This window comes from Schistocerca cancellata, chromosome 10 (genome assembly GCF_023864275.1).
Source record: "Schistocerca cancellata isolate TAMUIC-IGC-003103 chromosome 10, iqSchCanc2.1, whole genome shotgun sequence".
NCBI lineage: Eukaryota > Metazoa > Arthropoda > Insecta > Orthoptera > Acrididae > Schistocerca > Schistocerca cancellata.
This window is the reverse complement of record NC_064635.1, coordinates 24,794,756-24,866,844: the sequence shown is the minus strand read 5'-3', so window position 1 is coordinate 24,866,844 and position 72,089 is coordinate 24,794,756. Positions and strand designations below refer to the sequence as shown.

General features: G+C 44.3%; 2 pseudogenes; one reads left to right on the top strand and one right to left on the bottom strand.

The window, feature by feature from the left end:
• Positions 1–34,793: 34,793 nt before the first annotated feature.
• Positions 34,794–34,911, bottom strand: LOC126107133 (5S ribosomal RNA; annotated as a pseudogene).
• Positions 34,912–47,780: 12,869 nt separating this feature from the next.
• Positions 47,781–47,898, top strand: LOC126106925 (5S ribosomal RNA; annotated as a pseudogene).
• Positions 47,899–72,089: the final 24,191 nt, after the last annotated feature.

Here is a 72,089-nt window from a genome sequence, read left to right as displayed (position 1 = left end):
TTCAGCGAGACTAGCGATGATATAACCAAATACTTAATGATTTCAGCGTCAGCTCCACTGCACTCCCTGTAAAAGAATCTTAATGCTAACTAAATTTAGTGGAAGGGGTTCAAGGCTTTCCTATTTTTAGTTAGCTGGTAAAATAACGTCGAAAAAGCAGTTAGGTTTGCCATTGGAAATTTTATTCTACTCACAAAACATTGTTTATAAATTGCACTATTCATAAAAGGAAATGTTTTAATACAGGATGGTAAAAACCGACTGCGTTCAACAAAAATGTGAACGAATATTCCCTGAGTGGGTTTCCAAGTTCTACAATGGATCGAAGGATGACCTATGCCATATCACATCTATAATCTAGGTTTAAATTACGTTTCACAAAAGAGAAAACTATCAAAATGGTCTACAGTGACCCTCCATTATCTTTAATTACTTATCTAACTTGTCGTAAATTACAGTGGCTGATGTGGCTCCTCAATAACTATATAACAGATAAATCATCGCGTTTCAGATTTTTACTTCAAGTGGCAAATGTGAACACCATGAGCTTTAATTGACGATCGACACTAGTATTACGCAAAAAGGGGATGTAACAGATGAGACTTCTGCAGTTCTGAGTGAAGCCTTATGCGCTCAAAAATGCGGCATCGCGTGCGTTCATTACCTTGTCGGTGTTCGTCAGGGGGCGGCGGCTGGCGCAGCTCCGTCCAGCTCGCCCTCTCGGAAGCAACTCCTCTCCTAACTTCTCCTTACTACAATTTACCGAAGTTGGTTTAATAAAAAAACTATCTGGCTGTCTTTTAATCTGACCAATCAGGGTCTCAATGTTAACCTTAAGCTCCGCCTTCAAAAATTCTGTCCATCCAATGAGAAACGTTATACTTCTCGTGGTGGGGCAATGTTTTTAAAGTTTGCAACGTAACAGAGACGCGAAAAAGTCTCACGCTAAAACTTGCGGGTGGTGTAGACCTTTTTGTGTTATCGTAAGATCTATACTGTTCTTCTGAAGGGCTCTAGCTTTTAACATGGGCTGGGGGGTGGTCCTGACGTAACAGAGACGCGGAAAAGTCTCACGCTAAAACTTCCGGGTGGTGCGGTGCTAGCGGTTACCTGGCGACGTGGGTGTCCGTCCGTCCCTTATCGTAGGGCCTTCCAGCTTAACACGGTTCTGTTCTCGGCTTCTCGTTTCTCCCCTCGGAACTGCGTCTGTCTCATGGTGGGAAGGTATGACATGCATTTAGGCATTCTTGTGTTAGTCTGTGGTATTCCATTTGCTCACTCGTTACTCGTATTACTTTGGTTAATTTAATGTCACGATTTATTCGGAGCTATGTGACATACTACTGGATTTGCTTATCATGTCAGGGTTTTCATGGAAGGTGTTGGATTTGCCTGACACCTTACAAGGTGTGTTGGGCAGTGTGTCTAGTATGCCTGTCGATCGCGTCACGTCGCTCTTTCCAGTTTTGAGCGCACAGTGCGCACGTATAGATGGCTAGAAACAAGTGTCTCCTGTCAAGTATGAGGGTCTGATCAGAGATTTCGCCTGAATCTATTCAACCCACATAACATGACTGACACGCGTTTCTTTCTGCGTGACAATTCTCGCCCACAGTCTGCAGGGGCAATGAAGAATGTTTTCAATGGGAACAATAATACAGCCTGTAATTGGCTCCCACTGAGTTTCGTTTCTGCTCACATGAACCGCTGGTTATGAAGACAACATTTTGGCACAAAGAACGAGCTGTAGACCAGAGTAGAGATTTGGCGGAAAACGCAGGCGGCTGCCTTCAATGACGAGGGCGTTGGAATGTTGGTACAACGTTACGACAGATGTGTAAGTCTGAGCGGCGACTATATAGAGAAGTACAGGAAAGTCTAGCTAACTGTTTCAAATAAAGTATTTTTCCATTTCAGAGGGCATTCCCTTTCGCGACCGATCGGGCCTTACTGTTCGGAACAGCCCTCGTATAAAAACTTGCCCCAGGGTTGTACTTGAGTGCAATGGTTCGCTTATTAACTTGAAGTGTTGGAAGTCATAGGTTCGAATCTCGTCACATATCGCGAAACTTTTTTATTTCTAAATATAATCAAAAGAATATGATTATCAGCAGGAATAAAAGGCAATAAATGGTGGTTTTCAAATAACCTTGTCCACAGTTTCGACAGATTTAAACCCGTTTTCTTCAGAAGTGAACCGTGGTACTACCCATTTCTTTAGAAAGTCAAAATTACAATCCCACTACAGTTATTTAAAGGAAATAGGACGCCCAGGATCACTGGTGATGGACAAGCTTGTGATTGTTTTACAATTTTGTCTCAAAACAGACATTATTATAAACCTCAGTTAAAACATGTACCCTCTTACTGATGCAATATACAAATCGTCACTTCCATTGAATTACATAAACACGAATAAGAATCATATCATTTTGCGTCCGCAACCAAAATCATTGATAGTTGGCACAGTAAACAATCAATCACAAACAATCTTTCTTGTTTAACCATGTCTCCAGAGACTAATAACACTATACACTTTCAAACAAAGTTACACAGCCACATAATACCACAACTTCACAAATAACAAAGATCTTAAAGCTTGTTGTTGTTGATGATGTTGTTGTGGTCTTCAGTCCTGAGACTGGTTTGAAGCAGCTCTCCATGCTACTCTATCCTGAGCAAGCTTCTTCATCTCCCAGTACCTACTGCAACCTACATCCTTCTGAATGTGCTTAGTATATTCATCTCTTGGTCTCCCCCTACGCTTTTTACCCTCCACACTGCCCTCCAATACTAAATTGGTGATCCCTTGATGCCTCAGAACATGTCCTATCAACCGATCCCTTCTTCTGGTCAAGTTGTGCCACAAACTTCTCTTCTCCCCAATCCTATTCAATACTTCCTCATTAGTTATGTGATGTACCCATCTAATCTTCAGCATTCTTCTGTAGCACCACATTTCGAAAGCTTCTATTCTCTTCTTGTCCAAACTATTTACCATCCATGTTTCACTTCCATACATGGCTACATCCATACAAATACTTTCAGAAACGACTTCCTGACACTTAAATCTATACTCGATGTTAACAAATTTCTCTTGTTCAGAAACGCTTTCCTTGCCATTGCCAGTCTACATTTTATATCCTCTCTACTTCGACCATCATCAGTTATTTTGCTCCCCAAATAGCAAAACTCCTTTACTACTTTAAGTGTCTCATTTCCTAATCTAATACCCTCAGCATCACCCGACTTAATTCGACTACATTCCATTATCCTCGTTTTGCTTTTGTTGATGTTCATCTTATATCCTGCTTTCAAGACACTGTCCATTCCGTTCCACTGCTCTTCCAAGTCCTTTGCTGTCTCTGACAGAATTACAATGCCATCGGCGTACCTCAAAGTTTTTATTTCTTCTCCATGGATTTTAATACCTACTCCTAATTTTTCTTTTGTTTCCTTTATTGCTTGCTCAATATACAGATTGAATAACATCGGGGAGAGGCCAGAACCCTGTCTCACTCCCTTCCCAACCACTGCTTCCCTTTCATGTCCCTCGACTCTTATAACTGCCATCTGGTTTCTGTACAAATTGTAAATAGCCTTTCGCTCCCTGTATTTTACCCCTGCCACCTTTAGAATTTGAAAGAGAGTATTCCAGTCAACATTGTCAAAAGCTTTCTCTAAGTCTACAAATGCTAAAAACGTAAGCTTAATAAAACTGAACTGCCTGCATAAAGGTCCACAGTGAAACATGCTTATGCTAAAAATACAAAGGGGGCCAACCAAGGTCGCAAAATTTGCACACAGGAATAATAAGTTGCACGTTCATTAAAGATACACAAATGATTAACATAAGTGTTATAGAAGAAGTGCTAGTAATAACTCAACCAATAAAATGACTTACAGAAACGGCAATATTAACAAGGTGACCTCACTTAACAGACATAATGACTCAGAATGAATCGCAAATTGCACTCAACTTAAGAGAACATCATTAAGGCCCACAGCAGTGTTTGGAAGCAATAACGCTACGGCGGCAGGCAATCCGAGCGTTCACTCCCCACGGCTTGTGCACAGGGTGACATGGCAGGTAGTGTATATATATATATATATATATATATATATATATATATATATATATATACAGGGCTATTACAAATGATTGAAGCGATTTCATAAATTCACTGTAGCTCCATTCATTGACATATGGTCACGACACACTACAGATACGTAGAAAAACTCATAAAGTTTTGTTCGGCTGAAGCCGCACTTCAGGTTTCTGCCGTCAGAGCGCTCGAGAGCGCAGTGAGACAAAATGGCGACAGGAGCCGAGAAAGCGTATGTCGCGCTTGAAATGCACTCACATCAGTCAGTCATAACAGTGCAACGACACTTCAGGACGAAGTTCAACAAAGATCCACCAACTGCTAACTCCATTCGGCGATGTTACGCGCAGTTTAAAGCTTCTGGATGCCTCTGTAAGGGGAAATCAACGGGTCGGCCTGCAGTGAGCGCCGAGTGTGGGAGGAACTTGATTATCGGCTTGATGTCTGCCGAATCACTAAAGGGGCACATATCGAACATTTGTGAATGCCTAAAAAAACTTTTTGAGTTTTTGTATGTGTGTGCAAAGCATTGTGAAAATATCTCAAATAATAAAGTTATTGTAGAGCTGTGAAATCGCTTCAATCATTTGTAATAACCCTGTATATACAATCCGACCAACCCCACAATGAGCGGTTCTGATACGAATCCATAACCGCGCCGACCACAGGGAACGAGCAGTCTCAACAAATAGCCTGCAGCACAAATAAATTACAATGAAAACAAGGTCAAATCACAGCCATACTGGATAAAATAATATGCTCACCCCCAAATTCTTACGGAGCAATACTCTTAACATTACCCGTCTCCCAGTAAATTAGCGGGAAACTTTAGAGATAACTTCCAGTTGCCTCAAGGCACTTTCAACATTAAATAAACATACCAAATGCTGCCGTGACAAATGATTAAACCATCAACTCTACGGCTGCCGGGCACGTACACAACCGCAGCCAGTCCCAAAGTTGGACATATGCGCTAAAACAAGTTAAAATTCGCACGAATACCACTTAAAACACACATTCCACGGATAAACAGAAACGGAATGTGGAACATAAGTCTTCTTAAAAATAGTCACTGTGGAACCAAGTTCACAATCATCTCCGACAGCTAACCATACCACCATAAGTTTCAACAATCTTCTTAGTTAAACACAGTATAAAAGTCACACGTAACTTGGAGTTTCCAAACTACGAGCTGGGAAGCTGTTCAGCTTGAGACGACGAACCCACCACCGCCATTTTGCACGTCAAGGCTCTCAATGATCGGCACCGTCCTTCCGGCGCGCGCCAAGGCGGCGAGCACGGCGAGGCCCACGCGCCACGGTTAAGCCGTCGGCACACGGACCGTGCTGTAGAACGTTAACGTTGAGAGTGCCAAGTTCGACGTGCTGCTGAACGCTCAGGAGCGATGCGACTCGTGCATACGGTACGTGGCCCCCAACGTGGTATACGCGATCGCAACGCACTCCAGCGGCAGTTGAGGGATGTTTCTAGTTCGTAAATCACGCTGTTTACTCGACGGGCGCGCGTAAAATTCTCACGTTAGCTCTATTAAAACGCACATTTCTTCCATCGTCCCCGAAAAGGAAAGTACCGTGTCCAATCGATAAGGACACAGGCTTATAAAAGTTCCGTTACAAACAGTGCGTCACAAATTTGGAAAACTTCTCCGCATAAGATAAACATTATTTAATGATTCCCACATTCAGTAAAACCCCGAGGTCAGTCTTACTTGATCACTGTTCCTACCCGGTAACAGAATTACGAAGCGTAAAAGAAGAAGGAGTAAAATATCTTTTATACAAGTAGCGCAAGCTGTCCTTTAGATTAAGCCAATCGAACAAAGTCACCCCCCAAAAAAAGGTGAACTTGTATTTACATAACATCAAATATTATAGTCTACACTTGTATTAAACTAATAATAAAGTATCGGGACCTAATAAAAACGCGAATGTTAAGAAAAAAAAATTGGTTGTATCACGACGCGAACCATCGGCCCAACAAAATGAACTATTTTGTGGACACTGACGCTATTCATTACGCTAAACCAACGTTTCACCTTTTTGCTCTATTCATAGTATCTTACCGCTTGCTAAAAACATTAATCGTAGATATGTTGCTAACTGAAATTTAATTATAACAAATTGTACCAAGAACAATGCGTTTTGGATGGAACTTCAGTGTGTCGCTGCCTTCAAATAGCATACTCCCATTATACGCAAGTTACAATAATTATTTTTCCACGAAAATTATGTTTCTCATTATTTTATTGGAACGAATCACACAGTTAACAACGGGTTTTCCACTGGTTCTCAATTTGCTGGTGCTCGGAACGGCATATATACATATAGGCTTGAAATGAATGGCAATATGGCGCCTCACAACTCTGTACCGAAGGGAGGCGGCGTGCGTGTGACGTAGGTGGCATTGTGCCATCTCATTGGTCAACGCTCAGATGCACGCTCAGAATATCTGACGTGCCAGATATTCCTCTGCACGTTCGGAAAGACTCCCGAGCGTGCTGTTCCACGCTATGACGTCAGAAACTCGGCACGCTCAACGCTCAACGTTCGGATGCACGGTCCGTGTGCCGACGGCTTTAGGGACGCGGACTTGTTTTCGACACAAGTCGGCTCTTTGAACGCCGACCGGAGACTAGCTCGTCACACGTTCACCCTGGAAAAACCGCCGGGGGAGCAGTCAAAGATAGCAGCCGAATATCGATATCAGCGACGCAAGACGAACATCCTATCGCCAGCCGCCACGGCTCAAGAAGGACAAACAGACTTCACATTAGCACTTCTGTCTGTAAAAGCTGTCTCCACACGGCTTGTATCAGCGAAGGTGTGTATGTCATATGTAAAAATTAAGGCTCCTAGAATCAATGGCTTGCACATCAGTAAAACCAATCACTTAAATTAACAGACAACCTTAGTAGCTACATGCCGACATGCATAGCAGATCAATAGGGTTACGCAGTTCACATCTGGTGCTAGTAAACCAGGCGTACCAATGACTGCTAGCCATGTAAAGTTCGCCGTTTCTTAGAATACAAACCATTTTATGGGTTTTCCATGCCTTCCATTAAGAAAACTACCCGACTGTCATACTATCACTAAACCACTTTACTAATCTATAATAAAGGCTTTTTGAAATTTCTTGTACTGGATTGTATATCTATAGTTTCTTTGAATGTTTAGTTTCCTTTCCTTGTGTTTAAGAAATATTAAATTTTTCAAAAAACATAAAACTTTTCCGGATAAGGCGACACCATATCGTGCTTTACCTTACGCATTTCATTTTCCTACACAGTCTTGATAAATTTTTTGTCACAAGTTTGTGGGAATAAAGAAGAAGAAGTAGTACGGGCCAGCTTCCACCCAGATACCTCCCGCGTATGAAACTAGGCTCTTATTCTCTCAGTTACGGATTCCTTCTCTACTAGCGAAAATAAAAAAAATGTATAAGCTCGACTAAAATTTTCAAACTCGATTTTCTCGAAAACGGTTTACATTTGCGTCTTTCTGTTAACATATGTTGAAGCACTAGTCGTGCCCTACACACGTAGTCAGTGTCAATCAGATGGGTGAGGGGGAGTAAAGAGTTGTAAGTATCCTCCACCATTTCACTGCTCAGTGTTCGCAAGCACCCTCTGACCAGTCTGGTCAACCTCGATCTGTTTTAGTAAATATACACAACTGGCCATTAAAATTGCTATACCACGAAGATGACGTGCCACAGACGCGAAATTTAACCAACAGGAACAAGATGCTGTGATACGCAAATGATTAGCTTTTCAGAGCATTCACACAAGGTTGGCGCCGGTGGCGACACCTACAACATGCTGACATGAGGAAAGATCCAACCGATTTCTCAAACACAAACAGCAGTCGACCGCCGTTGCCTGGTGAAACGTTGTTGTTATGCCTCGTGTAAATAGCAGAAATGCGTACCATCACGTTTCCGACTTTGATAAAGGTCGGATTGTACCCTATCGCGATTGCGGTTTATCGTATCGCGACACTGCTGCTGGCGTTGGTCGAGATCCAATGACTGTTAGCAGAATATGGAATAAGTGGGTTCAGGAGGGTAATACGGAACGCCGTGCTGGATCCCAACGGCCTCGTATCGCTAGCAGTCGAGATGACAGGCATCTTATCCGTATGGCTGTAACGGATCGTGCAGCCACGTCTCGATCCTGAGTCAACAGATGGGGACGTTTGCAAGACAACAACCATCTGCACGAAGAGTTCGGCGACGTTTGCAGCAGCATGAACTATCAGCTCAGAGACCACGGCTGCGGTTACCCTTGACACTGCATCACAGACAGGAGCGCCTGCGATGGTCTACTCAATGACGAACCTGGATGCACGAATGGCAAAACGTCATTTTTTCGAATGATTCCAGGTTCTGTTTAAAGCATCATGATGGTCACATCCGTGTTTGGCCACATCGCGGTTAACGCACATTGGAAGTGTGTATTCGTCACCGCCATACTGGCGTATCACCCGGCGTGATGGTATGGGGTGCCATTGGTTACACGTATCGGTCATCTCTTGTTCGCATTGACGGCACTTTGAACAGTGGTCGTTACATTTCAGATGTGTTACGACCCGTGGCTCTACCCTTCATTCGATCACAGCGAAACCTTACATTTCAGCAGGATAATGCACGACCGCATTTTGCAGGTCCTGTACGGGTTTTTCTGGATACAGAAAATGTTCGCCTGCTGCCCTGGCCAGCACATTCTACAGATCTCTCACCAATTGGAAACGCCTGGTCAATGGTGGCGAAGCAACTGGCTCGTCACAATACGCCAGTCACTACTCTTAATGAACTGAGGTAGTGTGTTGAAGCTGCATGAGCAGCTGTACCTGGACACGCCATCCAAGGTCTGTTTGACTCAATGCCCAGGCACATCAAGGCCGTTATTACGGCCAGAGGTGGATATTCTGGGTACTGATTTCTGACGATCTATTCACCCAAATTGCGTAAAAATGTAATCACATGTCAGTTCTAGTATAGTATATTTGTCCAATGAATACCCGTTTGTCATTTGCATTTCTTGTTGTTGTAGCAATTTTAATGGCCAGTAGTGTAGTTCCGTAAGCCCAGAACGAAGACGGATCGAGCCCGTCAATAAATATTTCGTATTTAAGAGCGGGAGAGATAATACCCTGTCAAGAAACGGGACCGGCAGGTCCACCGAAAATTTCGCCTCCTGTCAACTGGTGGGATTGGCAGTTGAAACTTTGTCGTCGTAGGCTGCGGAAATTAGTGTAATTCTTGGTTATTACGTTGTGGACAAGATCCAGGATAGCGGATAGGTGGTTCTTAGCCGAGGCCTGTGGGAAAGTGGAGAGATAGCGCCGCTAAATAAAGCCAGCGGACACTTATCGCAGCGCCGAACGCTCTTGCGTCACGCCACACTGCCGGCAGACGCACCGCGCTGGACGCCTGTGACGTCACAAGGCCTCAAGGTCGCGGTTTCCCCGCTACTTGGCGGTCAGTCAACAGGACGTTAACTGTAGCAGCAACGCGCGGATGGGGGGGGGGGGGGGGGGGAGGATGCACTTGCCCCACCCATACTCCCGTAATACCTGGGTACGGGACTTTTAAGGTTTTCACGGCTAACGTCTAGCAACTATTGTCTCAGACTCTACTCAACTGCGTGTTCATTCCATTAGCGCCTGAAATATTATTTGGTAATTTTTCTTAAAGCCCCTGTAAGCGATCAAACGTGTTTGACAAAATGTCTGTTATCTAACTACGCATTTGTCAACCAAGGCCGTATACGTTCAAACAGTGTTTGGCTTTTTAACCTCACTTCGAAGCAGATGCTATTCGTTTTCCTTTGTACACTACTGGCCTTTACAATTGCTACACCAAGAAGAAATGCAGATGATAAACGTGTATTCATTGGACAAATATATTGTACTAGAACTGACATGTGATGATATTTTCACGCAGTTTGGGTGCATAGATCCTGAGAAATCAGTACACAGAACAACCACCTCTGGCCGTAATAACGGCCTTGATACGCCCGGGCATTGAGTCAAAACAGAGCTTGGATGGCGTGTACCACAGTTCATCAAGAGTAGTGACTGGCGTATTGTGACGAACCATTTGCTCGGCCACCGTTTACCAGACGTTATCAGTTGCTGAGAGATCTGGAGAATGTGCCGTCCAGGGCAGCAGTAGAATGTTTTTAACATCCAGAAAGGCCCGTACAGGACCTGCAACACGCGGTCGTGCATTATCCTGCTGAAATATAGGGTTTCGCAGGGATCGAAGCAAGGGTAGAGCTACGGGGCGTAACACATCTGAAATGTAACGTCTACTGTTCAAAGTACCGTCCATGCGATCAACCAATGGCACCCGATACCATCACGCCGGGTGAAACGCCAGTATGGCGATGATAAATACACGCTTCCAATGTGCGTTCACCGTGATGTCGTCAAACACGGATGCGACTCTCATGATGCTGTAAACAGAACCTGGATTCATCCGAAAAAATGACGTTTTGCCATTCGTGCACCCAGGTTCGTCGTTGAGTACACCATCGCAGGCGCTTAGGCCCGTATTACACTATCAAATTTCTTTGTCAAAGATTTGATCAAAGATGTGATCCTATATTCCGTCCAATATATTTGACAAAGATCTTTGACGTAGCGCTAGAGGGGGTATTACACTGTCATCAAATTTTTCGTCAAAGTTCAAGATGGCTGACAACAACTTGTTACTAACCGCAGCAGTTCTACGTACTCCAATTGTATTGTGTGCACATGTGGAAAAGAAGTGGGGGAAAAAATGGAACCATACATACGAGGTTGACAGTCTTATAAGTCCTGGGATTACAACTTGATAATAAATTCAGTTGGGAGGAGCACACCACAGAACTGCAGAAAGGCCTTAACAAATCTGTATTTGCAATTCGAGTGTTAGCAGACATAGGAAACATAAAAATGAAAAAGCTTGCATACTTTCATTCCATAATGTCATATGGGATAATATTTTGGGGTAAATCTTGAAGTCAAACAAGTTTTCAAGGTCCAAAAGCGTGTAATACGTATTATTTGTGGAGTAAATTCACGGACCTCCTGCAGAAACCTCTTAAAAGAACTGGGTATACTAACTGCTGCCTCTCAGTATATTTACTTCTTAATGAAATTTGTCGTAAATAATATATCTCTTTTTCCAACAAACAACTCAGTTCATACATACAATACCAGGAACAAAAATGATCTGCACAAGGACTTAAAAGCGTCTGTGATCTATTCTGTTACTCGTTTTTATTCTCTGTGGGTGTTTTTAGTATTTGGAAAAGGGGACCGATGACCATCGCACTCTGGTCCCTTTAATCCCACAAACCAACCAACTTACTTTAGTTCAAAAAGGGGTCCATACTCAGGAACACTCATCTTCAATAATTTACCAGGAAACATAAAAAATTTAGTTAGAAATAAAGATCAGTTTAAAAGGAGCCTGAAAGACTTACTACTGGCCAACTCCTTCTACTCCATTGGCGAAATTTTTAATAGAAACAAATGATGTATTGTATTTATTCATACTATTAGTATTGTTATTTCATCTTAAAAAAATCGACATGTTCCACATCCACGAGGCTCTCCTCAGCACGGATCTATGGAACGAAAAACTAATCTAATCTGGGTGAAGCCGTGGGTTTTACGACGACACGATAAAAGCATTCAACAAAACTTGTTACGTGAGCTTACAGTGGAAGACGTCAAGTCGTACATCAATTACTTAAGAATGGATGAGCATACATTTCTGTATGTGCTCAATGAAGTGTATCCTCATATCACATAGCACAATATTCACTTAAGAACTGCTACATCTGCAGAAGACAGGCTCACTATAACACTCCCATTCCTTGCTACAGGAGAGGGTTATGTTAGGTTAGGTTAGGTTAGATCAGGTTAGGTCTCCAATCTTCTTAATCTGTTTTTGTATTCAGGGTGCCTCACGTTGTAAAGCGCCTCATCAGCTTCAGACATCTCTATTAACTTCGTAGCTGTCGGCACACACCAATTGTATTTACCGGCAATGGTTATAAAAACACTACAGACGACAGTACGCTGCAGCGATGCTAGCGCTCCATGTGGTAACATGTCACATTGCAGTGAACAGAAGACAAGCGGTTTCTTTGATCAAATATATAGCGAGGCCCTAGATTTGATCAAATATTGGACGACATTTGACAAAGTCCCTATTACACTATCAAATATCTTGGACAAAGATATTGGACAAAGAAATTTGATAGTGTAATACCGGCCTTATGTCAGTGATGCAGCGTCAAGGGTAACTGCAGCCATTATATCCGAGCTGATAGTCCATGGTGCTGCAAACGTCGTCGAACTGTTCGTGCAGATGATTGTTGTCTAGCAAACGTCCCCATCTGTTGACTCAGGGGTCGAGACGTGGCTGCACGATCCGTCACAGCCATGCGGATAACATGCCCGTCATCTCGACTGCTAGTGATATGAGGCCGTTGGGATCCAGCACGGCGTTCCGTACTACCCTCCTGAACCCACTGATTCCATATTCTGCTAACAGTCATTGGATCTCGACCAACGCGAGCAGCAATGTCGCTATACGATAAACCGTAATCGCCATAGGCCACAATCGGGATTGACTTTGGCACTGTGTTTAAGGAAGAAGAAGAAAAAGAAGAAGAAGAAGAAGAAAAGAAGACTCTGGTCCAGGAGATGGCTTAAAACAAAAGATTTACCCATGAAAATATGTTAAAGGACATACTACTCTGAGAAGCTGATGGTTACATCAGGTTTCTTCGAATGGACAGTGACACGTTTTGAAACTTTTTAAGTCTCCCCTAAAAAAGCAGACTTGCCTGTCAAGTTCGCTCTTATCTAACCACGGATGTATCAAACAAGCTCGTGCGCGTACTAATAAAACTTGTTAATTTAACCTTACTTTGGAAGCAGAGACTTTTCCTGTATGCTGTATTTCGGCACTTGTGGCAATAGCTACAAATGCAGATAAAGCATTTCTAACATTGACTCTGGCACTCTGTTTAAAGAAGAAGAAAACAAGACGGCTGTCCAGGTAACTGTTTAAAATGAGAAATACGCAACTGCAAACCTGCTAATGGAAATGTTTCACTCAGAACCTGATGATTACATCAGCTTTCTGCGGATGGACATTGAAACGTTTAATTACTTGTTTCGAGTTAATCCACTCTCACGTTAAAAAGGAAGACACGCAAGTATGCGAAAATTTATTCTCTTCTATTTGGTCCTCTAACGACACGTCATTAAAATACTGCAACGCGAGAAGATGTAGCCCTCATCGTCCATGGAAGCGCCGGAGAACTTCCATTCCTTTTATTTCATTCCACTCCTCTTATATGTCACTATATGCGAAAATATTGATTTTGTTAGTAACCTCTTCATGAGTAATATATGGCTGGGAAAGATGTGGTACCTCTACCATTTTGGTAACTCAGTGGTATTTTGCTCGTACACTTATCGTAGTTTTCATAGTAGTGGAAACTCACGATACAGTGAAATAAATCGTAATAAAACAATTTTTCACTAAACATATACGGCGAAAAGTCGACACAAACATCACTCACCATCTTGTAGAACTTTCTGTCAATCAAAATTTATCGTAAACACGTCTAACACGTTCTATGCTTGGCAAATAAGTCGAACGGCAACGTACACAGTTAAATATTTGGCAAGCATGTTAAGTTTGACAAAATGTTTCATCGTTTATGGGGGCCTTTGCATCTATTACCTTTACCTTTACCGTTTTTCTTACACTGGAAAAGAAACATTTAATGTGAAAAAATGATTTTCACATTTCTGGTTTCAATATAACAGAAGTACACACCCAGTTATTTTAAGTCGGTATGGGCAATCCCTGGTCACCCTCGGGCCTGTTTCACGTAGTCAAAACAATAGCGTCTGTGACGTTAAGGGTCTGTTCTCCCCAGTCAGCCTATAAAATACGACATTTTTACGATTGTTTTCGAAAAACGTATGAAGCACTCAATATAAATCTTTTCGCACATCATTTATTGATTGTTTGACAACATATTCCGATTTGTCTAAGGCCGCCACCCGAGGAGTTAAATTGCAACTTGAGGTATGTCCGTAACAGAAGTCCTCAAGTCTGCAAACCTTATAAAAAAAACTATATTAGTACAAATAAGCCCTCGGTCACAAATATTAAGTCAAAATTGGCCAGGTTTCGACGCTATTATGAGCGTCGTCTTCAGAATTAAACTAACTGTTCTAAAACATATTAGGTACATAATACTATAATAAAATTAAAGTTTGTACTGACTGGAAAGAGATTCAGTACTTCCAAGTCCCATTTTAAGAAATCTAAGCTGGAAAGGTGACGTCATGAATAGTTGTAAATAAGATGGCGAGCCGCTAAGAGCTGCTTGAGTGAACAAGGGTTGCAACAAGACTGAGGTGTCCACATTAGAAAGTGTGGGCAAGTAAACATGGTGTTGCTACGAGCGTCATCCAGTAGCCGCAGAAACAACTAGGCAACTGTACAGTAGTACGAGCAGCCCTTAGAGGCTCACCATCTTATTTACAACTATTCATGACGTCGCCTTTCCGGCTTAGATTTTTTGCAATGTGACTTGGAAGTGCTGCATCTCTTTCCAGTCAGTACAAACTTTAATTTTATTAATATATTATATACCTAATATGTTTTAGAACAGTTTAATTCTGAAGACGACGCTCATAGTAGCGTCGAAACCTGGTCAATTTTGACTTAATATTCGTGACCGAGGGCTTATTTGTTCTAATATAATTCTGACACGGTCAGCTATGTTCAAAGTTTAAAAAAAAAGAAACTGTTTTCTTAATTTAACGTTTGACGATGCCACAATGGCTGCAGTACATTAGGACTTTGTTTTTATGAAACAGATCTGATGATAGTCATTAAAGACCGAAACCGGTAATCTGTTAACAAAACGTTGGTGACCATAGACGTAAATTAAAGGAAACTTATGTTTTCTTAATCTCTACAGTAATAGCACAGCTTTCTGACATTTGAAGAAATAATAAAATGATAAAATGGCGTACTTTTGAAGCAAAAATGTTGTTTCGTATTGTTTGTTTGGTTGGTCGCGTTTTTTGCGATGACTGTAGAGTGAATTACAACACAAAAAAAATTGCCTGTTATTCCTTGTGACCTTGCCCGAGGAGTAATTCCGCCAAATTTCAGGATGATATGTTTATTAAATTTTCTATTTATGAGAGTAATGGAGAGCGATCTATTTTAATTGTTAAAAACCATTCAAAAACCAAAATCGCACAAAATATTTTTTATTCCAGACAGCTGGTTCTAACAGTTTCAGCTGTCACCTTAAAGTCTTAAATATTTTTTTGGTAGTACGTGTCCAGCATATGGAAAGAGATGCGCTATTGTGTACCGTGTTTGTACCACGTAACAAGCATCTGTGAGCAATATGTACTCGTGTATGGACATGACCTTCTGGACAAGCTGCTGTGTGGTTTTAAATATTTCAGCGATAGCAAACTTTTAAAATGTGACGAGTTTGTAACCTCCCCATTACATTTTTGTCTCTGTATGAAATTTAGCCCAAATTTATCTCACACTCTATAAAAGTCTACTTTTACCAAAACTGTCTACCCACCAACTGTTATCCAACTTCAAATTCGTATGCTAACCTTTGCCTAAAGAGAACCTAATTTGAACTGGCTTGTAACTGATCTGAATGCAACTTGCCTTTATACTGAATGAGCAACAAAAGTGAAACAATTACTTCGTATATATATATATATATATATATATATATATATATATATATATATATATATATATATATATATATATATATTGCATGGGGGCTTATTTAAAATAAATATGAATGCAATGCAAATACTTTTTTATTTTCTGTCGCTGTATGTCCGATTACGCTGTTTCGTAAACGGCTGGCCCTGACTAGTATTATTACGCATGGCCCTGACTAGTATTATTACGCAATCTGACTGCATGAAACAACAACAAAGAATGAAAAGAAAATTTCAGTTAATACAATTAATTAATTAAGTCCCCAGCAACTATAAAATCTACGAAGCCAACATAGCACAAGTGTAGCTGTTCTGTGTGTGGAAGTATGACTCAACGTACACATCTGGCACGGTTCTTCTTCAACAAGACAAGAAATTTTAAATACCATTTATACTGACGTGATAAAAGAAAATTAGAAATACTATAATTGTGCAAGAAAACCAAAATTACACTCTAATACAAGAACACACGCCAGATGCTTTGTTGACTGAACCTGTAATGACACACTTTTCAGGACACTCAAATAATAAAACAACATAATACTTATTACCTTCATATATATTGACGAAAAGCACTCAGATCATTACAATATCTCCATTGGAATAACATCTGCTATCTCTCCCATCAAATAACTGCATAAAACATGGGACAACACTCTCCACTACCACATCTCACTCCGACTTCGCGACAAGCAGTGTCCACCACAACTTCTCGGCGAGAACTGCTTGCCGCTACGTCTCAATAATCACTGCCAGTGGAGGCGGCGGAACAATACTCTCTGGCGCGATCTTTGGCGCTGTGGCTCAGTGTAGCCACCTTTCAATATATACGACCATGCACCTGGTTAGAATGAAATTACCATGAAATGAACACCCTTAGCTGTCTACAGGCGTTGACATACGTCAACGGGGACAGATCAAAATGTGTGCCCCGACCGGGACTCGAACCCGAGATCTCCTACTTGCATGGCAGACGCTCCATCCATCTGAGCCACCGCGGACACAGAGAATAGCGCGACTGCAAGGATTTATCACCGGCACGCCTTCCGCGAAACTCGTATTCTCAACGTTTTGTCCCGCACTACATTCTTAGTTCCCCCGCCCATTATACTCATTACTCGCGGCGCGTTGCCGATTCCCGTAAGAGTTCGGGCACTGTTTGTGCATTCGCACAGAAGAAGAAGATGGTCAAGTGGCCGGTGAGCCTTAACTGTATGTATATATATATATATATATATATATATATATACTAAGATGGAATCTGTTCTTTCGGACATGAACAAACAGTGCCCGAACTCTTACGGGAATCGGCAACGCGCCGCGAGTAATGAGTATAATGGGCGGGGGCACTACGAATGTAGTGCGGGACAATACGTTGAGAATGTGGGTTTCGCGGGAGGCGTGCCAGAGACAATTCCCTGCAGTCGCACTATCCTCTGTGTCCTCGGTGGCTCAGATGGATAGAGCGTGTGCCACGTAAGCAGGAGATCCCGGGTTCGAATCCCGGTAGGGGCACACATTTTTATCTGTCCCCGTTGACGTATGTCAACGCCTGTAAGTAGCTAAGGGTGTTCATTCCATTGTAACTTACAATTACTTGGTCCTAATCAAAATTTCCACTTACCTCACGTCTTGACAACATTGATGCTGATTTCCCGAAACCAGAACAGCAAACAGCAAGCAGGCAGCGGCTAAGCTACATTTCTATTTCGAAACAAAATTTCCAAAATATACTCGGACTGTTTCATATCACATGGTATAATGTCGTAATGATAAACAGTGCGATGGGAAGAATACTATTCCTGCGAAATGATATTCCAAGACACCGACTTTAGAATAAAGTATGTATTCACAACGACAAAACTTCGCGTGATCTTCACGCGTAACACAGGTCTGAACAATACCACGCTTAAAAAAGTGAAAACTTCATTTGAAGAGGATAGAATGTTTGTAGAGAATTTCTATAACTGATAAACAGCTTAACTCTGAGCAAGTGAACAAAGTTAACTAGCTGACAATAGTCATTCTGACAAACTAGCTGCGCAGTGCAGCAGTTTTACCTCAAGCTTTTTCTCTTCAAAAATTAATAACATTATTCAAAATTTATTTTCTCTTCGCTTTCTATCATCATCATCATCATCATCATCATTTAAGACTGATTATGCCTTTCAGCGTTCAGTTTGGAGCATAGCCCCCCTTATACAGTTCCTCCATGATCCCCTATTCAGTGCTAACTTTGGTGCCTCTTCTGATGTTAAACCTATTACTTCAAAATCATTCTTAACCGAATCCAGGTACCTTCTCCGCGGTCTGCCCCGACTCCTCCTACTCTCTACTGCTGAATCCATGAGTCTCTTGGGTAACCTTGCTTCTCCCATGCGTGTAACATGACCCCACCATCTAAGCCTGTTCGCCCTTACTGCTACATCTATAGAGTTCATTCCCAGTTTTTCTTTGATTTCCTCATTGTGGACACCCTCCTGCCATTGTTCCCATCTACTAGTACCTGCAATCATCCTAGCTACTTTCATATCCGTAACCTCAACCTTGTTGATAAGGTAACCTGAATCCACCCAGCTTTCACTCCCATACAACAAAGTCGGTCGAAAGATTGAACGGTGCACAGATAACTTAGTCTTGGTACTGACTTCCTTCTTGCAGAAGAGAGTAGATCGTAGCTGAGCGCTCACTGCATTAGCTTTGCTACACCTCGCTTCCAGTTCTTTCACTATGTTGCCATCCTCTGAGAATATGCATCCTAAGTACTTGAAACCGTTCACCTGTTCTAACTTTGTTCCTCCTATTTGGCACTCAATCCGTTTATATTTCTTTCCCACTGACATTACTTTCGTTTTGGAGATGCTAATCTTCATACCATAGTCCTTACATTTCTGATCTAGCTCTGAAATATTACTTTGCAAACTTTCAATCGAATCTGCCATCACAACTAAGTCATCCGCATATGCAAGACTGCTTATTTTGTGTTCACATATCTTAATCTCACCCAGCCAGTCTATTGCTTTCAACATATGATCCATAAATAATATGAACAACAGTGGAGACAGGTTGCAGCCTTGTCTTAACCCTGAAACTACTCTGAACCATGAACTCAATTTACCGTCAACTCTAACTGCTGCCTGACTATCCATGTAAAGACCTTTAATTGCTTGCAAAAGTTTGCCCCCTATTCCATAATCTTGTAGAACAGACAATAATTTCCTCCTAGGAACCCGGTCATATGCCTTTTCTAGATCTATAAAGCATAGATACAATTCCCTGATCCACTCATAACACTTCTCCATTATTTGCCGTAAGCTAAAGATCTGGTCCTGACAACCTCTAAGAGGCCTAAACCCACACTGATTTTCATCCAATTGGTTCTCAACTAATACTCGCACTTACCTTTCAACAATACCTCAGAAGATTTTACCCACAACGCTGATTAAAGAGATACCTCTGTAGTTGTTACAATCTTTTCTGTTTCCATGTTTAAAGATTGGTGTGATTACTGCTGTTGTCCAGTCTGATGGAACCTGTCCCGACTCCCAGGCCATTTCAATTATCCTGTGTAGCCATTTAAGACCTGACATTCCACTGTATTTGATGAGTTCCGACTTAATTTCATCCACCCCAGCCGCTTTATTGCACTGCAATCTATTGACCATTTTTTCCACTTCCTCAAATGTGATCCTATTTCCATCATAATTCCTATCCCATTCTACCTCGAAATCTGAAACATTACTGATCGCATTTTCACCTACATTGAGCAACTCTTCAAAATATTCCCTCCATCTGCCCAAGGCATCCACAGGATTCACCAGCTTTCTAACATACACATGTTATTGATCCTTGCTGTCGGCCCACATCATTGGCTAGAAATGACAGGGACAGAGGGTGAGAAGGGGAATGTTTATTCTAAATATTGGTGTCCGCAGAGATGGCTTCAGCGCGGCCGCTTATTCACTTCCTTGATGGCGGCGAGCCACGATACCGGAAGCCTGTATCCGTTCTCTCTATTTATGTCACATGCGCTCTTAGAACTTTCAGTCACTTCTCGGACTGTTCTTGTATAAATGTTGGTTTCCTTAGCCAGCTCACGTACGTTATTGAAGACGACGCAAGAGCCACAGTGCTCATGTTGTTTCGCTGCCGTCGTTTGTTTCAGCCGCGTGTGGCGTTCGTATTCCTTAATACTTTCTTCAACAGACCTTCCCGTTTCGCCTACATACACTCTGCGGCAGCCACACATCATTTAACAGATTTCCACACTGTGGAGGCAATCAAGTGCGTCCGTTTTTTGTCGATCAAAGTTTTTTCATTTGTTTTTACTGAGGAAAGTGGTCTGAATACCATATTCCCTTAGAATTCCGCGTGTGCGGTCAGTGTGTGCCATAGCTCGTCCGCCGACTACAACACCATATTTAAACTGAACTAAACTTTGATAACCTGATATTGCAGCAGCAGTAACCGATCTAACAACTCCGCCAGACACTTGTCGTCTTATATAGGCGTTGTCGACTGCAGCGCCGTATTCTGCCTGTTTACATATCTCTGTATTTGAATACACATGCCTATACCATTTTCTCTGGCGCTTCACTGTATTAGCATAATTAATATTTCGCTTAAAAGATGGTTCTATGGACCAACTGTCATAGTCATTGGCCTAGATTGTCATCTCCGATTCCAAGCTCTTGTCCTAGCAAGCACTGCTTGCTTCTGTGCTAGGTGGTGGTGCGAAGTGGCCTCTGGGTAATGCTTATTACACACTCTTTGTCCTAGCGTGTTGTCAGACCTTCTTTATAGCTACACATATAGGACTGGGCCATCGACCTCACACTTTATCTGAACGGTAAAGCTGATTCTGAATACCTTTTAAAAAAATTACCCGCCAGGTTACCCGAGAGCGCCAATGCGCTCCTTCCTGGACTGGGGTAGGTGCGCTGGCCCTGGATCGAATCCACCCGGCAAATTACAGACGAAGGCCGGTGTGCTGGCCAACCTGGATGTGGTTTTTAGGTGGTTTTCCGCATCCCACTACATGAATCCTGGGATACTCCTCACATCCCAACTCAGTTACACGACTCGCAGGCATCTGAACACGTTCGCACTGTTCCACGGATTACACTAGACACTGTGTCTAGTTTTATCTGTATTTCATTCGCTATTCTAGTCAGTCAGTTGTGCAACGGTGGAGGATTCTTGTTTGAGGCGTAGTAGCGAGCAGCTGATTTGTTCAAAGAATGAGATCTCGTATTTGTAAATATGGGACAAACATTTTCTAGGGAGATGAAAATTTGTTTATAAGGCTATTTTATTCTTTATGTTAATACAGGAGACTTCTGGAGAAATTCTTAAAGGAAACCAGGTATGCGCAAGAATAAGATGTTTGCTTATCTGAATTATTAACTAAAGCAAATCTTTGACCCTCAGATACAATATTTATAATTAGTGTTGCTTAAAAACAGTCTTGGTTGAAATTTTAGTTTTTTTTACTTTTCAACGACACGTTTCGCCTTATTTAGGCATCTTCAGGTTATCCACATAGAAAACAGAAAACAAATACATCTATTTAAGAATCGCGATCGCGTTGTGCAGACTTGGATAACCTATAAGAATGTATAAACAGATCAACTATTGAGAGAGCAAAAGGGGGGGAAAGTTTACCCGCATAACGTCCGTCTTCCACGTTGGTGCGTATTTTTAAACCTAGTAACTTAACTTGTATTTTATAAAAATGGTTCAAATGGCACTGAGCACTATGGGACTTAACACCTATGGTCATCAGTCCCCTAGAACTTAGAACTACTTAAACCTAACTAACCTAAGGGCATCACACAACACCCAGTCATCACGAGGCAGAGAAAATCCCTGACCCCGCCGGGAATCGAACCCGGAAACCCAGGCGTGGGAAGCGAGAACGCTACCGCACGACCACGAGGTGCCGACTTGTATTTTATAAAAAAAAAGTGTTTTTGCTAGAAGTTCTAGCTCCGAATGACGCAGTATTGACTATTACATGGGCGGCCTCTTTATCAGAAATTACGGTTCCGTGTTTTTAATGTTCTCGTTCTAGTGGTATGTGATACGAAAAATCTGTTTATGTACTGCATCTGTGTGCTGTATTGTACACCTTCTTTTCTTATTTTAAATTTACCGCCTTCATTCATATTTTACTTCGTCAAAATTTTAGAATAAGTTATTGCACAGGTGTTGCCCCTAGTAATTCCATCTTTTCAATGTTTTATGTGCAGTACATTTATAAAGTTTTAGAGGGTATGTATATCCAGTTTACGATTTCTCATTCTTATCACTGCTGCGTCGCAGAGCCACCTCTTGAGGTGATTCTGTATTAGGCTTCAGTACTGCCACACTACGCTGTGGTGCATTATGCTTACCACCTGAGCCCCCCATCTTACTCTGTTACTCACTCCTGTGAACGGTAACGCGTTATGCAGATCTTGGTGCCTCTCGAGTCCATCTAGATAAGGTAATGATTTTACTCTTTTATATTTCTAGTTTTTACTGAGTTTAACGAAGGCGATGTTAGCCTGATGTATTCAACGGTGCGCTTTGGCTATACTGACTAACGGATTCTTGTAAGAAATACCAAATTAACGTATTTGTTCTTTCAATAGTTGATCTGTTTATACATTCTTATACAGGGTGTTTCAAAAATGACCGGTATATTTGAAACGGCAATAAAAACTAAACGAGCAGCGATAGAATTACACCGTTTGTTGCAATATGCTTGGGACAACAGTACATTTTCAGGCGGACAAACTTTCGAAATTACAGTAGTTACAATTTTCAACAACAGATGGCGCTGCATGTGATATGAAAGATACAGAAGACAACGCAGTCTGTGGGTGCGCCATTCTGTACGTCGTCTTTCTGCTGTAAGCGTGTGCTGTTCACAATGTGCAAGTGTGCTGTGGACAACATGGTTTATTCCTTAGAACAGAGGATTTTTGTGGTGTTGGAATTCCACTGCCTAGAACACAGTGTTGTTGCAACAAGACCAAGTTTTCAACGGAGGTTTAATGTAACCAAAGGACCGAAAAGCGATACAATAAAGGATCTGTTTGAAAAACTTCAGCGGACTGGGAACGTGACGGATGAACGTGCCGGAAAGGTAGGGCGACCGCGTACGGCAACCACAGAGGGCAACGCGCAGCTAGTGCAGCAGGTGATCCGACAGCGGCCTCGGGTTTCCGTTCGCCGTGTTGCAGCTGCAGTCCAAATGACGCCAACGTCCACGTATCGTCTCATGCGCCAGAGTTTACATCTCTATCCGTACAAAATTCTAACGCGGCAACCCCTCAGCGCCGCTACCATTGCTGCACGAGACATATTCGCTAACGATATAGTTCACAGGATTGGTGACGGCGATATGCATGTGGGCAGCATTTGGTTTACTGACGAAGCTTATTTTTACCTGGACGGCTTCGTCAATAAACAGAACTGGCGGATATGGGGAACCGAAAAGCCCCATGTTGCAGTCCCATCGTCCCTGCATCCTCAAAAAGTACTGGTCTGGGCCGCCATTTCTTCCAAAGGAATCATTGGCCCATTTTTCAGATCCGAAACGATTACTGCATCACCCTATCTGGACATTCTTCGTGAATTTGTGGCGGTACAAACTGCCTTAGACGACACTGCGAACACCTCGTGGTTTATGCAAGATGGTGCCCGGCCACATCGCACGGCCGACGTCTTTAATTTCCTGAATGAATATTTCGATGATCGTGTGATTACTTTGGACTATCCGAAACATACAGGAGGCGGCGTGGGTTGGCCTTCCTATTCGCCAGACATGAACCCATGTGACTTCTTTCTGCGGGGACACTTGAAAGACCAGGTGTACCGCCAGAATCCAGAAACAATTGAACAGCTGAAGCAGTACATCTCATCTGCATGTGAAGCCATTCCGCCAGACACGTTGTCAAAGGTTTCGGGTAATTTCATTCAGAGACTACGCCATATTATTGCTACGCATGGTGGATATGTGGAAAATATCGTACTATAGAGTTTCCCAGACCGCAGCGCCATCTGTTGTTGAAAATTGTAACTACTGTAATTTCGAAAGTTTGTCCGCCTGAAAATGTACTGTTGTCCCAAGCATATTGCAACAAACGGTGTATTTCTATCGCTGCTCGTTTAGTTTTTATTGCCGTTTCAAATATACCGGTCATTTTTGAAACATCCTGTAGGTTATCCAAGTCTGCACAACGCGATCGCGATTCGTAAATAGATGTATTTGTTCTCTGTTGTCTATGTAGATAACCTGAAGATGCGTAAATAAGGCGAAACGCGTCGTTGAAAAGTAAAAAACTAAAATTGCAACCAAGACTGTTTTTAACCAGTACTGTTAAGCACTGGTTTGCTGTATGCCACATATGAATTGGAAGAATTTCTATAATTAGTGTTAATTTGTTCTCTATTTTCATTCCGCAATTGTTTGAGATATATTTAATTTTTGTAGCGGGAGAATTTCGCAATTGTTCGCGTCTTCTTATGTTGTACAACCCTTTTTGTCAATAAACAGAGCTTACCTATAAAGTACAACCACCTTCATCATTCTAAGTAAAGTTTTGAATATTTTGTCCTGTGTGCACTTAGTCACACGCAGCAACAGAAGGCCGCGTAGAGTGCTCGACGCGGTTTGACGCGCAATGCCACGGATTGGCCCCTCTCCCCCCCCACCCCCCACCAGTCCTCCCTCGAGCATGTGTATGTGTGTGTGTGTGTGTGTGTGTGTGTGTGTGTGTGTGTTGTTCTTAGCGTAAATTAGTTTAAGAAGTGTGCAAGTCTAGGGACCGATGACCTCAGCAGTTTGGTCCGTTAGCAATTCACACACATTTGAACATTTGAGAAACAGACTGTTTCTGATAAGCAAAGCTGCTGCATCTGCTGCTTCGTATTTGCTCTTTAGAATGTCGGTATATCAGACGCAAAATAGGATGCTGAGCAAGAAGGTAAGTCACTTTTATTTCACGGCAGATGTCAGCGTGCACTATTACGAGGAAACAATATGTAGTCAGAGCTATCAGGTGTTTTGTTAAGCAAGCTGATTCATTTTCAGTGAAGTGTGTCGGTGATTTCATAGAGTTATTTTGTGTCTGAGTAGAGCAGTAACTTGTTTTTGTGGCTATTCCAAGTCGAATATTGCACTTCAGATCACACAACTTTAATAGTGTACTTCAGTCTTGAGATTCAGTTATATCGTTTTCAATGAGCACACAATTAATTTCTTTTGGCATTTAATTAGATTCATTTTCATTATTTGAAAATTCTGCATTTTATTAATTTTAAAGTTTTGTTTGACGACACTTTGTCGTGTCCTGACATGGGTGGGAGAGGCAGAAAAGTGGGTACTGGTCAGTCTGCGCTCAGAGCAGAAGGCAGAAGGACAATTCACAGTGAAGGCATTTGATTGTTTTCTTCTGTCTGAGCGAACACTGGTACAGGCATTTACTAGAAATGCAGGTGGTGAGGCTCCGTAGGGAAACTCGTTGTGGAGACTCTTGGACAAAGAGGGTTTTGAAATAGTTGTTTATTCCAGACAGAACTAATCAATACACTGGAGGCTAGTTCTAGGGTTAGAAAAAGCATGAATAACACTGTTACAACAGAAGCCAATGCTGAAGTCCCAGGAGTAGATGCTAACCAGAGCAGTAAACACTAGCAGCATCTTAAGGCAACAACTTAGTTGCAAAACAAAACATACTGAATGTGACACTGTGAAACGTCCCCTTAGAAAAATAGTACAGGACTGTGCTTAAACTCTGCTACGGTCGCAGGTTCGAATCCTGCCTCGGGCATGGATGTGTGTGATGTCCTTACGTTAGTTAGGTTTAAGTAGTTCTAAGTTCTAGGGGACTGATGACCACAGAAGTTAAGTCCCATAGTGCTCAGAGCCATTTGAACCATTTTGTGCTTAAACTGACACACAATATTTTTTTTTAGCGCAACGCAATCTGACTTTCAGATATCCCTACAAAGGAATGGCCCTGACTAACATTAATCTATACCTTTCACAAATCACTTACCTCACCAAAAATCTCCGTTACTCGAACTACTGCAATACAGCGAGCGCCACTACTGCCAGCTAAATAAAAGATTCAAACTACGGAAGGCACTAACTACTGATAGGCATAGTTAGCAAATGAAAGATTTTGATAGAGAACAAACAATGTATTTACCTTAATAGTGTTGAAAAACCATAATATACATAGCAGTTCATAATATCCAGTATTAGAAATTTCAAGACTCCGCCATCTCTCTCCCCACATCCACCACTGCTGGCGGCTCACCTCCAACTGCGCAACGCTACGCACTATTAACATCAAGCTGCCCAACACTACAATGGCAGACAACAATGCAAACTATCCACAGACTGCACACAGCACAGCCAGTGATTTTCATACAGAGCGCTGCGTGGCGTTGCCAATAAGAAAACATAAACAGCCTACTTACAACTGTTCACTGAGGCACTCGGGGAGAGAGAGAGAGAGAGAGAGAGAGAGAGAGAGAGAGAGAGAGAAAACAGACTTACGCGGAGCTGGACCGGGACTGCAGTCGACAGGCGCGGATTCGGCGCCCAGATCGTCTGACTGAGAACTCCGCCAAAATGCGGAATCTAGGGGTTTTAAAGAGTCACGTGGAGGCACTGTTTTTCCACCCAGTCAATCCCGTAGGTCTCTTGCAGGTGCCTGTCAATCACGGTTTAGTTAGGTTCCCTCTACTGCTCCTAAGGCGGGAATTTTAATGCAGTCCGCATTTGGTATCAACATTGTTCAGCTGAAAGCTAAACGTCACTGCTCTGCCAAATAAGGCTTGCAATATTATTGTTATACGTCATTTAGCCCCGCCCCTCGGGCTTCCCGAAGTAGGGACTGCTAGGTCGTTTTCGCTCTCTTTCTAATTCTTGTGAGTCCACTGACGTTGCTGGTCTCAGGGGTTGTATCAAGCTGGCTTTTTACGCTACTACGTGCCTTTGGTTAAAGAGTTCTACGGTGGCAACCAACCACAGCGTCTAGACGACATATGAAGTTACATGTTAATTCCTTGAAGAGTAACTAGCGCCCTGGGACCGCGTCTGGGGGCGTCTACACATGCGCGAGGCTCTCCCCTTACGGCTTACTTCATGTAACAATATGTCCCAAGGTTTCGTCTGCCCTCAGCATCATCTCTGCTTCCGCGCCTTGGAACGCCTGTCCTCCTTTCTCACAGCTTGAAGATAACACTACAGTAGCAAGCTAGAATCACTATATTACAACTTTTGACATGCGCAACACAGGGGCAAGCGACATTCACTATTGCTCAGCCTTGAAAACGGGGTCTTAAATACACATTACACGAGCCGAAAGCTTTAGAATACATTATAGTCTGTATTCACACAGGCAATTTTTTTTATAGAAAGCTTACATATATCTTGAACGGTTCCGGATGTACAGGGTGTTTCAAAAATGACCGGTATATTTGAAACGGCAATAAAAACTAAACGAGCAGCGATAGAAATACACCGTTTGTTGCAATATGCTTGGGACAACAGTACATTTTCAGGCAGACAAACTTTCGAAATTGCGGTAGTTACAACTGTCAACAACAGATGGCGCTGCAAGTGATGTGAAAGATATAGAAGACAACGCAGTCTGTGGGTGCGCCATTCTGTACGTCGTCTTTCTGCTGTAAGCGTGTGCTGTTCACAACGTGCAAGTGTGCTGTGGACAACATGGTTTATTCCTTAGAACAGAGGATTTTTCTGGTGTTGGAATTCCACCGCCTAGAACACAGTGTTGTTGCAACAAGACGAAGTTTTCAACGGAGGTTTAATGTAACCAAAGGACCGAAAAGCGATACAATAAAGGATCTGTTTGTAAAATTTCAATGGACTGGGAACGTGACGGACGAACGTGCCGGAAAGGTAGGGCGACCGCGTACGGCAACCACAGAGGGCAACGCGCAGCTAGTGCAGCAGGTGATCCGACAGCGGCCTCGGGTTTCCGTTCGCCGTGTTGCAGCTGCGGTCCAAATGACGCCAACGTCCACGTATCGTCTCATGCGCCAGAGTTTACACCTCTATCCGTACAAAATTCATACGCGACAACCCCTCAGCGCCGCTACCATTGCTGCACGAGAGACATTCGCTAACGATATAGTGCATAGGATTGATGACGGCGATATGCATGTGGGCAGCATTTGGTTTACTGACGAAGCTTATTTTTACCTGGACAGGTTCGTCAATAAACAGAACTTGCGCATATGGGGAACCGAAAAGCCCCATGTTGCAGTCCCACCGTCCCTGCATTCTCAAAAAGTACTGGTCTGGGCCGCCATTTCTTCCAAAGGAATCATTGGCCCATTTTTCAGATCCGAAACGATTACTGCATCTCGCTATCTGGACATTCTTCGTGAATTTGTGGCGGTACAAACTGCCTTAGACGACACTGCGAACACCTCGTGGTTTATGCAAGATGGTGCCCGGCCACATCGCACGGCCGACGTCTTTAATTTCCTGAATGAATATTTCGATGATCGTGTGATTGCTTTGGGCTATCCGAAACATACAGGAGGCGGCGTGGATTGGCCTCCCTATTCGCCAGACATGAACCCCTGTGACTTCTTTCTGTGGGGACACTTGAAAGACCAGGTGTACCGCCAGAATCCAGAAACAATTGAACAGCTGAAGCAGTACATCTCATCTGCATGTGAAGCCATTCCGCCAGACACGTGGTCAAAGGTTTCGGGTAATTTCATTCAGAGACTACGCGATATTATTGCTACGCATGGTGGATATGTGGAAAATATCGTACTATAGAGTTTCCCAGACCGCAGCGCCATCTGTTGTTGAAAATTGTAACTACTGTAATTTCGAAAGTTTGTCTGCCTGAAAATGTACTGTTGTCCCAAGCATATTGCAACAAACGGTGTATTTCTATCGCTGCTCGTTTAGTTTGTATTGCCGTTTCAAATATACCGGTCATTTTTGAAACACCCTGTATATCTTGAACGGTTCCGTATATATCTTAGTTGAACGGATTAGCTGAACCAACGTTTGTATCAAACATCAGAATTACGGTGTTTCTGCCGACAGAAACCACTGTTACGTACGTATTCCATCAATTTGTATTACCGACGGAGAGGTGTAACGTAACAAAAATAAGTGAACCAGATAGCAATCCTTTGGCTCGGTACTCGCCGTGTGGCGCTGAGCCGACTGCGTCACACACGCGGCGCGCCGCTGTTTGACGCGCCATTGTCCCAGACCCGAGCACTGTCGCTCGTCACCGCTAGGGCACGTGAGTCCCCACCGCGTCCGCATTCCAACATCTCCCTGCTTGCGCTGTTTCTTCGCTACAGGGAGCAACGCTACAGCCTGTTCCGTCTTCACTGGAGGCATGCGCTTCTCGGCCATCGTACATCTCCCTTCCCTGCCGCTATATAATTGACTACTTGTTTAAATTATCGGTCACACAAGGAGTGGTCCCCAGCCGTGGGACCAACTTTTTGAAACCATCTATACGGTGATGTAGGTCAAGGTCATAGGTATCACACGCTGCAGCTATTCACTCTGGTGGTCCCTCTTTTGAGAGTAACTGACAAAATAATAATAATAATAATAATAATAAAAATTAGAAGCGTTGAAAAAGTAGTGTTGCAAATACTGTTTGAGTGGTGTAAGGGACAGGGTAAGGCCTTCACATGTAGAAACTTGTGGGTTCAAATCTTGTTAGGTGCAATAAATATTTTATCTTCACATGTGTATCGAAATGATCTTGATTATTATTTTTATTCAATTAGAAGAGGTTGAAAAATCGCGTAAGAACTACTTGTTGGTTGTTTGAACAACAGCATTTTACATTAAAGCACGAAATTTCGTCTACAAGGCCATTAAAAATATAATAAATTTACAGGAATACATTACGTACGAAATTACTAGTACATTCACTGACAGAGTAATATGCACATAAATTTAGGGTGCAGAAGGTAGAGTTCTGTTTACAGAAGTTCACAGTTACAAACAAGAGCAAATATAAGCCAAGACAACGTCACTAAACAGAAAAAGCTTCCGCTTAACAGTACGGATGCTTTTCTTTACATCACACTTTTTTCACTCGGAATTTTTGTGAATGTGAATTTAATTACATACAGTGATTTAAAAGTCCCGATGTACTAGTTAAAAAAAGAAAGACGAAATGATCTATTTATATTGACTGTACAATGGTGTAAAAAGTATATTTTTCATTACAAGCTGTGCACTTTTTTGGATGGTAATGTCCAAAAAACATTTAAAACATGGCCTAAATTCATATTGCAGTACAGACAAAATAACGCAGGTGAAGATCAAAATGAAATAAGGGATTGTATGTAAAACGAAACTCAAGGAAAATGAGCAATAGAAATAATCAATGCAATAACATGGATGAATAGGGTGATAAAATGAAACAAATTAGATCGAAATCAATCCATAAAATTAATTAAAATCACATGAACAGAGATTTCAAGTGCAAAAAGAATCACAGGATTAAAAATGAGAGCAAATGAAAAATTCATCTGATGAGTGTAACAATGTGATAAAGAAATAGAAATAAAAAAGTACGTTTAAATCAGTGAATTGAATAAAAATGGGGATCCAAGCCATTTCAATAAAGATTTAAAAACAAACTTCGGAACACCTGCTGGGTTTCGAACCTGTGACCTGCATGCAAAAGCCTTACGCTGCCCGTTACACAGTACAACCAGCCAGCTTTGAAACACATTTTCATGCTACTGAGCGTCACGCAAAATTCCGATTTTTTTTTTTTTTTTCGTCAATTACTCGCAAACGAGGTAGCCACCAGGGTGAATGGCTGGAGTCTGTGTTACCTGGAGCCATGACTTACATCACCGTATAGATCATTCCAGGAAGTCAATCCCGCCGCGGGCGACCTCTCCTTACCAGTAGCGACGAGGGGCGAGGGGGGGGGGGGGGGTCAGAGCAGACCATAGACTGCCAGCTTGTGTAATCCTGTTCGCAGCATCAGCCCTCCCGCATTAGGTCATACACTCCTGGAAATGGAAAAAAGAACACATTGACACCGGTGTGTCAGACCCACCATACTTGCTCCGGACACTGCGAGAGGGCTGTACAAGCAATGATCACACGCACGGCACAGCGGACACACCAGGAACCGCGGTGTTGGCCGTCGAATGGCGCTAGCTGCGCAGCATTTGTGCACCGCCGCCGTCAGTGTCAGCCAGTTTGCCGTGGCATACGGAGCTCCATCGCAGTCTTTAACACTGGTAGCATGCCGCGACAGCGTGGACGTGAACCGTATGTGCAGTTGACGGACTTTGAGCGAGGGCGTATAGTGGGCATGCGGGAGGCCGGGTGGACGTACCGCCGAATTGCTCAACACGTGGGGCGTGAGGTCTCCACAGTACATCGATGTTGTCGCCAGTGGTCGGCGGAAGGTGCACGTGCCCGTCGACCTGGGACCGGACCGCAGCGACGCACGGATGCACGCCAAGACCGTAGGATCCTACGCAGTGCCGTAGGGGACCGCACCGCCACTTCCCAGCAAATTAGGGACACTGTTGCTCCTGGGGTATCGGCGAGGACCATTCGCAACCGTCTCCATGAAGCTGGGCTACGGTCCCGCACACCGTTAGGCCGTCTTCCGCTCACGCCCCAACATCGTGCAGCCCGCCTCCAGTGGTGTCGCGACAGGCGTGAATGGAGGGACAAATGGAGGCGTGTCGTCTTCAGCGATGAGAGTCGCTTCTGCCTTGGTGCCGATGATGGTCGTATGCGTGTTTGGCGCCGTGCAGGTGAGCGCCACAATCAGGACTGCATACGACCGAGGCACACAGGGCCAACACCCGGCATCATGGTGTGGGGAGCGATCTCCTACACTGGCCGTACACCACTGGTGATCGTCGAGGGGACACTGAATAGTGCACGGTACATCCAAACCGTCATCGAACCCATCGTTCTACCATTCCTAGACCGGCAAGGGAACTTGCTGTTCCAACAGGACAATGCACGTCCGCATGTATCCCGTGCCACCCAACGTGCTCTAGAAGGTGTAAGTCAACTACCCTGGCCAGCAAGATCTCCGGATCTGTCCCCCATTGAGCATGTTTGGGACTGGATGAAGCGTCGTCTCACGCGGTCTGCACGTCCAGCACGAACGCTGATCCAACTGAGGCGCCAGGTGGAAATGGCATGGCAAGCCGTTCCACAGGACTACATCCAGCATCTCTACGATCGTCTCCATGGGAGAATAGCAGCCTGCATTGCTGCGAAAGGTGGATATACACTGTACTAGTGCCGACATTGTGCATGCTCTGTTGCCTGTGTCTATGTGCCTGTGGTTCTGTCAGTGTGATCATGTGATGTATCTGACCCCAGGAATGTGTCAATAAAGTTTCCCCTTCCTGGGACAATGAATTCACGGTGTTCTTATTTCAATTTCCAGGAGTGTATAACTGTACTGTGAAAGCGATTGCACGGGTAGTTAAGCATCATTTCAAGGCAATTCAGCAAGTGGTAGTGGTTCGAAACTGAGCTGTAAGATTCCACCTAAACATACATACCGTAAACTAGAGCTACTTAAGCCCGTCAACCAAAAAAGGGAACTATTAGTACTGTGGTTTTCCGAGGGTACCAGATTTGCATGCCACCAGAGGCTCTGTACTGACTCGTTTGTCATACTGAAAAATTGTTTAGTTTGCTACACAAATTTATGTCTGTACGCGCACCTTCAAAGGATAAAGATGGTTGGTAAGTGATTTTTTTTTAAATTTCGTATCTTTTACGACTTTGTCAATAGTCTAATTCTTTTTATAAAGTAAACGATATAAATAGGTTGATTTAAAAAATTGTTGTTGTTGTTTTGGTCTTCAGTCCTGCGACTGGTTTGATGCAGCTCTCCATGCTACTCTATCCTGTGCAAGATACTTCATCTCCCAGTACCTACTGCAACCTACATCCTTCTGAATCTGCTTAGTGTATTCATCTCTTGGTCTCCCTCTACGATTTTTACCCTCCACGTTGCCGTCCAATGCTAAATTTGTGATCCCTTGATGCCTCAGAACATGTCCTACCAACCGATCCCTTCTTCTGGTCAAGTTGTGCCACAAACTTCTCCCCAATCCTATTCAATACTTCTTCATTAGTTATGTGATCTACCCATCTAATCTTCAGCATTCTTCTGTAGCACCACATTTCGAAAGCTTCTATTCTCTTCTTGTCCAAACTATTTACCGTCCATGTTTCACTTCCATACATGGCTACACTCCATACAAATACTTTCAGAAATGACTTCCTGACACTTAAATCTATACTTGATGTTAACAAATTTCTCTTCTTCAGAAACGTTTTCCTTGTCATTGCCAGTCTACATTTTATATCCTCTCTACTTCGACCATCATAAGTTATTTTGCTCCCCAAATAACAAAACTCCTTTACTACTTTAAGTGTCTCATTTCCTAATCTAATTCCCTCAGCATCACCCGACTTAAGTCGACTACATTCCATTATCCTCGTTTTGCTTTTGTTGATGTTCATCTTATATCCTCCTTTCAAGACACTGTCCATTCCGTTCAACTGCTCTTCCAGGTCCTTTGCTGTCTCTGACAGAATTACAATGTCATCGGCAAACCTCAAAGTTTTTATTTCTTCTCCATGGATTTTAATACCTACTCCGAATTTTTCTTTTGTTTCCTTTACTGCTTGCTCAATATACAGATTGAATAACATCGGGGAGAGGCTACAACCCTGTCTTACACCCTTCCCAACCACTGCTTCCCTTTCATGTTTCTCGACTCTTATAACTGCCATCTGGTTTCTGTACAAATTGTAAATAGCCTTTCGCTCCCTGTATTTTACCCCTGCCACCTTTAGAATTTGAAAGAGAGTATTCCAGTCAACATTATCAAAAGCTTTCTCTAAGTCTACAAATGCTAGAAACGTAGGTTTGCCTTTCCTTGATCTTTCTTCTAAGATAAGTCGTAAGGTCAGTATTGCCTCACGTGTTCCAGTATTTCTACGGAATCCAAACTGATCTTCCCCGAGGTCGGCTTCTACAAGTTTTTCCATTCGTCTGTAAAGAATTCGTGTTAGTATTTTGCAGCTGTGGCTTATTAAACTGATTGTTCGGTAATTTTCACATCTGTGAACACCTGCTTTCTTTGGGATTGGAATTATTATATTCTTCTTGAAGTCTGAGGGTATTTCGCCTGTTTCATACATCTTGCTCACCAGATGGTAGAGTTTTGTCAGGACTGGCTCTCCCAAGACCGTCAGTAGTTCCAATGGAATGTTCTCTACTCCGGGGGCCTTGTTTCGACTTTCAGTGCTCTGTCAAACTCTTCACGCAGTATCGTATCTCCCATTTGATCTTCATCAAAGTAATTAGCCTAAGTGTCCTACAAGAGCCCATTGTTTTTCTAGTGTGATTTCGCCTCAAGTAACTCTGATCCACATTTACAACCTTCAAGCGCGATACTAATGCGGGCTCAAGTAGCCCATAAAATACATTCAACCTCAAAAGTACATGCCCGTTTGGAAAACTCAGTTTATTAAAGGATTTTCTGGTTATTACCAAATACGAGGGCGTGCTGAAATGTAATACCTCCGATTTTTTAAATGTAAACTCTTTTTTTTTAAAAAAAAAAAGAAAAGAAAAAAAAGCATCCTGTCTTCAGGCCACGAGTGGCCTACCGGGACCATTCGACCGCCGTGTCATCCTCATGGAGGATGCGGGTAGGAGGGGCGTGTGGTCAGCACACCGCTCTCCCTGTCGTTACGATGGTATTCTTGATCGAAGCCGCTACTATTCGGTCGAGTAGCTCCACAATTGCCTGAGTGCACCTCGAAAAATGGCAACAGCGCATGGCCTCCTGGATGATTACCCATCCAAGTGCCGACCACGCCCGACAGTGCTTAACTTCGGTGATCTCACGGGAACCGGTGTATCCACTGCGGCAAGGCCGTTGCCGTAAACTCTTCAAGCCTTTAAAGTAAAATTATTAACAGCGTACATCTTCATTTATTTTTCAACATAGTCAACCTGCGACGAAAACATGTCTCCAACGGTAGACCAGTCAGTTTGTTGATAGCGTCACTGGACACATGTCTTCTTTAGGACCGGCAGCATGATATATGTCTGATAACGACATGATTATTGGAATAGATGGATCAAATATCTGCTTGTAATAATTAATATTTATTCACTACAGACTGTCTCGGCCTTTATCGCCACTGTCAAGTACGTCTAGATTGAAGTGTCGTCCATATTAGGTCACTATTTTAATAAGACGGTAAATCATGTAAATATGTTGAAACTAAAATGTTAATTACGGTGTGACAGTAATTTGACAGAGTGGAACTATTGTCACACCGTAATTAACGATCTAGACGTAGTCGACAACGGCGATAAAGCCTGAAACAGTCTGTCGTGAGTAAAGATATTACAAGCAGCTATTTGGTGCATCTATACTAATAATCATTGTAGATTGTTTGATTTGTTAACGTAGCGGCAACATCATACCTGCTTGCACCGCTTCGGTCCCGTCGCAGGTTCAAGCCCTCCCTCGGGCACGGGTGTGTGTGTTTGTCCTTAGGATAATTTAGGTTAAGTAGTGTGTAAGCTTAGGGACTGATGACCTCAATAGTTAAGTTCCATAGGATTTCACACACATTTGAAATTTTTTTTTTCATCACTATCAGACTGAAGTCCTCGAAGAAGTCCTTTAAATTTTGGAAACTGACGAAAATAGGATGGGGCCAAATTGGGAATGTATGAAGGGCCGAGCGAGGTGGCCACGGGCGCGCCCACATACGATGTGTCGTTTATGTCGTTCTGCCAGGTCTGCGCGTTGAGACGCCGCCCTACTGTGCTGGCTCCGCAGAAGCGACTGGCATGTACTCTCTGCCCTGCTACTTTGGTGGTGGTAAGGGGGGGGGGAGGGGGGAGCGGGTTTATCTGTGTCGCCTCGCCGCCCCAGGCCGTACGAAGCCGCCTCTGCTCGGCGCGCGTTGCTTCAGAGGTGCAGTCTGCAGCTCGTGGGCTAGTGGGTGACACGGTAGCTCAGTGTGTTCGGTCAGAGGGTTAGCTGCCCTTTGTGATAATAATAATAATAATAAAGCTGAGTTAATGGATCAACAATGAACTTGAACGGGTGTCAGGGGACTTCCTTCCCGAATAAACGCAACGAACGAAATGGGATTAAGGGGAGCCGGAGGTGATCAAATCCAAAAAATTACGATTTCTTTCTTTTTGCTACCGAAAATTAATTGGAACATTCCTCTTTAATGTAAACTTTGAATTATTGTTCTACTCGCCCTGGAAGTGGAGTTATTACCATTTTGCCCCACGCCTGCAGAGGAAATGGGCGGGCGCTGAATGCATCTAAAACCCTCTCGTGACTTCCTGGCGAACTGCTTGGGATTTTCTCGGCCTGTTACGCATACTGCGCCTTATGTTAACGCATACAGCGAGTGTGTAAGGGTTGGCTACATTGTTTTCTGTGACAAATGAAGCGCTAAGAGCGCGGAACATCGTCTCTTTGCTGTTTACCGTTTCGAATTAGTTCAGTGTTGCGCCTGTTGTTGGTAGTATTATACTTCTTGTGTAAAGCCTTGTTCTGGTACGATGCCACGTTTTAGTAACCGTGTATATAAGAAGAGGAAGAACGTAGGGAAAAGAAAATTAACACTAATACCAAGTTGCGATACTACAATTACTGAAACAGTGCGTTCTTTTGCTAAGCAACACATGGCCGGCCATAGCCCTGTGACATCTTCTAGCAAGAAGCTGACTGGTGGAAGTGACAGTTTTCGTGAATATGTTAGTGACAGTGATGATATTTTTCATGAATTAGCACAGCCAGAATTGTTACACAAATGTTTACACGGAAAGACGCAGAATCCTAATGAGAGCGTAAACAATTTGATTTGGAAATTGATTCCTAAAAGGGTGTTTGTAAGCATAAAAACACTGCACTTTGGCATTTATGATGCAATAGCAACCTACAACCAAGGGAACAGTGTGAAGTGTGAAGTTCTGAAGGCATTAGGATTTACAGCTGGGTTGAACACTGTACGAGCACTAAGAAATATTGACGGAGAAAGGATAAGAGGAGCAGAAAGAAGAGAAAGGCATATGAAGTATGATGGAACAACAGGCCAGAAAAGAAGACAGAAGTGGAAGCTTTTGCAGGATGAAGAAGAAGACCGTGATAATCCATCCTATAGTGCACGAATGTATTGAGAAACTTTGATAGCCATTTCCTGTAATTTAGAATTTTTCGAATATAAGGAACATTTTCTCAAAATCCACTCAAGCTAGAGAGATGAAATTTTTATACAGCACTCCTAGTGGTCAAACTTACATTGTAACACAGCCATTTGGCAATATGTTCAGTAGTTTCATTTCAATTTAATTATAAAGCAATTATTTGTAAAAAAATTTGGGTAATTAATAAAAAAATAATTGGAAGGAAACTAGAAAAGATACTCCAAAATCCCTCTGTCATAACTGCAATACTAAACCACTCTATATGTAAAAAAAAATTAAAATTTTTCTATTTGGTAGTTTATTCATAAATGTTCCCCAAACTTAGTGATTTTAACATGGGCAGCATAGGCACCTCCAGCTCCCCATAAAAAAAAAAGGTTAACGTTGCTGCCCCTGCATCACGGGGTCCTGGGTTCGATTCCCGGCCGGGTCGTGGATTTTCTCCGCCCAGGGACTGAGTGTTTTGTCGTCACCATTTCATACCATTCAGGAAAATGGTGAGACTGGAGTGTGTAAAGATTGGGAATTTGTACGGGGAGCTGACAACCACGCCTTTGGTCGCCCCACAAACCAAAATCGTCATCATCATCAGAGCCATAGACTGGCAGTCGACCACTGTCGCCGCTGTAAAGTACAGATGTGGGTCCCAAGTCAGCTGCAGAGTTTTTCCCATATTGTACCGTTTCCGAAGTTCTGACTCCGTTATAACATTCGTACGTCTTGTACAATCCGACGTATACCGAGGTCAGCGTGAACTACATCGGGTGGACAAAAATATGCGAACACAAAAAACACCCCGGCCGGAGTGGCCGAGCGGTTCTAGGCGCTTCAGTCTAGAACCGCGCGACAGCTACGGTCGCAGGTTCGAATCCTACCTCAGGCATGGATGTGTGCGATGCCCTTAGGTTAGTTAGGTTTAAGTAGTTCTAAGTTCTAGGGGACCGATGACCTCAGATGTTAAGTCTCATAGTGCTCAGAGCCATTTGAACCATTTGAACAAAAAAAAAAAGACACACATGGCATTTAAAACAGCTTCCAGTTGTCTTGGAATGGGTAAATACCGGTCCTGTACGACTTTCAAAGGCATCTTATACCTCTGTTCCTGCAAAAGAGTGACAAGGGTGATGGAGGTGGTTACCGATCACGCACCTTCATCTCCAAAGTAGATCACAATAATACTGAGATCTAGTGACTGTGGCGACCAGGGAAAATGTTTAGCTGATCCTCGACTTCACAAAACAAGTCGTGGACGATATGACCTGTGTGAACAGGGGTCCTGTAGTCTTCAAATGGTTCAAATGGCTCTGAGCACTATGAAACTTAACTTCTGAGGTCATCAGTCCCCTAGAACTTAGAACTACTTAAACCTAACTAACCTAAGGACATCACACACATCCATGCCTGAGGTAGGATTCGAACCTGCGACCGTAGCGGTCGCGCGGTTCCAGACTGAAGCACCCAGAACCGCCCCGCCACCCCGGTCGGCGCTGTATTCTTCGAACACAGTTTCACCATTGGGCACAAACATTGTTCCATGGGGTGGACCTGATTAACGAAAATGGCCACATGTAACCTTCAACAAAAACTATTCAGCCCTACAAACAAGATTATTAATAAAATCGCACACTACTTTCGTTATGTAGATGACACACTGCTTTTAATAGATGGAACTGACAAAGGCATACAGGGCACTGAACAATCACACCCAGATAGGACACCGAGGATAACACTAGAAAATTACAAAGTAATTAATTCCCTAGATGTAACGATAAAAAACATACAAAGCAGGCATGATTCCTAATATACATCAAACAACATCATAGACGCATATTCTTGCAGTCCCAGAATGCACAAATACGCATGTTTCCACACCATGATAAACAGATTAGTAAACCTCTCACTACAAAATCCCGCAACACAGACAGACTTAGCAACTCTAAAGTACAAAGCACACAAAAACAAGAGTAACCCCACTACAGTAGACCGACTGTATGAAAAACACAAAAGCCACTACATAACATACTACATAATGACATACCAATGAGAAGAGAAACAAGCACAACGAGAAAATTCTCTTAGATACCACAGACATATATGGAAGTAATATCTGACAAGTTAAACGAAATATTAAAGAAAATTACAGTACGATTTGCATTTCGTACTGCACACAACATCAAAACACAAATTCGATTTGGAAAAACAAAGCCACCAGTCCACACCTGAAAAACAAAACCACTGATCCACACACAGGCAGGTATATATAAAATCAACTGCAGTGACTGTGACAAATTCTATACCGGCCAAACAGGCAGAAATTTCAAAATACGATATCGAGAACACATAAGGCATAGCAACACGAACCAATCCACGTTCTATCATATCATAACAGAAAATAAGCACTAAACCAGTTAGAATACGGTATAGAAGTCTTGCACATAACACCGAAGGGCCCGAAACTAAATCATCTGGAAGAAACAGAAGTTGACACTCATATGCGCAAATATCTCAACAAAATCTTAAATGAACAAACTGTATTAAAACATAAAAACGTAATTAAAATCATCGAAATCTAAAAAGAATTTCGCCGAAAATGCAGAGATTTATTTTCGCCTGGCTTGTTAACCATTTGTAACTTTCGGAGCAGTGTCGTGAGTGGTAAATTTTGAGTAAGGCCTACAAATTTCTCTGGTTATCATGTCAAAATTTGCTTCTTCAGCCAATACACAGCGGAGTTTACACTGTCTCACCTCAATAACATGTTATCCAGACACGATTGAGACAGAATTCTGAAACGGTGACTTATCGAGTTTGTTAAGTGAGGACCTGTGGAAAAGTAAAGTCAGTAGCTCCTGAAAAAACATTCACATATCATGTTCTAAAACCCATAGCGTTTCTGGTTTCACTAGATATTGATGGCACTTAAAAATTTCAATCTTTCACCAAAAAGGTATTGGAATAATGTCGTTTTACATAAAACGATATGGTAAAATACTCTCCTCTTTCTGTGCCAAAATCTCATTTCTACATCAGAAACCGTTTATGAAGTATGAGGAATATTGTGGATATTTCACTCTGGCTTTATCGCTGGCGGGGCGCAACCGCAAATAAGTGTGCTGCATCAGATCAGTTTTCTCGAGATTGTGAAAGATACATACCTCTACCCAGGACTAAAGAAAAATTCAATATGTTAGCTAAATTTCATACACAATAACGTATTATGTAATATGAACCAAACGCTACGGTCGCAGGTTCGAATCCTGCCTCGAGCATGGATGTGTGTGATGTCCTTAGGTTAGTTAGGTTTAAGTAGTTCTAAGTTCTAAGGGAGTGATGACCTCATATGTTAAGTCCCGTAGTGCTCAGAGCCATTTGAACCGTTTTTCTATTTTTCATTGAACACTTCAGTCGTGGATAGAGGTATCTATCTGTCACCAATCTCGAGAATATTGATCTGATGTAGCACATCCATTTGCGATCGTCCCGCACCAGCGATAAAGCCAGAGTGCAATATCCAAAAATTCCTCATATTTCATAAATGGTTTCAAATATCCAAATGAGTTTTTAGCAAACGATAGCACGCAAAGAGGAGAGTATTGAACTGTAACGTTATTATGTAAAACTTCATTATCTACCGTGTTATTCCAATACCTACAGACTTTTTCGGTAAAAGAATGTAATTTTTTAGGACCATCGATAGCTGCTGAAACAAGAAATGCTATGGGTTCTGGAGCAACACATGTGAAGATATTACACGTATTCTTGTACCGAGGGCTCGCTTTTTCATGCATGTGAATATATCTCTGTTTGCTCAAGGATGTTGTCAATGTTCCCTTTTGCGTAACGTGGAGGATTTCCTCAGCTCCTCACTTAATAAACCACTGCTTCAGAAATCTCTCGCAATTGTGTTTGCACAACATGTTACCGAGGTGAGACTGTGTAAACTCCGCTGTGTTTTGGCAAATGAAGCAAATTTTGGCCTGGTAAACAGAGAAATTGGTAGGTTTTACTCAAAATTCAGGCCGTTGTGACTAGGCGGTACTAGGCGCTTCAGTCCGGAACCGCGCCGTTGCTACGGTCGCAGCTTCGAATCCTGCCTCCGGCATGGATGTGTGTGATGCCCTTAGGTTAGTTAGGTTTAAGTAGTTCTAAGTTCTAGGGGACTGATGACCTCCGCTGTTAAGTCCCATAGTGCTCAGAGCCATTTGAACCGTTTTTTGAAAATAAATCGCGTCATTTTCGGCGGTATTGTTTTTAGATACTGACGAAAGCAGAGATGACAGTAAATCTTTTTGAATGGTCACAATGCAAATGTGGGCGTGGAGGGCCCCAGTTAATATTTACATAAAATGTGAGTGTAGATTTCAGTTTAGAACGGCAGTTGCCCTCCAAAGCTCGACATTTCCCCTACGGCGCTCTTAGGGACCGCCCACAACTGCCGCACTTTCCACACTTCCTCAGGCGACTGCGCATCTAGCGGCCATGGCATTTTGCGGCCACTGTATCGTGTAGCGTTGCTTACGATGTGTAGTACTTCGTTATGCGTGATTTGCAGGCGGCGCAGATGTGTTGGAGCCGCGTTATCTTCGGACTGGAGCTGCATACGCCATCAGTGGCCTAATCAGTGTTATGTACAGTCCTGGCGTGTCCATTTCTCCAAGCACTGCAACTGGCCCCTGTCTCCATACTGTGCAAAGGCTATAGGTAAACTGCCTGCACTGGCGCCGTTGGAAGTCCATAGCGGCCGCTTTTGAAACCTAGCCGTGGCAGTGATAACCGCACGAAGGATGATGATGATGAAACTTCCTGGCAGATTAAAACTGTGTGCCCGACCGAGACTCGAACTCGGGACCTTTGCCTTTCGCGGGCAAAGGTAGGAGACGAGGTACTGGCAGAAGTAAAGCTGTGAGTACCGGGCGTGAGTCGTGCTTTGGTAGCTCAGATGGTAGAGCACTTGCCCGCGAAAGGCAAAGGTCCCGAGTTCGAGTCTCGGTCGGGCACACAGTTTTAATCTGCCAGGAAGTTTCATATCAGCGCACACTCCGCCGCAGAGTGAAAATCTCATTCTGGAAACATCCCCCAGGCTGTGGCTAAGCCATGTCTCCGCTATATCCTTTCTTTCAGGAGTGCTAGTTCTGCAAGGTTCGTAGAAGAGCTTCTGTAAAGTTTGGAAGGTAGGAGACGAGGTACTGGCAGAAGTAAAGCTGTGGGTACCGGGTGTGAGTCGTGCTTCGGTAGCTCAGTTGGTAGAGCACTAGCCCGCGAAAGGCAAAGGTCCCGAGTTCGAGTCTCGGTCGGGCACACAGTTTTAATCTGCCAGGAAGTTTCATATCAGCGCACACTCCGCCGCAGAGTGAAAATCTCATTCTGGAAACATCCCCCAGGCTGTGGCTAAGCCATGTCTCCGCTATATCCTTTCTTTCAGGAGTGCTAGTTCTGCAAGGTTCGCAGGAGAGCTTCTGTAAAGTTTGGAAGGTAGGAGACGAGGTACTGGCAGAAGTAAAGCTGTGGGTACCGGGCGTGAGTCGTGCTTCGGTAGCTCAGTTGGTAGAGCACTTGCCCGCGAAAGGCAAAGGTCCCGAGTTCGAGTTTCGGTCGGGCGCACAGTTTTAATCTGGCAGGAAGTTTCATATCAACGCACACTCCGCTCCAGAGTGAAAATCTCATTCTGATGATGATGATGTCTGGTTTATGAGCCACTCATCTGCTCGGTCATCTGCGTCCATACAAAGTCCCAAACGTTTACACTGTCCAACTTTTTTCACAGTCCAATCTAGCCACTGTCACGAACGATGATGATGATGATGATGAAATGATGAGGACAAAAACACCTAGCCCCTGGGCAGAGAAAATCCCAAACCCGGCTGGGAAACGAATCCGGGACCCCGTGATCCAGACCACGAGCTGCGGAGCCGCACAAGGGAGTAACATGCGCTACCTGGTGAGGCGCCAGGTAGAAGCTGTCGATAGTGGGAACGTGCAACGAGCCACCACGGCCCGGCACGGAATTACAGTAACCAATATGTTACGTTATGTTAACTGGGGACCTTGAAACGACGGAGAGGCTCCGCCCCCGCCGCAGCCGCAGTGGTCCACAACCCCACGACGACTACCGCAGTCCACTTCACCCCTCCGCCGCCCCCACACCGAACCCAGCGTTATTGTGTGGTTTGGCCCCCGGTGGACTCCCCAGGGAACGTCTCACACCAGACGAGTGTAACCCCTATGTTTGCGTGGTAGAGTAATGGTGGTGTACGCGTACGTGGAGAACTTGTTTGCGCAGCAATCGCCGACATAGTGTAGCTGAGGCGGAATAAGGGGAACCAGCCCACATTCGCCGAGGCAGATGGAAAACCGCCTAAAAACCATCCACAGACTGGCCGGCTCACCGGACCTCGACACAAGTCCGCCGGGCGGATTCGTGCCGGGGACCAGGCGCTCCTTCCCGCCCGGAAAGCACTGCACGGCCAACCGGGCGGTCCACAGTAGCCAATAACTCCTCTAATAAAGTAACTGCTTTCTCGTTGCAGTGTGCTGCTTCGTTAAATTCTGTTAGTCGGAATGATTTTGTAGGTTCTACCTCACAAACTCACTCACTAGCTTAATACTGCATTTTCTAATTAACTCAAATGATTTTTTAAAATTCAGTCTATTTAAATCATTCCCACCGATATCTGAGCTTTAGCTCTTGAGTAACTCTACCGATTTTAGCTAGTTACCTAATTTTTTCGTTCACCAACCGATTTCTGAGTTCTTTGTTTCATATAAGAGGTGAGCATGAGAAAAAAATATTGCACATCAAATTCACCCATTTTTACTTCATTCTATAAAAGATGAACGTAAGAAAATAAATAAAATGAATTGGTTAGCGCCGGCCGCGGTGGTCTAGCGGTTCTGGCGCTGCAGTCCGGAACCGCGGGACTGCTACGGTCGCAGGTTCGAATCCTGCCTCGGGCATGGGTGTGTGTGATGTCCTTAGGTTAGTTAGGTTTAAGTAGTTCTACGTTCTAGGGGACTTATGACCTAAGATGTTGAGTCCCATAGTGCTCAGAGCCATTTGAACCAATTGGTTAGCGAAGGTAAATTTTTCACTTTCATATAGGTACGAAAATCACATCGTAACGTTACGTTTAACAACGAACATACGACGTTAAAATTTATGTTAATGTTTACATTTAGCTTAATGTCGAACGTTTGTATGGATGCTTTATTGTCGTTTCGAATTTAATTGATATTCGTTCCAAATTTGTTTAATTTGTCTTCGTTTTCCTCCAAATTGGAGAGGTTAAAATTTGCTAAACTATTTTTATACCGAATCTCTTTTCCCAACAAATAATTGGAACAAAAATAAAAAAAATTGGTAGTCCCATTTTAGGACTACCTAAAATATTGTAAAATATATAAAAATTCTGCTAGCAGTAAAACGCCGCTACCTAAAAATATTGTAAAATGTATAAAAATTTAAAACGGTCTTCTGTAAATTCGACCTCCATTGTGGTCTTTTAGAACTTCTTCGTGTGTGAATAGTTCTTTATAATATTTATCGATATCTGTTTCGCTTACTTCGCTAGAATCCGAATCGTTTTCTTCCATACAACATTTATTAATTGCCTTAAGAATCTTCTTTATATATTTGTTTCTATTTCGTTTATTTAAATCCTTTAATTCTACAAAAGCATCCCTTTCCTTGTTATAAAATGTAATGTTTGCAAAACCATTTTTTAAGTAAAAGTAAATCCGAACATGCTATTTGGTATTCTTCTTCTAACAAACCATTTAATTTTTCTCGGGTAATGCATTTTATTCTTAAAAAATAGATCAATAATTTAAGCGTTTCTGTCTCCTTCCATTTATTACTATTTTTATATTTATTTTTTTTATCTTATGGGACTTAACTGCTATGGTCATCAGTCCCTAAGCTTACACACAACTTAACCTAAACGATTCTAAGCACAAACACACACACACACACACACAGACACACACACACACACACACACACTCATGCCTGAGGGAGGACTCGAACCTCCGCCAGGACCAGCCGCACAGTCCATGACTGCAGCACCTTACACCGCTCGGCTAATCCCGCGCGGCATTTATTACTACAGACTTTTAGTAAGTAATAAATAAATTTAATTGTTTTCGAAAAGCAGTTGAAACTCGGTAGTTGAGAGCATAGCGATGTGATTTTCGTACCTATATGAAAGTGAATAATTTACCTTCGTTAATCAATTCATTTTATTTATTTTCTTATGTTCACCTTTCATGGAATGAAGTAAAAATGGATGGATATGATGTGCACTTTTTTTTCTTACGTTCACCTTTTATATGAAAAAAAGAACTCAGAAACCGGTTGGTGAATGAAAAAATGAGGTAAATAGCTAAAATCGGTAGAGTTATTCAAGAAATTGAGGTATTGAGCTAAAGCTCAGAAATCGGTGGGAATGATTTAAATAGACTGAATTTTAAAAATCGGTTGAGTTAATTAGAAAATGCAGTATTGAGCTAGTGAGTGTGGGATAGTGAGCTAGAACTTAGAAAATCATTCTACTTCTGTTTCACAATGTTTAGTTCGAATGTGTTAGTATACTCCCTCACCCTCAACTGATTGCCAAAGGAACATCCCTCTGAAAGAATATATTTTCGAACACACCTCGTGCTGCCAACCTGGTCATATACACTCCTGGAAATTGAAATAAGAACACCGTGAATTCATTGTCCCAGGCAGGGGAAACTTTATTGACACATTCCTGGGGTCAGATACATCACGTGATCACACTGACAGAACCACAGGCACATAGACACAGGCAACAGAGCATGCACAATGTCGGCACTAGTACAGTGTATATCCACCTTTCGCAGCAATGCAGGCTGCTATTCTCCCATGGAGACGATCATAGAGATGCTGGATGTAGTCCTGTGGAACGGCTTGCCATGCCATTTCCACCTGGCGCCTCAGTTGGACCAGCGTTCGTGCTGGACGTGCAGACCGCGTGAGACGACGCTTCATCCAGTCCCAAACATGCTCAGTGGGGGACAGATCCGGAGATCTTGCTGGCCAGGGTAGTACACCTTCTAGAGCACGTTGGGTGGCACGGGATACATGCGGACGTGCATTGTCCTGTTGGAACAGCAAGTTCCCTTGCCGGTCTAGGAATGGTAGAACGATGGGTTCGATGACGGTTTGGATGTACCGTTCACTATTCAGTGTCCCCTCGACGATCACCAGTGGTGTACGGCCAGTGTAGGAGATCGCTCCCCACACCATGATGCCGGGTGTTGGCCCTGTGTGCCTCGGTCGTATGCAGTCCTGATTGTGGCGCTCACATGCACGGCGCCAAACACGCATACGACCATCATTGGCACCAAGGCAGAAGCGACTCTCATCGCTGAAGACGACACGTCTCCATTCGTCCCTCCATTCACGCCTGTCGCGACACCACTGGAGGCGGGCTGCACGATGTTGGGGCGTGAGCGGAAGACGGCCTAACGGTGTGCGGGACCGTAGCCCAGCTTCATGGAGACGGTTGCGAATGGTCCTCGCCGATACCCCAGGAGTAACAGTGTCCCTAATTTGCTGGGAAGTGGCGGTGCGGTCCCCTACGGCACTGCGTAGTATCCTACGGTCTTGGCGTGCATCCGTGCGTCGCTGCGGTCCGGTCCCAGGTCGACGGGCACGTGCACCTTCCGCCAACCACTGGCGACAACATCGATGTACTGTGGAGACCTCACGCCCCACGTGTTGAGCAATTCGGCGGTACGTCCACCCGGCCTCCCGCATGCCCACTATACGCCCTCGCTGAAAGTCCGTCAACTGCACATACGGTTCACGTCCACGCTGTCGCGGCATGCTACCAGTGTTAAAGACTGCGATGGAGCTCCGTATGCCACGGCAAACTGGCTGACACTGACGGCGGCGGTGCACAAATGCTGCGCAGCTAGCGCCATTCGACGGCCAACACCGCGGTTCCTGGTGTGTCCGCTGTGCCGTGCGTGTGATCATTGCTTGTACAGCCCTCTCGCAGTGTCCGGAGCAAGTATGGTGGGTCTGACACACCGGTGTCAATGTGTTCTTTTTTCCATTTCCAGGAGTGTATTTTGTTCGTCTATGACGAGTGCTTTCTGCTTTCCATGTTGTGGCCGTCGCGGCATATGACGCAGCGTCTGCAGAGGTACAGAGTAAGCTGTCATTACTGGTTTCCTGTCAGCACTCGACGACGTGATAGCCGCAGTACTGACATTCAATTGGTGGCGTGTCTGACCGCACGGTACGTCTTCCTTTCGTTTGAGCGTGCGACTTGTTGCGCGCTATAAAAAAAGAGTTTCAGTAGGTGCTTTAAAAGTACCACAGGGGAGATGACAGCACACCGTCGCCGTAGCCTGCAGCTGTCACGCCGCAGCCCAGCTGCCGGGTGTTCGGTTCTATTTGCTGTCACGTATATCGGTGTCACTTGTGGGGAGCAGAAGGCGCTGTTTCTTGCTTTGTATCCAGGTTCAGAGCTAATGAATGCTCAAAAGTTCGCATAATCGCTTCATAATTTAACATTTCAGTAGTACTAGTCTTTACTGGTGCCAACGGCCTTGCCGCAGTAGTAACACCGGTTCCCGTCAGATCACCGGAGTTAAGCGCTGTCGGGCTGGGCTAGCACTTGGATGGGTGACCATCCGGTCTGCCGAGCGCTGTTGGCAAGCGGGGTGCACTCAGCCCTTGTGAGGCAAACTGAGGAGCTACTTGACTGAGGAGTAGCGGCTCCGGTCTCGTACAGTGACCTACGGCCGGGAGAGCGGTGTGCTGACCACATGCCCCTCCATAACCGCATCCAGTGACGCCTGTCGGCTGAGCATTACACGGCGTTTCCATGGCTGCGGTTACCCTTGACGCTGCATCACAGACAGTAGCGCCTGCGATGGTGTACTCAACGACGAACCTGGGTGCACGAATGGCAAAACGTCATTTTTTCGGATGAATCCAGTTTTTGTTTACAGCATCATGATGGTCGCATCCGTGTTTGACGGCATCGCGTTGAGCGCAATTTGGAAGCGTGTATTCGTGGACGCTACATTTCAGTGGACGCTTCATTTCAGATGTGTTACGGCCCGTGGCTCTACCGTTCATTCGATCCTAGAGAAACCCTACATTTCCGCAAGATAATGCAGGACCGCATGTTGCAGGTCCTGTACGGGCCTCTCTGGAAACAGAAGATGTTCGACTGCTACCCTGGGCAGCACATTCTTCGGATCTCTCACCAATTGAAAACGTCTGGTCAGTGGTAGCCGCGCAACTGGCTCGTCACAATGATGAACTGTGGTATCGTATTGAAGCTGCATGGGCAGCTGTGCCTGTACACGCCATCCAAGCTCTGTTTGACTCAAATGGTTCAAATGGCTAAGAGCACTATGGAACTGCTGTGGTCATCAGTCCCCTAGAACTAAGAACTACTTAAACCTAACTAACCTAAGGACACCACACACATCCATGCCCGAGGCAGGATTCGAAGGCAGGCGTATCAAGGCCGTACGACAGGTGGGTAGTGATTTCTCAGGATCTATGCTCCCAATTTGCGTGAAAATGTAACCACATGTCAGTTCTACTATAATATATTTGTCCAATGAATACCCGTTTATCATCTGTATTTCTTCTTGGTGTAGCAATTTTAATGACCAGTAGTCTGTATTGCACTGCGGGCCCCATATAACAAAAGTTACAGCTTCATGGTGTCTGCACCTCATTCGAGCCCTACCGTCAGCTCTTACCAGCTAAATTCTGGACTCACGTGACTAGGCCACAGTTTTCCAGTCGTCTAGGGTCCAACCGACATGGTCACGACCCCAGGAGAGCCGCTGCAGGCGGTGTCGTGCTGTTAGCAAAGGCACTCGCGTCGGTCGTGTGCTGACTTAGTCCATTAACTCCAACTTCGCCACACTGTGCTAACGGCTACTTTCGTGGTCTGTCCCACATTGATTTTTGCAGTTACTTTACACAGTGTTGTTTCTCTGTTAGCACCGACAACTATACTCAAACGTCGCTGCTCTCGTTCGTTAAATAAACTTGAAACGTCCCCTTAGAATAATTATACATGACTGTGCTTAAACTGACACACAATATTTTTTGCGCAACGCAATCTGACTATCAAAAATCCCTACAAAAGAATAGCCCTGACTAACATTAACCTATACCTTTCACAAATCACTTACCTCACCAAAAATCTTCGTTACTCAAGCTACTGCAATACAGCGAGCGCCACTACTGCCAGCTAAATACACTCCTGGAAATGGAAAAAAGAACACATTGACACCGGTGTGTCAGACCCACCATACTTGCTCCGGACACTGCGAGAGGGCTGTACAAGCAATGATCACACGCACGGCACAGCGTACACACCAGGAACCGCGGTGTTGGCCGTCGAATGGCGCTAGCTGCGCAGCATTTGTGCACCGCCGCCGTCAGTGTCAGCCAGTTTGCCGTGGCATACGGAGCTCCATCGCAGTCTTTAACACTGGTAGCATGCCGCGACAGCGTGGACGTGAACCTTATGTGCAGTTGACGGGCTTTGAGCGAGGGCGTATAGTGGGCATGCGGGAGGCCGGGTGGACGTACCGCCGAATTGCTCAACACGTGGGGCGTGAGGTCTCCACAGTACATCGATGTTGTCGCCAGTGGTCGGCGGAAGGTGCAAGTGCCCGTCGACCTGGGACCGGACCGCAGCGACGCACGGATGCACGCCAAGACCGTAGGATCCTACGCAGTGCCGTAGGGGACCGCACCGCCAATTCCCAGCAAATTAGGGACACTGTTGCTCCTGGGGTATCGGCGAGGACCATTCGCAACCGTCTCCATGAAGCTGGGCTACGGTCCCGCACACCGTTAGGCCGTCTTCCGCTCACGCCCCAACATCGTGCAGCCCGCCTCCAGTGGTGTCGCGACAGGCGTGAATGGAGGGACGAATGGAGACGTGTCGTCTTCAGCGATGCGAGTCGCTTCTGCCTTGGTGCCAATGATGGTCGTATCCGTGTTTGGCGCCGTGCAGGTGAGCGCCACAATCAGGACTGCATACGACCGAGGCACACAGGGCCAACACCCGGCATCATGGTGTGGGGAGCGATCTCCTACACTGGCCGTACACCACTGGTGATCGTCGAGGGGACACTGAATAGTGCACGGTACATCCAAACCGTCATCGAACCCATCGTTCTACCATCCCTAGACCGGCAAGGGAACTTGCTGTTCCAACAGGACAATGCACGTCCGCATGTATCCCGTGCCACCCAACGTGCTCTAGAAGGTGTAAGTCAACTACCCTGGCCAGCAAGATCTCCGGATCTGTCCCCCACTGAGCATGTTTGGGACTGGATGAAGCGTCGTCTCACGCGGTCTGCACGTCCAGCACGAACGCTGGTCCAACTGAGGCGCCAGGTGGAAATGGCATGGCAAGCCGTTCCACAGGACTACATCCAGCATCTCTACGATCGTCTCCATGGGAGAATAGCAGCCTGCATTGCTGCGAAAGGTGGATATACACTGTACTAGTGCCGACATTGTGCATGGTCTGTTGCCTGTGTCTATGTGCCTGTGGTTCTGTCAGTGTGATCATGTGATGTATCTGACCCCAGGAATGTGTCAATAAAGTTTCCCCTTCCTGGGACAATGAATTCACGGTGTTCTTATTTCAATTTCCAGGAGTGTAAAAGATTCAAACTACGGAAGGCACTAACTACTGATAGGCATAGTAGCAAATGAAAGACTTTAATAGAGAACAAACAATGTATTTACCTCAGTAGTGTTCAAAAGTCATAATGTATATATAGCAGTTCATGATCTCCAGTATTGCAAATTTCAAAACTCCGCCATTTCTCTCCCCACATCCACCACTGCTGGCGGCTCACCTCCAACTGCGCAACGCTAGGCGCTGTTCACATCCAGCTGCCGCTGCCCAGCACTACAATGGCAGACAACAATGCAAACTAGGCACAGACTGCACACAGCACAGCCAGTGATTTGCGTACAGAGCGCTATGTAACGTTGCCAATAAGAAAACATAAACAGCCTACTTACATAGCCCCCATGCTCTCCACAAAAAAATTTACAAATTGTGTTGGGCAGTGGCCAATAAGGATTTGATAAAATTTTTCATAATTACAATAACTCAGATATCAAATGCACACACTTATTGATACAATGTTGGTCAAAACCTAAAATTTTCTCACAGTCCATAAAGACAGTCCAATTGCACTGTTTTTCTCAAAGTCTGAGCAGTAAAAGAAATTGCACACAGAAGTAGTGGATTTCCATGCAGTCTTGAAGAAGTAGTGTTGTCCTTCAACGGAAAGACAGCGCTGACTCTTGACATGCTGACAGGTAATGGGCCACAACAGAGCAAACCCACAGCAGAGTCATTCGACGTTTTGAAGAATATTAGTAGGTAGGTCATCACAGAGCAGACCCACTGTAGTCCTGGTAGAGAGTATTGGTGAGGCAGCAAAGGTGTAGACCCACTGTAGTCCTTTTAGAGACGGTCAGCAGCCATCTGTTGCGACTGTGCAGGTGCACATTCACCATCGAAGAGTCTTGCGGAGAATATAGCAAGTCCATAACCCACCACTTGTGCACTCACAAAGTTTTTTTCTTTTTTTTTTTTTCCTTAGAACCAGCAATGCTGTTAACCAGTCCCTTGCTGAATTATTAACACACGTGCAAACACTATCAGTCCCTACTTCTCACATATTGTCCATATACTATGACCAACAGAAACGTGTGCAGTGAAATGTAACTTACAAGTTACTTAATTTGATGCACTGGTGTCAATTACAATTTTATATCATAAGAATACAATAACAAAGGTACAAAATACATCATTAAAAACATAATAATACAGATAACATTTGTAGTAATACAGGCTTTACAAAATAAGAGAAATAAACATATACATCAGTGTTACAGGAATTATGACATAAGTAAATAAATAAAACAATGAGAATAGTTTTCGAAACATTAATTTCACACAAACTGCGTTGTCTATGATAAGAGGTAATACCTGAATGTGGCGTTCTCGGCACACTGTTGATAGAGAGGATCTCTTAATACTGTGGACTTCGGAATATTGAATTCCCTAACGTTTCCCTAACTGGAATGTCCCGTGGGTCTAGCTCAATCTGTCACTCCATGTTCTAGGTGTGTTAAGTCCCACCGTGCGGCCACAATAACGTCGGAAACCATTTCACATCAATCACCCGAGTACAAATGATAGCTCTGTCAGTGTACTGCCCTTTTATACCTAGTATACGATACATGTGGATATTGTAAACCCATGACGTTTGGTGCCTTGCTCTACACTTTATTATTCACACAACTAATAGTAAAATGAAAAAAGCTCAGGAATGGAGGTGCGGCTGCTATTTCACTGCGCAGTTTTGAAAAATTTTCCTTAGTGTATTTCAGAAGACTGATAACTAAAACAAAAAAAAAAGTTCGGGTAAGGGTCGAGCAACATATAAATTCCTTCCACATTAGTCTCAAAAAAATATCACAATGGAAAAACCGACATACCGACATACCTCCTTCACACACAGCATTCCCGAATGGAACAAGTCGGGAGGCGTGGGGGCTCGAGTGGAGGGGATATAAGGTAATGGTTGTTGTTGTTGTGGTCTTCAGTCCAGATACTGGTTTGATGCAGCTCTCCATGCGACTCTATCCTGTGCAAGCTTCTTCATCTCGCAGTACCTACTGCAACGTACATCCTTCTGAATCTGTTTAGTGTATTCATCTCTTGGTCTCCCTCTACGATTTTTACCCTCCACGCTGCCCTCCAATGCCAAATTGGTGATCCTTTGATGCCTCAGAATATGCCCTACCAACCGATCCTTTCTTCTAGTCAAGTTGTGCCACAAATTTCTCTTCTCTCCAATTCTATTCAGTACCTCCTCATTACGCAATGGTGGTAGAAGTAATCTCCACCACACGCTGTATGGCGACCTGGTGGTGTATAGATGCAGATGCAGATGCAGATGACGTCGGCGAGTCAGGAAGGAGCTGGCCCACTATGCGTGACGTCACAGAGGCAGCAGGCGGCGCATGCGCACTCGCAGCCTAGGAGCTGTCAGCCTGCCGGCTTGCAAGTGGGTCGCCGCTTGGGAAACGCTATTCCAGCTGGCCGCCCCTCTCAAGGCCGCCCGCGCCATTCCAGCTCCAGGAACGGAACGCCCCCTGCCGGCTGATCGACGGGTTCCTCTCCAGTGCGCCAGGCGACGCCGCGCCGGTGCGCCTGCCGCCGCGAGATTCGCTCTCCAGCCGGCTCATTTTTGCTTCGAAACTTTGGAGTCTATCACTGCCGTAGTGTGGGAGGATTCTAGAACAGTATGCACGTTCAGAAAATGAGTTGCATGCAACACTCTCTTCAAGACAGTACATGCTTTCTCAATTGGAGGCCGCAGCTCGTGGTCGTGCGGTAGCGTTCTCGCTTCCCACGCCCGGGTTCCCGGGTTCGATTCCCGGCGGGGTCAGGGATTCTCTCTGCCTCGTGATGACTGGGTGTTGTGTGATGTCCTTAGGTTAGTTAGTTTTAAGTAGTTCTAAGTTCTAGGGGACTGATGACCATAGCTGTTAAGTCCCATAGTGCTCAGAGCCGTTTGAACCATTTGAACCTCAATTGGAGGAGGATGTTGGTGATTGAAATTTCACGAAAAGATCGATCCTGGCGCAGGTTCGCGTCCTCCATCGGGCATGGGTGTGTGTGTGTGTGTGTGTGTGTGTGTGTGTGTGTGTGTGTGTGTGTGTGTGTTTGTCCTTAGGATAATTTAGGTTAAGTAGTGTGTAAGCTTAGGGACTGATGACCTTACCAGTTTAGTCCCATAAGATTTCACACACATTTGAACACTCGAACGAAAAGATCTGGCCGCAACGAAAAGCACCTTGGTTATACTGATTGCTACATGAACTGGCGTACCATATTCGTTATATTCTCTCCCTTGTTTTGGGATAATACAAAAAGAGCTGCCGTTCTCTGAACTTTTTCGATACCCTCCTGTCACTCCCACACTGCGCAGCAATACTCCAGAAGAGGATGGATAGGCGTAGTGTAGACTGTCCCTTTAGTAGGTTTCTAGCATCTTCTAAGTTTTCTGGCAGTTAAACGCAGTCTTTGGTTCATCTTACTCGTCTTACCTATTAACATTTTCTGTCTGATGATCGTCTTCGTCTCCTTTTCTAGGATTAGACTATTACCTATTCCGAACTCACAAATAAAATCCTTCCCATCTTCTCCGAGGTCTTCTAATATCTCTCTTCCCACTCGGCTTTATTGCAAGATCTCCTGGAGAATCCTATGACCTGGCGTTCTCATGTGGTATGTCTCTAATTTTCATGATACTTTTGAGTTGCTCATTAATTTGAAAATATTTAATTCTATTACAATATCTTCATTTCTAATGATGTCTGTTTTGCTGCACTTTATCGTCCTCAGAAACTTTATCTCTGCTGTTGTTCTGTTCTTTCTTTTTGTAACAACGTAGCTTTCGCTTGTTCCAGTTGAAACTGTTCGTGATGGTAATCCACAGCCATTTAGGTGAATCAATAACTTTTAAATTAATGTTATTTAGGGTTTTTTTACAGTCTAACCAAAATTTAACAGAATTTCTTTAGTATCCGTGTGGACGACCGCACACTTTTTATTGTTCAGCATCTTCTGCGACTTTTTGCACAATACTGATTATCTTGTGTAAATCAGTTTTCAGTTTATTTTTATCTTCTGATGATTTTACTAGACGGTTAACGAAGGAGTTATCTGCAATCGATCTAACAGGGGTTGCTCAAATCGTCTGCTAAATCGGTTATACACGGACGGAAAACCAAAAAATAATTAATGTAGCGTAATGTAACTTCGCGAATACATTTGTCTAGGTGCCACACGTAAGTGAATAATATTGCAAGATTACACGTTAATGTAGGTGTGAGGGAAACCATTGCAGATGTGAAGTGGTGGTACGCTAATAGCTGAGTAATAGATGTGAAACTTCCTTATTTAAATGTGTGTATCTATACTTAAACTGCTGAATGACTGAGACCCACGATATCCTAGCGCAACGCAATCTGACTGATAAAAAAAAATGGGGAGAGAACCAGACTTCCAATAATTAATTCAAAAGAATGGCCCTGACTAATAAGAAATCCTAGCAATAACCTGTACATTTCATTAAGCACTTACTTCACAAAACTCTTCATTACGTGAACTACTGCAATACAGCTAAATAAAAGATTCTAACTACTAAAGCCACTACTGCTAATAGGCATGTGATTAGCAAAGGAAACCAAATAATGTATCTTTTTACCTTAATAATGTAACATCCAGTTCAGACACGAATATAAATCGTCATTGACATCCAGTACAAAGGTATATAATCACGAATAATATTCAATCTCCAAGTCGAACATGTACAGATCGTTAGCCTATGCTAACACTTCTGACCTCCACCCTCCATCAATGCTGACTTCTCACATTTAACATCCATCACTGCTGGCTGTCACCTCCAACTGCCCAACACTACTGGCGATTAACTTCCAACAACGAGTCCGACCAGCCACAGAGTCTCTTCCAAAGAAAGCGCAGTCAGAGGTCCAATGCAAAGCGCCACAGCGCTGCCAACACAGAAGCAGCCCCCCTTACAGATGCACCCGTCACAATGCTGAATGCAGGCATGCTCAAACGTCCCATTAGAACAAATTATACAAGACTGTGCTTAAACTGACACACAATATTTTTTAGCGCAACGCAATCTGACTTTCAGAAATCCCTACAAAAGAATGGCCCTGACTAACATTAACCTGTACCTTTCACAAATCACTTACCTCACCAAAAATCTTCGTTACTCGATTTACTGCAATACAGCGAGCGCCACTACTGCCAGCTAAATAAAAGATTCAAACTACGGAAGTCACTAACTACTGATAGGCATAGTTAGCAAATGAAAGATGTTAATAGAGAACAAACAATGTATTTACCTTAACAGTCATAATATATATAGCAGTTCATGACATCCAGTGTTATAAATTTCAGAACTCCGCCATCTCTCTCCCCAAATCCACCACTGCTGGCGGCTCACCTCCAACTGCGCAACGCTACGCGCTGTTCACATCCAGCTGTCCAACACTACAATGGCAGACAACAATGCAAACTAACCACAGACTGCACACAGCACAGCCAGTGATTTTCATACAGAGCGCTACGTAACGTTGCCAATAAGAAAACATAAACAGCCTACTTACAATGCATGCATTGTGTTGTACAGTTGCCGGATGTGAGCTTGTGGGATGGAGTTCCATACCTGTTGAACCTACTCGGCTAATATGGGGACGGTTAATGCTGGTTGCAGATGACGTTGGGGTTGCTTGATGATGTCCCATATGTGCTCTGGTAATCGAGCAGACGAAGGCGACACTTCCACACTCTGTAGAGCGTATTGGGTTACGACAGAGGTGTGTGGGAGAGCTTTATCCAGTTGCAAAACAACCCCGGGAATGCTGTTCATGAATGGGATCACAACAGGTCGGATCACAAAACTAAAGTACAATTTTGCAGTCAGTGTGCGTGAGATAACGACAAGAGTACTCCTGCTGTCGTAAGAAATCACACTCCAGACCGTAGCCGGCCAGTGTGGCCGTGCGGTTCTAGGCGCTTAAGTTTGGAACCGCGTTACCGCTACGGTCGCAGGTTCGAATCCTGCCTCGGGCATGGATGTGTGTGATGTCCTTAGGTTAGTTAGGTTTAAGTAGTTCTCAGTTCTAGGGGACTGGTGACCTCAGATGTTAAGTCCCATTGCGCTCAGAGCCATTTGAACCATTTTTTAGAAACACGCCTCCCAACCTCTTCGTGGTGCTGCGATATTTTTTTCCGCCATTATATACACTCATGCTGATAACTAAAGAAAAATGCTCATATATGGTGAAACAACGCTCTGGTGGGCGGTTTGCGGGTTTAAACACCTCGGGTTATGACCATGCGGTGCATTTGACCTGCGGTCGTCGCACGGTGGCGCTGGCAGCAGTCCACATACGCAGAGGTGTGTTGGTGCATGTCAGAGTACGGTGCAGCGAGCAAGTGTGCAGACGTTTTCAGACTTGCAAATGGTGACTGTGTGTTGAAAATGGCTCAAAGAACACATATTAATGACGTTATGAGGGGTAGAATACTAGGGCGACTGGAGGCTGGTCAAATACAAACAGGTAGTAGCACGGGCCCTCCGTGTGCCACAAAGTGTGATCTCAGGATTATGGCAACGATTCCAGCAGACAGGAAACGTGTCCAGGCGCTACAGTACGGGACGTCCACAGTGTACAACACCACAAGAAGACCGATATCTCACCATTAGTGCCCGCAGACCGCCACGGAGTACTGCAGGTAGCCTTGCTCGGGACCTTACCGCAGCCACTGGAACAGTTGTCTCCAGACACACAGTCTACAGACGCCTGAACAGACATGGTTTATTCGCCCGGAAACGTGCAAGGTGCAGTGGTCCCAGGTTATGTTCTCGGACGAGTCCAGCTATAGTCTGAACAGTAATTCTCGCCGTGAATCAGGAACCAGATACCAACCCCTTAATGTCCTTGGAAGGGACCTGTATGGAGGTCGTGGTTTGATGGTGTCGGGTGGGATTATGATTGGTGCACGTACATCCCTGCATGTCTTTGACAGAGGAGCTGCAACAGGTCAGGTGTATCGGGTCGTCATTTTGCACCAGTATGTCCGCCTTTTCAGGGGTGCAGTGGGTCCCACCTCCCTCCTGATGGATGATAACGCACGGCCCCACCGAGCTGCCTTCGTGGAGGAGTACCTTGAAACAGAAGATAACAGGCGAATGGAGTGGCCTGCTTGTTCTCCATACCTAAACCCCATCGAGCACGTCTGGTATGCTCTCGGTCGACGTATCGCTGCACGTCTTCAAACCCCTAGGACACTTCAGGAGTTGCGTCAGGCATTGGTGCAAGAATGGGAGGCTATACCCCAGCAGCTGCTCTACCACCTGGTCCAGAGTATGCCAACCCGTTGTGCGGCCTGTGTACGTGTGCATGGTGATCATATCCCATACTGATGTCGGGGTACATGCGCTGCAAACAGTGGCGTTTTGTTGCACATGTGTTTCGGGACGGTTTTCTCAACATCACCAATACCGTGGACTTACAGATCTGTGTCGTGTGTGTTCCCTATGTGCCTATGCTATTAGCGCCAGTTTTGTGTAGTGCCACGTTGTGTGGTGCCACATTCTGCAATCATCCTTGATTTATGAGCATGAGTGTAGATTAGGGACGGCAGGGACCTATAACACTTACGTGGGGAACGTCAGATATCACTTGTGTTTTACTAGACGATTTTCTGTCTGATATTGCGTTCTGTGACTTTTCTGAAAGGAAATCACGAATCCAGTCCCACTACTCAGACGGTACTCTGATTAGAAGCTGCTTGCGAGGACAGGTAGTAAGAGCACTTTTGGAATGTGGAAGTGTGCAACCAACTGGAGATTTGTCAACAGCACTCATTGCTTCATTTGATCAAAGAGCTGTTTGTGTTACACAAGAACGATATATTCTGAATTAGTTATGGTTATGTGTCAATAGACTGTCATCTTCAAGTTATTTCTTAGTGTTGGAATGCCGTATTTGTTCCAAAATCATTCCACAGATCGATGTCAATGATATTGACCCGTAATTCAGTGGATTACGTGTATTCCTTTTCTTGTGTGTTACTGGGATCTGTCAGACTTCCCATTCTATTCCGTTCTGATATCTCTTAAGCAACATCGGTGGATGAGAGTGTTGAAGTGGTCCCTATTCTACCCGTCCAGAATCCGCGCTTCTGCTCCGACCCTAACGAGGCCACCATCGACTGAATGTTAGTCCCCGGTCTTCCTTCCAGTCCGTCAGTCATTCAGATGTTCCGTGGATCGTTTTCATTGTTGGTATATGGAACGAATCACTTTACAAGCTATGTATGCATGACTTGTTTGTGTACGTGTTATATACCGCCCATTCACAATGTAACAAATCGCTCAGTGGCTTAATGTAATAATATAAATGCATTAGTCTTAGATACCACTCATGTTTTTAGTGATTGACTTAAATTCAGTGTTTTTTCTTTATAATTTAAATATTCGTCTGTGTAATAGAAGGAGTTGTCAAAAAAATATAGTTTATGCTCTCCATAAAACTTGCTCTTTCGACTGTAAGATGTTTTCCGTTATTGGGAAAATGTCCAAACATTTTTGGGGCTGCACACTGAATACCTTTTTGAGCCACTGTCAGCTTTACCACTGAACAACATCGTTCATTTCTTGTCCTTGTTTTGTGCTTGTGGGCGTTGCTATCTCGCAGCGAATATACGTATTCCGAAGGAGCAAGTAAAACGTTTAACTCCTCGAAGAGGTGTCAACAAGAGTGTCGTTTCTGAACACCATACATTATTATCGCTGCTCACTTTTGTGCATTCGATGACCTTTCTGCAGGTGACGAGTTACCACAGAAAAATGTCATAAGGCATTAATGACTGGAAACAAGCAAATTATATTAAGATGTTGATTTGTTCGTTTCCTGAAGTAGCAACTGTATGAAGAGAAAAAGTTGCCGATCTTACTTGTTTGAGCAACGAAGTAATATGTGTTTTTTTTTCTAGTTCGAGCATTGATCAATAAATAGTCCCAAAAATTTGGAAAATTCTACTCGATTTACTTATTCTTACTTGCATACTTCACTAATGGTTCGTGTCATTCTGTTTTTTTGTACAGAACCGAATGCAATCCGCTTTTTTCAATTACAACCGATGTTCCTCTTTTAGAAAACCACTAAATACTTCTCTGAAAGCATTTGTAACAATTACGTCTGTTGCTTTCTATCTAACAGTATTGCTTATAACGCTTGTGGAATCTTCAAACCAGTATTAACTCTGTTTTATTCACGTTGAGCGAAGTATCACTCATGTTTGCAAAGAATAGGATTGGTACCAGACTACAAGCTGTGAGGCTGCTTTAGAGCTTTTTTCCCAATCAAGAAAACGTTGCCTTCTGCCAGTATCGTCAGAATTGTTCAATACTACTCCTTGCATTCTTTTTGTTTCTATGATTTAAATAAAGTTTCTTCTAAAACCACCAGTTTTATCCGAAACTTAATTTTTTCTGTGAGGTTAGCGTGAATCATACTAATCACAAAAATATTGGTTCAAATGGCTCTGAGCACTATGGGACTTAACATCTGAGGTCATCAGTCCCCTGGAACTTAGAACTACTTAAACCTAACTAACCTAAGGACATCACACACATCCATGCCCGAGGCAGGATTCGAACCTGCGACCGTAGTGGTCGCGCGGTTCCAGACTGTAGCGTCTAAAACCGCTCGGCCACCTCGGCCGGCACAAAAATATTCTGATAGTATTTTTCTATCTAAGGCTCGTGATGTTTGACGCATTAGTAACGTAGAAAGTATCAATTTCAATCAAGCAACCGTGTTGGAATCCGGCTGTGAAGTGTTAAGTAAACCGATATAGTTGGGACAGACATCACTTTCGAGTGTATTACTTTCTCGTATATTTCGGAAAAATACGATATCACTGGTCCTGCGTTGTCCAGAAGTCGGTTCAGAAGCTTACCATAACGCTACACGAACACGTCTCCCGTTCAGACCCAAACATCCATATATCGTCAACCACGTGTCCACAGCCTGCACTCGTACGTCCATTACGTATATTCCCATACGGGGGAGACATTTTGTGTTAAGATCGCTTGCCCGGTTTCGGCGGATAAATACGATACTGCAGTACCTGTGTTGTCCAGAAGTACGATAAAGTGTTCCGTCGGACATGCATACATCTCCGAAGCGACGGGCATTGCGATGACTATACACTACAGCCACTATGAAATATACACACATCAAAAAAAGTTTTGCTTCACCTCGGTTCCGAGAGTTACGGAACCTGTGCAGAAAATAGGAATAGAGTTCTACATAAACATCGTTGCCGCTTCTTTACTGCTCATGAAAACCAAACTTTGCAATTTTTTCCACCATACAGCGAGAATTTCAGAGATGGAGGCCCAGATTGATGTACACACCGGTACTTCTAGTATCCAGTAGCACGTCCTCTTGCATTGATGCGTCCCTGTATTCGTCATGGCCTACTATCCACAAGTTCATCAAGGCACTATTGGTCCAGATTGTCACACTCTTCAACGGCGATTCGGCGTAGATTCCTCTGGTTTGTGGGTCACGTCGTCCATAAACAGCCCTTTTCAACCTATCCCAGGCATGTTCGATAGGGTTCATGTCTGGAGAACATGCTGCCCACTGTCGAGCGATGTCGTTATCCTGAAGGAAGTCATTCACAAGATGTGCACGATGGGGCCGCGCATTGTCGTCCATGAAGACGAATGCCTCGCCAATATGGTGCCGACATGGTTGCAGTATCGGTCGGAGGATGGCATTCACGTATCGTACAGCCGTTACGGCGCCTTCCATGACCACCAGCGGCGTAAGACGGCCCCACATAATGCCACCCCAAAACAGCAGGGAACCTCCACCTTGCTGCACTCGCTGGACAGTGTGTGTACGGCGTTCAACCTGACCGGGTTGCCTCCAAACACGTCTCCAACGATTGTCTGGTTGAAGGCATATGCGACACTCGTGGGTGAAGAGAACTTGATGCCAATCTGGAGCGGTCCATTTGGCATGTTGTTGGACCCATCTGTAGCGCGCTGCATGGTCTCGTGGTTGCAAAGATGGACCTCGCTATGGACGTCGGGAGTGAAGTTGCGCATCATGCAGCCTGTTGTGCACAGTTTGAGTCACAACAAAACAATCCGTAAGTAGCGGTCATCGACTATAATAATAGCCCTTGGGCGTCCTGAGCGAGGCATGTCATCGACACTTCCTGTCTCTCTCTGTATCTCGTCCATGTTCGAACAACATCGCTTTGGTTCATTCCGAGACGTCTAGACACTTCCCTTGTTGAGAGCCCTTCATGGCACAAAGTTACAATGCGGACGTCATCGAACAGCGGTATCGGCCGCCTAGGCGTGGTTGAACTACAGACAACACGAGCCGTGTACCTCCATGCTGGTGGAATGACTGGAACTGATCGGCTGTCGGACCCCCTCCGTGTAATAGGCGCTGCTCATGCATGCTCGTTTACATCTTTGGGCGGGTTTAGTGACATCTCTGAACAGTCAAAGGAGCTGTGTCTGTGATACAATATCAACGTCCATCTTCTGGAGTTCTGGGGACCAGGTTGATGCAAAAACTTTTTTTGATGTGTGTACATCAAATATATTCGCAGTGGCGAATATGGACACTGAAGTTTGCTTCTTGTCGGCACTACAGGGAGTTTTCAACCTGTTTCCTGATATACGCTTGACAAGATTACTAGCTAAATGGAGAACGCGTACTAAAGAGCTAATGATTTTATGTCTGAGATTTTCTCGTCTCGATTGATTGTTGGTGTACTTTTGATCGCTCAGCGGACAGAGTTGTTGGTTCCATTCCATGTATAAGACCTTGCGCATAAACTGGAAGGAATAGCTCTGCTCAGCATCCCAAACCACACCATCGATCAGGTGTTGTTGCTGTGGTCTTCAGTCCGTAGACTGGTTTGATGCAGCTCTCCATGCTACTCTATCTTGTGCAAGCTTCTTCATCTCCAAATAACTGCTGCAACCTACATCCTTCTGAACCTGCTTACTGTATTCATCTCTTGGTTTCCCTCTACGATTTTTACCCGCCACGCTTCCTCCGATAATAAACTGGCGATCCGTTGATGTCTCAAAATGTGTCATGTCAACCAAATCCCTTCTTATAGTCGTGTCATAAAGTTCATGTTTCCCCAGCTGTCTTCAGTATCTTCTCATTAGTTACGTGATCTACCCATCTAGTCTCCGGCATTTTTCATGTGAAAAGCTTCTATTCTCTTGTCGTCTGAACAGTTTGTCGTCCTCGTTTAACTTCCGCAGTGCGCCAAAATCCACATAAATACCTTCAGAAAAGACCTCGTAACCCTCAAATTTATTTTAGATGTTAACGTATTTCTCTGTTTCGTAAATGTATTTCTTACTACTACCAGAGCGAATTTTGCTACGGTTGGAACTTTAATAGTGGCAACTATTTATTTACAGCTCGTAACAAATAGATAGCTGTTTCAAAGTTTTACTGACATTCAAAGTAGTCACCAGAATTGTGTATAACCCGTTGCTATGGATGTGGAAGTCGTAGGATACTCATAGCAGTGCCAGTTGTGCTGACAGTTCGAGCGGCGCGGTCTGTTGCCCGACGAATATGCGGCAGTTCTGAAGCGAATACTGTGAACTGTTTCATTCAGTCTTCTTGTAACCTCCCCCTCACTTATCGACCATAATGACAGTGAAAAATTAAACCGCGTGTACCTAATGGAAATTTGGGGAAAGCAATCGTCACCGAAGTTAATTTGTCGTTAAAGAGGGGGGAAAGGGTTACATCTAAATGAAAGGAAAAATGCAAATGAAACTGGTGGAAATTAATTTTGAAAAGGGGTAAAGTTAATAAAGAAAGTAAATGTGCGGCCGTTACGTTAACAGTTAACTAGCGGTAATTAGATATTTGAGATTTGGGGGAAATTACGGTCGCCAGTCCTAAGGACAGTTACTATAGTAACTGAAAAAGAAAGATTATTACACATATAATTAGCACTAGAAGCGTGGCAACTGAAGGTTGACAAGTGTAGTGTGAAAACTGAAAGTTTGTCAGAAGTAATAAATTTCGCTACACTCTGACTTAATTTAGCAAAAGAATTAATAAAACCGGAAAATCGAAAGTTAATTTAGTGACTGAAGTTAATAGTGAGCTTTCCTTCTGAAGCACATCGAAATTCAGTAAAATACGGTTAGTTTTGGACTACCACAACAATCATTTCAAAAGCTACTTGAATCTATGCAATTTAGAAATAAGGGATTTAACTTTGAACTTGAATTAAATGATTCTGAACAATTAACAGTAGTAAAATTTAGTACGTACCAAGCTGAGCTGCAGTCACAGGTAAGCTAAAATACGGTAACAAAACTCGCACTCTTAATTTGTGCTTGAGTAATCTAAATATTGTAGCCAGCTATGAATACCTTAACTGAACCGTGTCAGAAACTATCATAGCAAGTCGAGCGCAATTACATGCTGCCCAACCTCGAAAGCGCGGCAACTCGCGGGAGCGTCACACAACACACCTGCTCCACTGCACCACCCCAGCCAGACTCTCTCTGCCCGCACTCCATGCGGCAGAGTTAACATTACCAAAGATCCTAAACACTTTGGTTCTCCACACGACCTATCGAAGTATTCGTTCGATAGCATAGTTTTCCCTAGGACAGACCCAGCATATAAATACAAATAATATTCACAAAACAAACCAATTATAAATCGATATAAATGCATATATATACAAATAGTAAAACAATTACAATATACAAAGACACAGAAATGTTATATATTCAGGTAACAAAATAAGGAAAAAAATTTATAGTACAATAGATGGAAGTAGGAGGATATACATTTCCGGCGTTACACTCTGACAGAATTTCCGTGTGGTTGGCGAAGTTCAAAGCTTTTATTCCTTTTCCCTGAACTTTTATTCCTTTTCAAACGATTAATAAGTCCACAACGCATCGCGAGAGGCTACTCAAAGTCATCGTAAGAATAACGGACGCCTGTCTAGGAAACAACACGTTAAAAACACTTTGCATTACACGAGCGTCGGTGCTGATAGCGCCCTGTGCTAAAAATAAGAAGAGGAAGGGCCCTTCCGTTCCGCTTCGATATAACGGGTTGTCCTGCGGGCAACGCAAGTGGGCCGGTGTGTGTAAGCGGATAGCGCTATCAGCCGCCGCCGCTAGTTATGCAACCCGACGGGTCTCCGGTATCACACCGCGCGTTACACGCGTCAACTGTGCGCCCTGCGACGTGAACACGGCAGGGTTCTACTCACGTACCGACCGACAAACTGAACGCGTTCAGACGTGAGGCAACTCACCGGCCAACTTTCCTTGTCAGACTGCGACGTGAACACGGCAGGGTTCTACTCACGTACCGACCGAACGACCGACAAACTGAACGCGTTCAGGCGTGAGGCAACTGACCGGCCAACTTTCCTTGTCAGACTACGACGTGAACACGGCAGGGTTCTACTCACGTACCAGCCGACCGACCGACCAACTGAAAGCGTGCAGGCATGAGACAACTCACCGGCCAACTTTCCTTGTCAGACTGCGACGTGAACACGGCAGGATTCTACTCACGTACCAGCCGACCGACCGACCAACTGAAAGCGTGCAGGCATGAGACAACTGACCGCCCAACTTTCCTTGTCAGACTGCGACGTGAACACGGCAGGGTTTTACTCACGTACCGACCGACCGACAAACTGAACGCGTTCAGGTGTGAGGCAACTGACCGGCCAACTTTCCTTGTCAGACTGTGACGTGAACACGGCAGGGTTCTACTCACGTACCGACCGACCGACAAACTGAATGCGTTCAGGCGTGAGGCAACTGACCGGCCAACTTTCCTTGTCAGACTGCGACGTGAACACGGCAGGATTCTACTCGCGTACCAGCCGACCGCCCGACCAACTGAAAGCGTGCAGGCATGAGACAACTCACCAGTCAATTTCCTTGTCAGACTGCGATGTGAACACGGCAGGATTCTACTCACGTACCGACCAACCGACCGACAAGCTGAACGCGTGTAGGCATGAGACAACTGACGGCCAATTTCCTTGTCAGACTGCCGGTTGGGTGAGACCATGACCACCCGACAGTCCCAAAACACCTCCCCCCCCCATCCCAGGATCACTGGACAAATTGAGCCCTGTGTAGCGCTGGTGGACCCAACCGCCCGCCAAATGTTCGTCTTCTGTCACTGTGCTCGGCAATGTGTAACAAAATGCAACTATCGCGGAACAATTCCAGGTTGCCTATACCTACATAGGGTGTTTAAACAAAAGGTTCGGATACTTTGAAATGTGGTAGTACCCATCGACACAAGAAAATAAGTCCAGTAAACATGCATCTGGAAATACACACTCTCTGAGACAAACTTGGGTCCCGGTTCAAATGGCTCTAAGCACTGTGGGACTTGACATCTGAGGTCACAGTCCCCTAGACTTAGAACTACTTAAACCTAACTAACCTAAGGACATCACACACATCCATGCCCGAGGCAGGATTCGAACCTGCGACCGCAGCGGTCGCGCGGTTCCAGACTGAAGCGCCTAGAACTGGTCGGCGATTCCGGTCGGCGGTTATTGTCAGTCAGGGCCATTCTTTTGTAGGGATTATAGAAAGTCAGATTGCGTTGCGCTGAAAAAAAATATTGTGTGTCACTTTAATGATGATCAGAATAAGTAAAGAGAGTACCGTCTGAGTACGTTCAGTTTTACTCAGCTGTCTCTCTATGAAATAAGGTAGAAGTTTACCAGTACAGTCATTCATAACTTTTCTAAGGGGACGTTTCACAGAGCTTCGAGCGATTCCACAAGCAGCTTTTGGTGAAAACTTTACAAATGTCAAATGTGTGTGAAATCTCATGGGACTTAACTGCTGAGGACATCAGTCCCCAGTCCCTAAGCTTACACACTACTTAACCTAAATTATCCTAAGGACAAAAACACACACACACACACACACACACACACACACACACCAATGCCCGAGGGAGGACTCGAACCTCCGCCGGGACCAGCCGCACAGTCCATGACGAAAACTTTACAACAGACGTTGGGAGTGTGTTGTAGCTGATGGTGATTACGTTGAAGACCGTTAAGGGGCTCCGGAAAGGCTCAAAATCATGAAAAGTTCAATTTTTACTTTTTTGCGTTTTCTGAATCTGTAGACTATTACCTTTTAATAGATATATAATTTATTCAATTCCGAAGGCTACAACTATTTTTAAATTTTTTTCGAAATGAGTTCTACATGGGCGTGACCGACTGTGGCGCTGTTAAACTGCTGTCAAATGGTGTTATTATTAACGTCCGTGTTCATCAGGTACATTTTAGTGATGTGAGATAAAGTATGTGTTGTCGCTAACCTGTGATGGTTCAATATATATCGCTGGTGTGATTGTCGATTGTTTCATGTTTATTTACTCTGTCGTTATCTCGAAAATATTCGTAATTAATTCTGTTTCTTGAGTCTCTGTTTTGTTGAAGTATAATAATGAGTAAAAGTAAAGTTATTAGAAATCCTCTGAAGGCTTTTAAGAAAAGGAGAAATGTTGGAAAGCCAAAGGTATTACTGTAAATAATAAGATTCTAACATGGTACGAGCGATGCTTGCTTTAGACAAGGAACGCCTTCGGGCTGCAGACAGGGCTGTAAAGAGTCTAGAAATACAAGCAAGAGTAAACAGGAGGAGGAACAAGAGGAAGCTGGAGGAGGAGTTTGCAGAGGATGAAGATAATCCATCCTATGGACCTGGAATGCACTAAAAAGTTAATCCAATCTTTGTCGCTCGATTTCCAAAACTTTTATTTTCTCATACTAATTACATGTTTTCTAAGGATCTTCCAAACATATTTGTTTCAAACTTTCAGTAAATGTTACACAGTACCTTCTGCATAATTTAACACATCCTTTTTCCAAACAACTGTATATTTTTGAATATATAAATAAAAAATTGCAAAAAAATGTTGTGAATTTTCATTACAATTGAAAAATCATCATCTTTAATAACTGAACTAAAATTTTGTAAAATCCCTGTGTTAAGTTGTAGCCCATATTCCAATAAATAATCTGTAAAAAGTTCAACTTCCTACCTCAAATACTTTGTGAGGAAAGATGTAATTTATAAGCGTTATTTTAACATTGCAAGTATAGGGCGTTCCGGAGCCCCTTAAGGATAAGGGTGTTTCCCTTAATTTATGGGACTGTTCGGCGAAGTATCGAGGCGCAGCTCGTGCGCGACCGCACATGTGGCGGCGCCGTATTTCTCCCGCAGGCTGCCGATCAGCGCAAACCGGTCCGGACGCCGTGGCCTCGTTCCAGCTGTTCTTTTCGCACGGAGCCGCCGCTGCGACGTGACGAAATACAGGTTCGTGGCTAATGGAGCCCGCACTGACGTGCCTGTGGCTGGCTGTGTGCCCGCACGTCGAGGTGGAGTGGTCCGACGGGGGGTCAGGGGTCGCAACAGACAGGCAGGGCGGAAGAAGCCAGGCTGTGGCCGGTGGGGCGTCCCTCCGTCGCACAGCAGGTGCGGCGGCTGCCCGCCTGGGTGGGGACGGGGAAACCGAGTCGCCCAGGTCGGCACACTGCCGCGGGTACAATCACAGCCGCTTTCTCCTCGACCTGTCAGCGCGTGAATAATCGTCATCACCGTCATTATCATTAATCGCTTTGTTGTTGTTGTTGTTGTTGTGGTTGTGGTCTTAAGTCCTGAGACTGGTTTGATGCAGCTCTGCATGCTACTCTATCCTGTGCAAGTTTCCTCATCTCCCAGTACCTACCGCAACCTACATCCTTCTTAATAGGCTTAGTGTATTCATCTCTTGGTCTCACTCTACCATTTTTACCTTCCAAGGTGCCCTCCAATCCCTTGATGCCTCAGAACGCGTCCTACCAACCGATCCCTTCTTCTAGCCAAGTTGTGCCACAAATCTCTCTTCTCCCCAATCCTATTCAACACCTCCTCATTAGTTACGTGATCTACCCATCTAATCTTCAGCATTCTTCTGTAGCACCACATTTCGAAGGCTTCTGTTCTCTTCTTGTCCAAACTATTTATTGTCGCCGGCCGGAGTGGCCAAGCGGTTAAAGGCGCTACAGTCTGGAACCGCACGACCGCTACGGTCGCAGGTTCGAATCCTGCCTCGGGCATGGATGTGTATGATGTCCTTAGGTTAGTTAGGTTTAAGTAGTTCTAAGTTCTAGGGGACTTATGACCACAGCAGTTGAGTCCCATAGTGCTCAGACCCATTTGAACCATTTTTTTATTTACCGTCCATGTTTCACTTCCATACATGGCTACACTCCATACAAATACTTTCAGAAACGACTTCCTGACACTTAAATTTATACTCGGAGTTAACAAATTTCTCTTCTTCAGAAATGCTTTCCTTGCCATTGCCAGTCTACATTTTATATCCTCTCTACTTCGACCATCATCAGTTATTTTGCTCCCCAAATAGCAAAACTCCCTTACTACTTTAAGTGTCTCATTTCTTAATCTAATTCCCTCAGCATCACCCGACTCAATTCGACTACATTCCATTATCCTCGTTTTGCTTTTGTTGATGTTCATCTCATACCCTCCCTTAAAGCCACCACCCATTCCGTTCAACTGCTCTTCCAAGTCCTTTGCTGTCTCTGACAGAATTACAATGTCATAGGCGAACCTCAAAGTTTTTATTTCTTCTCCAAGGATTTTAATACCTACTCCGAACTTTTCTTTTGTTTCCTTTACTGCTTGCTCAATATACAGAAAGGTCAGTATTGCCTCACGTGTTCCAACATTTCTACGGAATCCAAACTGATCTTCCCCGAGGTCGGCTTCTACCAGTTTTTCCATTCGTCTGCAAAGAATTCGCGTTAGTATTTTGCAGCTGTGACTTATTAATGAGGAAATGAGGTCACGACACTTAGCTGTGCGTTAGTGGCTTTACGCACTGCTAAGTGTGGTGACCTCATTTCCTCTATCATTTCTTACCTAACTGAATCTTCGACTAGGCGTCTCACAAAGAGAGGCGACAGCGTTGGTGTCCGGGATTTACTTTAAACTTTGTAGACCTGTAGTAGGCCATCAAAGCAACACAATGTGCTGGTGGTATCGTGCACTACTCTAGCAATTCCGCGAAAATTGCAAGAGAAGCTTACCCCGTCTGTTATAGTGAAGCGCCAAAGGAACTGCTATAGGCATGCGTGTTCAAATACAGAGATATGTAAACAGGCATAATATGGCGCTGCGATCGGCAACGCCTATATAAGACAACAAGTGTCTGGCGCAGTTGTTAGTCGTTACTGCTGCAATAGCAAGTTATCAAGATGTAAGTGAGATTGAAAGTGGTGTTAGAGCCGGCGTACGAGTGTTGGGACACAGCGTCTATGGTTCAAATGGCTCTGAGCACTATGGGACTTAACGTCTGAGGTCATCAGTCCCCTAGAACTTAGAACTGCATAAATCTAACTAACCTAAGGACATCACGAACATCCATGCCCGAGGCAGGATTCGAACCTGCGACCGCAGCGGTCGCGTGGTTCCAGACTGTAGCGCCTAGAACCGCTCGGCCGCCCCAGCCGGACACAGCGTCTCCGAGATAGCGATGAAGTGGGGATTTTCCCGTACGACCGTTTCACCAGCATACCGTGAATATCAGGAATCCGGTAAAACATCAAATCTGCGACATCGCTGCGCCGGAAAAAGACCCTGCAAGACTGGGACCAACGTGGGCAGAAAAGAATCGTCCAAATTGACAGAGGTGCAACCCTTCCGTAAATTGCTGCAGATTTCAGTGCTAGGCCATCAACAAGTGTCAGCGTGCGAATCATTCAACAAAATATCATCGATATGGGCTTTCTGAGCTGAAGTCCCACTCGTCTACCCTTGACGACTGAACGACACAAAGCTGTACGCCTCGCCTGGGCCCGTCAACACCGATATTGAATGGAAACATGTTGCGTGGTCGGACGAGTGTCGTTTCAGGTTGTATCGAACGGATCGACGTGTACGGGTATGGAGACAGCCTATTGAATCCATGGACCCGGCATGTCAGCAGGGGACTGTTCAAGCTGGTGAAGGCTCTGAAATGGTGCAAGACATGTGTGGTAGGAGTGATGTGGCACCCCTGATACATCTACAGGGTGTTTAAAAAATGACCGGTATATTTGAAACGGCAATAAAAACTAAACGAGCAGCGATAGAAATACACCGTTTGTTGCAATATGCTTGGGACAACAGTACATTTTCAGGCGGACAAACTTTCCAAATTACAGTAGTTACAATTTTCAACAACAGATGGCGCTGCAGTCTGTGGGTGCGCCATTCTGTACGTCGTCTTTCTGCTGTAAGCGTGTGCTGTTCACAACGTGCAAGTGTGCTGTGGACAACATGGTTTATTCCTTAGAACAGAGGATTTTTCTGGTGTTGGAATTCCACCGCCTAGAACACAGTGTTGTTGCAACAAGACGAAGTTTTCAACGGAGGTTTAATGTAAGCAAAGGACCGAAAAGCGATACAATAAAGGATCTGTTTGAAAAATTTCAACGGACTGGGAACGTGACGGATGAACGTGCCGGAAAGGTAGGGCGACCGCGTACGGCAACCACAGAGGGCAACGCGCAGCTAGTGCAGCAGGTGATCCGACAGCGGCCTCGGGTTTCCGTTCGCCGTGTTGCAGCTGCGGTCCAAATGACGCCAACGTCCACATATCGTCTCGTGCACCAGAGTTTACATCTGTATCCATACAAAATTCAAACGCGGCAACCCCTCAGCGCCGCTACCATTGCTGCACGAGAGACATTCGCTAACGATATAGTGCACAGGATTGATGACGGCGATATGCATGTGGGCAGCATTTGGTTTACTGACGAAGCTTATTTTTACCTGGACGGCTTCGTCAATAAACAGAACTGGCGCATGTGGGGAACCGAAAAGCCCCATGTTGCAGTCCCATCGTCCCTGCATCCTCAAAAAGTACTGTTCTGGGCCGCCATTTCTTCCAAAGGAATCATTGGCCCATTTTTCATATCCGAAACGATTACTGCATCACGCTATCTGGACATTCTTCGTGAATTTGTGGCGGTACAAACTGCCTTAGACGACACTGCGAACACCTCGTGGTTTATGCAAGATGGTGTCCGGCCACATCGCACGGCCGACGTCTTTAATTTCCGGAATGAATATTT